At 35.6% G+C, this 72,089-nt stretch overlaps 3 protein-coding genes and 1 pseudogene across 4 annotated transcripts; 2 read left to right on the top strand and 2 right to left on the bottom strand.

Annotated features, from left to right (window-relative positions):
• The first annotated feature begins 43,868 nt into the window (after positions 1–43,868).
• On the top strand, positions 43,869–44,756 carry LOC148198446 (uncharacterized; annotated as a pseudogene).
• On the bottom strand, positions 44,709–45,922 carry LOC148198445 (uncharacterized). Its single transcript, XM_088114930.1, has 3 exons — positions 45,778–45,922; positions 45,151–45,367; positions 44,709–45,085 (listed from the first exon to the last, which is right to left on the bottom strand). Coding segments are annotated over exons 1-3 (483 nt in total). The 5' UTR covers positions 45,780–45,922; the 3' UTR covers positions 44,709–44,821.
• Positions 45,411–48,694, top strand: LOC148198444 (uncharacterized). 2 transcript variants are annotated; one of them, XM_088114932.1, is made up of 4 exons: positions 45,411–46,032; positions 46,116–46,272; positions 48,044–48,135; positions 48,499–48,694. In XM_088114932.1, the coding sequence occupies exons 1-4, from the start codon at positions 45,920–45,922 to the stop codon at positions 48,551–48,553; spliced, it is 417 nt and encodes a 138-aa protein (XP_087971058.1). In that variant the 5' UTR covers positions 45,411–45,919; the 3' UTR covers positions 48,554–48,694. The 2 variants fall into 2 exon arrangements, with proteins under 2 accessions (XP_087971058.1, XP_087971057.1); XM_088114931.1 differs by having other exon boundaries at positions 45,412–46,032; positions 48,440–48,694.
• Positions 48,695–52,132: 3,438 nt separating this feature from the next.
• ABCI15 (trigalactosyldiacylglycerol2) lies at positions 52,133–56,686 on the bottom strand. The gene is made up of 6 exons (XM_047292107.2): positions 56,497–56,686; positions 55,159–55,776; positions 54,699–55,028; positions 53,313–53,428; positions 52,602–52,692; positions 52,133–52,528 (listed from the first exon to the last, which is right to left on the bottom strand). Exons 2-6 carry the CDS (start codon positions 55,675–55,677, stop codon positions 52,436–52,438), a joined length of 1,149 nt encoding a protein of 382 aa, XP_047148063.1. The 5' UTR covers positions 55,678–55,776; positions 56,497–56,686; the 3' UTR covers positions 52,133–52,435.
• Positions 56,687–72,089: the final 15,403 nt, after the last annotated feature.

Here is a 72,089-nt window from a genome sequence, read left to right as displayed (position 1 = left end):
TCACTACAGCTCCATTCCTGTTTCTCTAAAAGTGTCCACCAAGTACGCATAACACACTCTCCACATCACCAAAGTCTTCTTCCATGTTTAGGGCAAACTGACACTGCTCACCAACCCATTCAATATTCAAAAATCTATTAATGGAATCAAGGTCATACCGAATGGCGTGTCCTCTAACATAGCTCAAGTGATCCTCAGCTGGATGATCATCCAACCTTCTTGCATTGGTGTAAAATTCTTTCACCACTGCTATGTTAGCTGGTGTAGGATAAGTGGATAGCCTCCTCTAGTTCCTGTTCTCCAATTGCTCTCTAAACTGTGGAGAAAAATTAGGGATTAATCTAACCTTCCTCTCCATCAAGAGTCTCCTATCTTGGACAATTTTGAAGTGACGCTCATGCTTGCGGGAAAGGAACTTATTGGCATAGGAGCGGTCCAGTTCCTTATCCTTCCTCTTGGAAGCTGTTGTCTTGAGTCTCTTGCCTGATGAAGAAGTCATTCCTACACCAAAACAATTCACAAAACCACAAGAATCATCATTAAACATTAGTAAACCACAAACAACACCCTAAGATCATTCCTAATCACCGTTGAGGGCAATCAAAACCCCTCAGCACAACTTATGCATCACACCAACAAGTAAAAGAAGCATAAACAACACTCTGCCAGAATCCCGCTCAGGGGAAATATCCGTTGAGCGGCGATTCTGCAGATTTTGCAATTTGCTCTTTAAATCATCGTAATCTCCACCCACATGCAATCTTTCTAGTTCCAGACCCAAATCAAGCATTTTAATCAGTTCAAACATCAAGTAACTCATCTAATTAACTCTCTCTTTTCTCTCTTCTTTTTCTTCTGCTATTACTACTAACTCAACTCTCTTTTTGTCTTCATCCACCCTCTCATCATCTGCACTTACAATAACATTGCACTCTTCCTTAGGGCTAACTTCAATATTAGCCCTAAAATTCTTCTCAGGCTTCACCGTGATTATGGTTAACTAAACCTTAGTCATTTGGCCAATCTGGATCTCCAAATTTCTAATTGCAGCTTGAGTGCTGTTATGATTGGATATGGTCACCTGAATAAATTGTTGATGAGATTCTTCAAGCTTTGTTGATTTCTCATTTAATACAGATGTTTGTTGCCAAATTGATGGTTGTTGTTGTGGTTTATTGAATTGTCCTGCTTGTCCAGCTTGTCCATTCTGACCTTGACCCATTCTTGGGTGTGATTTCCACCCTTGGTTGTAGTTCCCTTGACGGTATGGAAATTGATTGGCCATGTGATAACAGTTGAAAAACTGTTATTTTTATGATTAAAATTGACACTAAAAGCAACCTTTACACTTAGAAACTAGCTTGAAATCATGCTTTTCTTTATATTTTTGGAAATAAGAGAGCTGGACAGGTTTATGCTTGATTTCAGTGTTTTTGTGCAGGTTTTAAGGTGAATTTGGTGAAAGAAGTGAAGAAGGGGAGAGATGAAATCAGAAAAGACATCAAAAAGTGCAAAAGGAGAAGCCGAAGTCACCGCTCAGCGGCAGTTTACCGCTGAGCGGCATTCAGGCACTCACGGGAGATCCGCTGAGGGGCAAAGTGGCCGCTGAGGGGAGAAAACAAGACACGCACTTACCGTTGAGCGGTAATTTACCGCTGAGCGGCACTTTAATGGGCTTGGACCTAAGTTTTTGTAATTTACAAATGGTATTTAAGCTTTAGGGTTTCCTAGGGTTAGGTATCTTTGGCAGAAACGAAGCAAACACTCTCTTTTTCACCCCTTGGGGGTAGATATGGAGATGGTGACAGCTCTCCTCTTCTCTCTCTCGGGTTTTTCTATCTCTTTCATTCTTTCATTATTATTCATCTAGTTTCACCATGAATATGGTGAACTAAACCTTGTATGTTTGTTGGGGAATCAATGTAATCTTTTGAAGCTCTCATATATGGAATTTGTGCTTGCATCTTAATCTAAGATTTATGCTTTCTTTCATCATTAGTTAGGGTTTTTCCTCTTTGCTTAATGCTTGCTTTGTTTAACTCATTCAATGCATGATTATTGATTTTGTCGATACGGGAACGTACGGGGAAGTCTAGATTCGGGGAATTTCTCCCAATAAGTATATTGGTTGCCTTAAGCTCCTGTGCTAAATAAACTAATTATTAGGAATGCTAGGAATCGTATGAACTCGTAATTAGGGAGAAGCCTTCTTGAAAGGTAATTTAGAGAGTGGCATTAACAATGATGACTTGAATGTTGAATTCCTAAAACATATGAGAGTGGATAAGATGAAATTGACCCCCAACAACATATTCATCCATATATTTCATTGAAAGTGCTTGTCTTTTGTTTTAGCCATTGATCAACCTCATGCATACATGTTTATTTTCGTCTTTTGCATACTAAAATCCAATTATTTTGTTCTTAAGTCTTAGCTAATCAACAAATCACATAACTAAACTAGGCCGTGAGTCCTTTGGGAGAACGATACTTGGTCTTACCGAGTTTATTACTTGAAACGATTCGGTCATACTTGCCGATTGTTCAACAAGTTTGTGACATCATATTTTGGTGATCATAAATTTGTCCATCACCATGAAATTTACATCTTCTAAAGCCTCCACTGGAAAAGCGCATTGACCATTGATATGGTCACCACCACATAGTTCACAAAGTTGTTGTTGAACCTGTTCAACACTCTTTAGCTCCTTTGGCAACCGAGCAAGTGCCTTTGTAAAATTTTCCAATTGTTGAGTTATTATCTTGTTTTGCACAAGCAAGGCATCATTTGATTGTAATTGTAGAACTCCCTTCTGTTGAATAGGAGCTCCTATCTCATTATGCATCTTATTGTCATTAGTAGCCACTTTTTATATCAACTCAAAAGCTTCCTCTGGAGTCTTGCATTTAATATTACCTCCAACTGAGGCATCTAGCATCAACTTGGTTTGTGAACCAAGACCTCCAAGGAAAAGGATGACTATTGTTGCTTCGTCAAAGCCATGAGTGGGCGTCTTTCTCAACAAGCTCTTGTATCTATCCCATGCTTGACCTAACGTCTCCTCCATGCCTTGTCTAAAAGAATATATCTCTTGCTTCCCTTTGTTGATTTTGGACTGCGTGAAGTATTTGTTTAAAACCTTTGAGACCACATCTTCCTATTCAGTAAAGCTTTCCTCAGGAAAAGAATTCAACCATAACTTAGCATTGCCTCCCAATGAGAAAGGAAACAAACAAAGCTTTATTGCTTCATCCGGCACACCATTGATCTTCACAGTGTTGCAAATCTCGTTGAATATGGTAAGATGTTCATATGGACTTTCATGAGATAGCCCACGAAATTGTTTGCTCTTTACCAATTGTATCCATGCCGGTTTCACCTCCATGTTTGCAGCATTAACCCTGGGCCTAGCAATGCTATTAAAATGATGAGGGCCAACAACAGTGGTGTAATCCGCAAGAGTACGTCTACCATTCTTCTCTCCGGTCATCTCTTCACTTCTCTTATTAGATCTTTGTGGTGAGGGTTGTAAGAGGAGAAGGAAATAATTCTCTAGAAGTTCGGATTCTTCTTCTCCTTCTACTCTCGTCCAATCCTTCAAGAAGAGGTTCCGAAGTTTTCTTGCTCCTAGTCTGAATTGTATCCTGCATACACAAGAACACAGAACCCTAGAAAAATTTGTTAGCACAAAAAGATAGAAAACATAAATTAAAAAGATAGAAATATAAAAGATAAAAAAAATCAAAAAAAAAAAAATAGAAAGATCAAACAAAAAGATAAAAAATCAAAAAGATAAAAAGAAAAATAAAAAAGATAAAAAGATAAAAAATCAAGTCAAAGTTAATCAATAATCACACAAATAGAATAGTTAAGCCACGAGTCCCCGACAAAGGCGCCAAAAACTTGTTAACCTTCGGCAAGTATAACCGAATCGTAATAAGTAATAATAAAATGGTAAGACCAAGTATCGTTTCCCAAAGGACTCACGACCTAAACAGTTATGTGATTACTTGATTAATTTAGAATTGTGAACGAATTCTTGTAGATTTAAATGGAAATACTGAAAATTAAATATGGATGCATGTGTTGATCAATTGGATCACAAGAAGCAAAACGTGATTGAAATATATGAATGATTATACTATTGGGGTTTTTAATTCATCTTATCCACTCTCATGTATTCAAGAATTCATCTTTCTTCATTAATGTTAATGTCACTTTCTAAATTACCTTAAATCCGATGTCTCGGTGAAGAAAGCCTACTCCTAATCACTAGGCAACCAACCATCATATTCCTATGTCTAGGCAATACTACTTTTGGGAGAGTTTCTTCATGTCTAGATATATCTATATGTGTCCATGCAAATAATATCAATGATCATGCAATTGAATGAGTTAAACAAAGCATGCATAGAGTATAGAAGAAAAACCCTAACAATTAATGAAATAAAGCATATATTATAAAGAACCAATTCAATACATGAGAGTTTCAAAGGATTACATTGATTCCCCAACAACAATGAAGGTTTAGTTAACCATAATCACGGTGAAACTAGATGAAAAATAATGAAAGAATGAAAGATAAAACCCTAAAAAGTTGAGAAAGGAGCTTTAGCATCAAAAATCCTCCTCCAAGGGGTGAAGAAAGTGTGATTTATGTTCGTTCTGACCAAAGATACTAACCCTAATTTGACTAAAGCCTTATATAGCTTCCTAAAAATTACAAAAAAGTGCTCCAAGGCCCATAAAAATGGTGCTCAGCGGTAATTACCGCGGTAATTACCGCTAAGCGGTGAGCGCGATACTTCATTTTGCCCCTTAGCTGCAGTTTTGCCCCTCAGGGGTGACTGCGGGTCTTCAGAGTGCCGCTCAACGGTAAATGGCGCTGAGCGGTACTTGCGACTCTTCTTTTCTGCACTTTTTCTTCCTTTTCTGAATCCAACTCCTAGCTACTTCACTTCTTTCATTCAATTCATCTTAAAACTTGCAAAAACAAGGAAATCCAAGCATAAAACCCATCCAACTCTCTTATTTCAAAAACATAAGCAAAAACATGATTCCAAGCTAGTTTCTAAGTCATAAAGGTTGTTTTTGATGTCAAATTTAAGTATAAAAATAACAGTTTTTCAACTTATTTTCATCTGGACACCTCTTGGTTTCGTATATTCTCTCCATATCTCTGAACCAGTGGTCAGCTTCATCCGGGTTACACTTCCCATCAAACCTGGCTGGATGGTGTTGTAGAAAGCTTTCCAAGCTCCATTATGGGACTGGACCCGTAGATGAAGACGCGCCTGCAGCAGTCCTACCACTAGCCATCATATCCAGGAATTGCCTCTAGGTGTTATCAGCCGCTGCCCTGGAATTCTCCGCCGACACTCTTACAGCTTCTAGATTTTGTAATATTACCGCGTTTTGTTGAACCAATGCAGCATTCTGCTATTGCAACGCCTGAAGCATAGCCTCTAACATTTGGTTTGATTCAGATGGCTCAGCCTGAGGGGGAGGAGGAGGAGGAAGCCTAGGTGCCTGATGACAAATTTATGAACACCGAAAAACGGCGCCACAAACTTGTTTAACAATCGGCAAGTGTGACCGAATCGTATCAAGTAATAAAACTCGGTAAGACCAAGTATCGTTCTCCCAAAGGACTCACGGCCTAGTTAGTTATATGATTTGTTGATTATTTAAGACTTGTGAACAATTGATTGTAGGTTTTAAATGCAAAAGACAGTAATTAAACATGTATGCATGAATTTGATCAATGGAAAAGAGGAAAACAAACACTTCAATGAATTAAATGGATGAGTATGTTGTTGGGGTTATCAATTTCATCTTGTTCACTCTCATATACTTTAGGAATTCATCATTCTTTTCATCAATTGCTAATGCCACTCCCTAAATCACCTTGCAAGAAGGCCTATCCTTAATTACGAGTTCATACAATTCCTAGTAATTAGTTCTGAAGTGCAGGAGCTTAAAGGCAACCAATATGCTATTGGGAGAAATTCTCCGGATCTAGATTTTCCCGTACGTTCCCATATCGACAAAATCAATAATCATGGCAATGAATGAGTTAAACAAAGAAAGCATTAAGCAAAGAGGACAATCCCTAACTAAAGATGAAAGAAAGCATATATCTTAAAATAAGATGTTAAAACAAATTCCATATATGAGAGTTTCACAAGACTACATTGATTCCCCAACAACAATACAAGGTTTAGTTCACCATATTCATGGTGAAACTAGATGAACAATAATGAAAGAATGAAAGAGATAGAAAAACCCTAGAAAGAGAAGAGGAGAGTCGTCACCATCTCCCAATCTACCCCCAAGGGGTGAAAAGTGTGTTTCTGCTTCCTCTCAGCCAAAGATACAAACCCTAAGACATCTAGGTCTTTAAATAGGACATAAAAATAATAGAAAACAGGTCCAGGCCCAAACAGATCATAAAATCGCAGAAAACTGGCCCAAAACTCGTCTGGTTGACTTTTTCCATATTCTGGTTGACTGGTTGACTTTTCTGGTTGACTGGTAGACTTTTATGGTTTCTGGTTGACTTTTTAGCACTCCAATCATTCGGTACTTCAATTCTTCTTTCAAATCATTCAATTAGCCTACAAAATCAAGGGAATCTTGCACAAAACCATTAAATTCACTTTCAACTCTCTTATTCACAAAACTAAAGCAAAAATATGAGTTCAAGCTAGTTTCTAAGTGTTAAAGGTTGCTTTTAGTATCAATTTTAAGCATGAAAATAACAGTTTTTCAACTGTTATCACAACCCCAAACTTAGAACTTTGCTCTTCCTCAAGCAAACAAGATGTAACTCAATATTCTACCAATCAATACAATGGTTCACTCCATTCACAAATCCTCTTTTCAAGATAAGTAAGTACTTCAATTAAGCTCATGACAAAGACTTCAATCAAGACATGCACATGCTTTAGTGTTCACAAAGTCACTTAATATCCAACAAATGCTATTTTTCATGAATGATCAATCAACTAAGCATGGATGTTCATGTGCTCATGGAATCTTTCCTCACTAGGTAAAGTGTTTCACTCAAACACAAGTGTATAAGAGGTAATCACTCATTCACTCTACTATCACAATGTCACATGAATTGACTTTGCCTTTCATTTAACCACAATCAAATACATTCACAAGCATGCATCATCACAAGGACTTTTCAATGGCTTATAATGTGGCTGGGCTAACAAGAAAATTGGTTTTTCTAGATCACAAAACCCTTGAGTTAAGAGAATCATATAAACACAATCATTCTTACTTTTTCCCAACTTTCTTTTGCATTGAGCTTTGCTTTTTCTTCTCTTTTCTTTCTCTTTTTCTTTTTCTTTTCACATACTTAATTCTTAGCTTTTAGCTCAATGCTTTCAATTTCCCTTTCATAACTTCCCAGCAACCCCAAACTTGAACATTTGTCAATACCACAAAATATTTTCTACTTAACTCAAGGTAAAGCTTTTCACAAGGGGTTTTCAAATTATGTTCAAGGCTATGGGTTCAAATGATAGAACACATAGTGCTCTCTTTTAGTGGGCTAAATTCATGAATTTGGCTAATAAAAGGGTTTCCAACAAATGGCCTTGATCATATGATGCAAACAAGCAAGTAATTCAATCATAGAAAACCTGGGCAAAGTCATTCATGCTTCCAAAGTAATAGCATTCATTCACACAAACTCTGGAGCTCAAAACCTCACATATAAGCTAATTCACATTCAACATACACATCCGGCTTAGTATCATAATCACAATCACAACATCATGCATTTGTTCACAAAGCTTGTGAATCACCTGTATAAGAATCTAATGTGCACATCTCAACATCAATCAATATCAAAGCATCATCAGGCATTACTTATCAAACATCAATCATAAGAAAACCATCATAACAAACAAAGTTTCCAATTAAGTACATCAAATCCTATTCTAAAAACAAAAGTGATTGATAAAACAAATCCTGCTCTAGTGCTTTGAAAAACTCAGCCCCATCAATGATGCTCTCTCCCAACCCCAAACTTAGATGGAAAACTAGTGAGAAAGTGAGTGGAAGGGAGATTTTCTAGAGAGGAATGAAAGGAAAAAATGTAGAGAATCTTTGGAAAAGTGTTTAGGAGTGTGTGTGCATAGAAGAATCTGAAAATAGAGGTCAAAGCGTGACTTAGGGTATAAAAATACCCTAATGGGCTTGGGTTCCGCTAAGGGGCAACCTAAGCCCATTTTACGATACCACCGCTCAACGGCACTTTCGTGTTGTGCTTTTCTTCTTCCTAGCTTACCCTAGGTGCCTTCTACTCATGCCTGTCACTTGCTCCCTGCAATTAAGTTCTGAGATCACTCAAACATTCAATCCCTATCATGCAACTAAAGCAGAATCAAAACAAAGAATATAGATAAAATCAATCAACTGGGTTGCCTCCCAGGTAGCGCTTGTTTAACGTCACGAGCCTGACCCAAAATCCTTCAGCACCCTTCAGTAGATGCAAATCTTTCTTACCAACACCCATCAGTAGGTGTATACAAACATAGTATCCTTTGGTAGATACTATTCCGCCTAACATCCATCAGTAGATGTAAACCCTGTAACAAACTTATAACAAAAACAAAAATACCCAAAAGTTCAAAATTACATCACCAAACCAAAAATTAAAAGTTCTTAAATCACTGGGTTGCCTCCCAGCAAGCGCTCTTTTAACGTCACTAGCTTGACCCAATAAAGCTCAAGTTCCATCTTCTTTTTCTTCTTTCTACTAAACTTCTTCAGAAATTTGATCAAACCAGGAACCTGTTGCAGTGTCTCAATCATAGGAACTTTAATCTCCAATTTCTTGAAGATTTCCATAAAGCGCTCAAATTCCTTCTTCCTATGATACTTCTTTGGATGAGGAAGAGGTTTTTCATATGATTCTCTTTGTCTTCCTCTCGTCCTCTTTCTCTTTTCTCTCACTTTCTTTTTTTCTTTTCTTTTTCTACTCACTTTCTCAATCTTCACACAAATTTTCTCTTCTTCTTTCTCTTCTCTCTCTTTTCTCTCTTCTTTTTCCAACTCAACTTTTTCAACATTTACACTCACTAGCACTTCACACTCTTCCCTGGGGTTAACCTCAGTATTAGCCCCACAATTCTTGTTAAGCCTTTCTTCCAACTGCTTGCTAATCTGACCCATTTGAATCTCCAAGTTCTTAATAGCAGCTTCAGTACTCTTTTGAGAAGATTCAGTTTTCTGTATGAATTGCTGAAGAGTTTCTTCCAACCTTATTGATCTTTCATTAAGTATAGAAATTTGTTGCCATAAGGTTGGTTGTTGCTGTTGCTTGTTAAATTGTGGTTGATTCTCAAATTGTCCAGCAGCTTGCCAAAATTGACTTTGATCCATGCTTGAGTGAGGTTCCCACCAGTGGTTGAGATTACTTTGGTAGAATTGATTGCCCATATAGTTAAATTCTTGCCCGAATTGCATCCTGCAAGCATTAGGCACAGAACTGTAGAAAATATTTGTTAGCACAAAAAGATAGAGAAGATACAAAGAATAAATGATAAGAAGATAAAATAAAAACAGAAAACGAAAAAATAAAAACAAAAAACAAAAAAATAAAAATAAAAACAAAAAACAGAAAATAAAAAAACACCAAAATAAAACAAAATAAAATAATAACAGAAAAAAATAAAAACAGAAAATAAAATAAAATAAAATAAAATCAAATCAAATAAAATCATATAAAATCAAATCAAATAAAATCAAAACCGAAAAATAAAAACAGAAAATAAAAACAGAAATTCAAAATTCAAATTCAAAATTCAAGTCAAAGATAATCAATAATCACACAAATAAACTAGTTAAACCACGAGTCCCCAGCAACGGCGCCAAAAACTTGATGACAAATTTATGAACACCGAAAAACGGTGCCACAAACTTGTTTAACAATCGGCAAGTGTGACCGAATCGTATCAAGTAATAAAACTCGGTAAGACCAAGTATCGTTCTCCCAAAGGACTCACGGCCTAGTTAGTTATATGATTTGTTGATTATTTAAGACTTGTGAACAATTGATTGTAGGTTTTAAATGCAAAAAGACAGTAATTAAACATGTATGCATGAATTTGATCAATGGAAAAGAGGAAAGCAAACACTTTAATGAATTAAATGGATGAGTATGTTGTTGGGGTTATCAATTTCATCTTGTTCACTCTCATATACTTTAGGAATTCATCATTCTTTTCATCAATTGCTAATGCCACTCTCTAAATCACCTTGCAAGAAGGCCTATCCTTAATTACGAGTTCATACAATTCCTAGCATTTCTAGTAATTAGTTCTGAAGTGTAGGAGCTTAAAGGCAACCAATATGCTATTGGGAGAAATTCCCCGGATCTAGATTTCCCCGTACGTTCCCATATCGACAAAATCAATAATCATGGCAATGAATGAGTTAAACAAAGCAAGCATTAAGCAAAGAGGACAATCCCTAACTAAAGATGAAAGAAAGCATATATCTTAAAATAAGATGTTAAAACAAATTCCATATATGAGAGTTTCACAAGACTACATTGATTCTCCAACAACAATACAAGGTTTAGTTCACCATATTCATGGTGAAACTAGATGAACAATAATGAAAGAATGAAAGAGATAGAAAAACCCTAGAAAGAGAAGAGGAGAGTCGTCACCATCTCCCAATCTACCCCCAAGGGGTGAAAAGTGTGTTTCTGCTTCCTCCCAGCCAAAGATACAAACCCTAAGACATCTAGGTCTTTAAATAGGACATAAAAATAATAGAAAACAAGTCCAGGCCCAAACAAATCATAAAATCGCAGAAAACTGGCCCAAAACTCGTCTGGTTGACTATTTCCGTATTCTGGTTGACTGGTTGACTTTTCTGGTTGACTGGTTGACTTTTCTGGTTTCTGGTTGACTTTTCAGCACTCCAATCATTCGGTACTTCAATTCGTCTTTCAAATCATTCAATTAGCCTACAAAATCAAGGGAATCTTGCACAAAACCATTAAATTCACTTTCAACTCTCTTATTCACAAAACTAAAGCAAAAATATGAGTTCAAGCTAGTTTCTAAGTGTTAAAGGTTGCTTTTAGTATCAATTTTAAGCATGAAAATAATAGTTTTTCAACTGTTATCAGTGCCATCTTCTGTTCACACAGAGAGAAAAGACCATTAGTCCAACTCAAATAAACAAGGAACACCAACTTAAACATGACTAAGAGTACACAAGCATAAGCAAGGCACACACAAACCCTACAGGATTCCCTAGTTATGTTATAGAAGAATATATAGAAGAATATAATAGAGTAAGTCCACATTTTAATATAAGAGAACAGTTAGAGTAGACTGTAAATAAAGTTGTTCAGCTTACAGTCATCCTAAATTGAGTCATAATTTAAAACTTAAACATAAAAGACTATTTCAAAATGAGAAGGAGCAACTAGGAGCCCCAACTAGACTAAGCAGCAACATCATCTTCCTCCAAAGCATGCTCTAGAGGCACCTCATCCACCTCTGCTCACATCCAAGTGGATGATCATTGCAACAGAAAAGCATACCCAAGCATAACACAAACACAGAAGCAAGGGTGAGCTAGATATACAAAAATCATATTATAGCAATCACACACAGCATGCAAGTTTAATTCAGAGTTAATGAACCATAAAACACCACTTGTTACACTTTACACTTGACTCGTCCAGACTTAGAATGATTGTCGAGCTATGGCGGGTCATGCACTCGTGGTGGCTTCTACTGCTTTGCAAAGCCATTGCCAATGGGTTTTACCCTACCATACTCACGAGGTTAGTCCGTTATCACTCACCTTAGGCCTTACTGGAAGCACCCAAGACTAGGACCTCCCGCTACTCCTCACTACATGGAGCAATCCTCTCTACTTGAGAATGAAAGACCATTGCAACATTAGGATAACCCCCAATACTAAGCTATCATGTAAATCATTCTAAAACACACCAAGGGCACCACCATGAATCCTCTCCTTGAGGAGCATGGAATTACGTCCAATGACATAGGGCACCACCATGTAACCTCCCTTGAGATCCATGGAATTACATTCGATACTGATACTTTTCACTTTAACACCAACATGATAACGCATACATAAGCCCTTAAAGCAACTGGAACAATTAATTAAAATAGAATACTGGAATAAATAGTGATATAGGCCGAACAGAAAACATCAACACATAATGAGCAAGACCGAACACCCTATTAATGGTGGAGACCAAACGGTATTTCACTTCCCAAAGGACACGACCGAACGGTCCATAAAAGGTAAGACTGAAGAAGTGGTCGAACACTTAGAGCTTTGGTCAAACACTTAGAGCTTTCAGACCGAACGCTATGAGCTTTGGCCGAGCACTTAGAGCTAGTGCCGAACACTTTGAGCTTTGAGACCGAACGTTATATGCTTTGGCCGAGCACTTAGACCTTTGACCGAACACTTAGAGCTTTGAGACCGAACGCTATGAGCTTTGGCCGAGCACTTAGAGCTTTGGCCGAACACTGACAACTTTGAGACCGAACGTTATGAGCTTTGGCCGAGCACTTAGAGCTTTGGCCGAACACTTAGAGCTTTGAGACCGAACGCTATGAGCTTTGGCCGAGCACTTATAGCTTTGGCTGAACACTTAGAGCTTTGAGATCAAACGCTATGAGCTTTGGCCGAGCACTTAGAGCTTTGGCCGAACACTTAGAGCTTTGAGACCGAACGCTATGAGCTTTGGCCGAGCACTTAGAGCTTTGGCCGAACACTTAGAGCTTTGAGACCGAACGCTATGAGCTTTGGTCGAGCACTTAGAGCTTTGGCCGAGCACTTAGAGCTTTGGCCAAACACTTTGAGCTTTGAGACTGAACGCTATGAGCTTTGGCCGAGCACTTAGAGCTGTTGCCGAACACTTAGAGCTTTGAGACCCAGTGCCAGTACAAGACCGAACACTCATTTAGATTCCGAGTGCCAGTCCAAGACCGAACACTCTTTAAGAAACCGAGTGCCAGTACAAGACCGAACACTCTTTAGGAGACCGAGTGCCAGTACAAAACCGAACACTCTTTAGGAAACCGAGTGCCAGTACAAGACCGAACACTCTTTAAGAGACCGAGTGCTAGTACAAGACCAAACACTCTTTAGGAGACCGAACAGTCATGAACTGGTAAGACTCAAAAAAGACCAACCTAGTTATGACCGAGTGCAGCACAAGACCGAACGGTCAACTACAACATTCGGCATAATTCTACAGAATTCTGCAGAAATCTGCATAATTGTGAACAAAACCCAACATGACCATTTCTAACCATTTTTGCTAACTTTTAACACCCTTAATTGTTGGTTTATACTTAACTAAACTTATCTAAATGATTCTAAACATTCCTACTACCATTCTAACGTGATTAAAAGCCAATTTCAACTCTAAAACACCATTTTTCCCCAACTTAGGGACCCAGAATCCAATCCCACTGCTTTGCACCTATTTTGATCAATTTAGTGACTCAAACAAGTCACAATCCACTTGATAAGGGTGCCCCAATAGTCCAATTATACCCAGAACCCCTAACTCTCAAATTCACTACCTCACTTCCTCCAAAATGACTTAAAACACTACTAAATCACCAAGTTTTCTACCTAGCTAAAGTTACAACAAATTTCACACTCCAAATCAACTCCAATTGATCAATTATAGCGATTCAAACTCATCCAAAACAATTCCAAACATCACAACACAGATTCATGGATTTCAATTTCAGCTATAAACCACACCATATACTTAAGACCCAAAATACCACTCTAAAACAGCGCACCAAGTCAAATTTCAGCATACATACATATATATATATATATATATATATATATATATATATATATATATATATATCATACCACAAATTTAAAGAGTAGTCTACCTCCCCTTACCTCAGAGTTGACTGCCCAACTCACAAGAACGCTTCTCTATAGTTCCTTCACAGCAAGAACTCAACCAAACCCTACAAACCACCAAAATGGTGATGGAAACAACCCTTAGAGCTAGAATGGAGTAGAAAATGAAAAGGTGAAGGTACGAAATACATGCAACCAGCAAGAATGTTTGAGCTAGGTTTAAGAACAGAGAAGAGTGCTGGAGCAGTAGAAGCTGGACAGTAGAGGAGAAAGCACGACACTATGTAGTGTGCATGTTTCAATTTTATTTTCTTGTTTGATGTACTAAATTCTTGCACAATTTAAATGCAATCCAAAGTGTTTTTCATTTTCTATTGTTAAATTTCCAGATCATTCTACTGTTTTGTCTTGCTGCTGTAATTTAAGTTCGATTGTAGTTTTTCAGCAATTTAATTTCTACTGTTGTTTTTATTATGTCATTGATTAATTCACTTTAAATCATTCACTGTAATTTTGTTCTATGTATTTTGCTGCTGTAATGTTGATTCTGTTTTCATATTTGAAATTTATTGTTTTCTATTTTTACTGTTTACTGTATGTTCATTTTTTGTATTTTCGTTTTCTATAATTTTGTTTTCTGTTCAAGATCTGTTTTTACTGTTTTATGTTGGTGTAATTTCGTTTTTACAGTAGCAATTTCGTTTTCACTGTTTTAATTTCGGTTTACGGTTTTGAAATTTATTTCAACGCTTTTTAATTTTCCGCACAAAAACACTATATATCAAACCCCCCACTTCGTGTTGACCTAAGACTGAACCATAATTTGGTCCTTGAGAGACGACCTAGGAGTCACTTCCTAGAATATACTACATTAATTTTTGCAATCAAATTTGGTGGGCCGCGACAGCCCGCATCAAATTTTGGCGCTGTTGCCGGGGACCAACGGTTCGGTCTTAGGTCTTTTGTTGTGTTAGTGTGTGTTGTGTTTTGTCTTGTGTTGTGAGTGTGATGTTTTGTTTTGTGTGTGCGTTATTGTGTGTGCGTGTCGCATCTTTAATTGTGCTGTGTTTTGTTTGTTTTGTAATTTTTAGGATTTCTTTTCTACCTTCCTTTTTTCTCTTTCCATGTCTACCCATTTTGATTTTGTGAATACTGCTTATTCTGCCAGTGCCTCTGATTATGATTCTCCTTCTGCATGTTACTCTGATTGTAATTCATATTCTGCTGATTTTTATGCTGAGAACAATATGGCTCATCCTCCGACTTTTGAGAGTTCTCTTTGGGAACCGGTTCTACCTACTGAGGATGATGTTCATTGCGTTCTCACCTTTGGACTGATAAATTTGCTGCCTAAGTTTCATGGTTTTACAGGTGAATGCCCACATAGACATTTGGAGGAATTCCACATCATCTGCTCTTCAATGAAGCCTCTACATGTACCAGTTGATCACATGTTATTAAAGGCATTTTCGCAATCATTACAAGGAGCAGCAAGGGATTGGCTTTATTTTCTTCCTTCAGGGTGTATCACTTCTTGGGAAGATCTTAAGCGATTGTTCTTGGATGAATTCTTCCCTGCTCGATATGGATACAGCAATAATCTTGGAAGGAATGACACTAACTTGGGATGACAGGATACCCCACAACAACATCATTATCAAGAACCACCAGTCCAGCGATACCAGAGTCAGCATTATGATGCTCCTGCCCAAATAGCTCCTCAGCCTTCTAATTTCGAGCCTACATTGAAGGAGTTACTGAGGCAGATGACCATGTAGAACATTCAGTTTCAGCAAGAGACCAGAGCGACCATTCAGAGCTTGAATGACCAGATAGGGCAGATGGCCACACAACTTAATCAGGAACAGTTTCAAGATGTCAGTGCCATCGACATAGGAGATGAGGAACTGAGTCATGAGTTTACTACTATGCCACCTACTTTCCTACCGCCCTATGTCCCTACTCTTGCATCTAAGGAAACTGATGAAGATTTTAAGGAACAGGCAGATATAAGCAGCGACTTTGAACTAGGTAGACCAATTTCATCTTCCACCACTCTATCAATCTTCAAGGAAGTGGAGGTAAGCATACCTCAGTATGATTATGTCATTGATGATTATGTTCAAGATTATGTTGTTCATGATTATGCTGTTGAGGGGTATGTTGATAATAATATTGTTGCTGAGCATGTTTTTAATTTTCCATCTGTGCATGATGAGAACCACTTTTTGATATCACATCCCAATGTTTATTCTCCATGCACTGAACATGAATCTGAGTCTGTTATTGATATTGTTCGTAATTTTGAAATTGATTCATGTTCTGAGGATGTATCTGAGGTTCAGCCTCTTACACTAGGACTGGGTGTTATACCCCTGCATGAAATTTCTGTAGAGCCACATTGCACTAACCATGTTGCAGGAGGTACACATAAATTTGATCAACAAACACCCATAATTGAAGACAAAGGTGCGAGCCTGAAGAACAGTTCGAAGATCAATTAGCACCTGCTGAACCCGCTCATCAACAATTGCTTCTTAGATCCAGCTGTGGAAAACATTTCCCTGCTAGATCAAATCTGGAGGATGAAGCAGTTCGTCCTCAAAACTTCCTGGTTGAATCCTGTGGTGGAAAACATCTCCCTACAAGTCCAAGATTGGCAACTGCCACCATGACCAGGGGAGTTTTCTTTTTCCCTTCTCCCCCTTTCCCTACTTTTATTGCACTTGTCCATGATCTGTTCACTGTTCTGATTTCTGATCTTATACTTATGACACATTGAGGACATTGTGTAGTTTAAGTGTGGTCTATTGGGGGAGATTTTTATTTTTCTTCGTTAGTTTTTGTTTTCTTGGTTAAATTTTTTCTTTTCTAGGTTGTTTTTGTTGTGTCTTGTGTACAGTTTTGCATGTTTCTCATAATTTCTGGATTTTGTTTAAGTTGTAGACTTGTCCTTCACTTCACTTGATTGATACTTATTGGTTTGAAATCCCTTGCTTTTCTTTGCTTGGGAAGATGATTATGATGTTTGAGAGAATGAATTGATTGTGACAATTACCCTGTGTGAGATTTGAGCCACTTTATGTTCTTTCTTGTGTGTGATATGTCTCTTGATTGCTTGCGCATATGCCTTGGCTTGACTCTTGTTGATAATTCTTGATTGATATGCATGTTTGGAAGTGATAAAGGCAGTTTTGTTTTTTGAGCCTCTCTAGCCAAATAAGCTTACCTTGTTTTGATCCTTTGATAACCCCTTTTGAGCCTATACTTTCCTCATTTCTTTGTTTTGAAGCTCATACACTAGCCCGAAGTGAAAAACCATGATTACCTTAACCTTAGGGAATTTTGGAGCTTTGGAAGTGTTTTGGGAACAAGTGTGGTCTCCTTGGGGATTCTAATGAATTGGCTAGTCGGTTCCTCTTCTTGTTTTATTTCATAAATATGTTGTGTATCTTGTCTTTTACAGTTTTGTTTTGAAAAGAGAGAAAAGAAAAGAGACCGGATGAAAAAAAAATAGATAGAAAAAAAATGAAAAATAAAAAAAAATTGTGAATAATGGAGTCAAGAAGAAGATTGAATTAGAGGTCTGGGTGTGATTTGATTGTATTTACACTTGTTCCCCATTGCTCCTCTATTTCTTTTGGTTTATATCTTCTCATCCATATTATATCCTCCCTTGTCCTTGGCCCCATTACAACCATGAAAAGACCTTTTGATTTGAGCATGCATATGTTTTGAGTGTTGACATTAGAGGTTTGCCAAGTCTGTTGTTGTTTGCTTTCTTGAGTGCATTGAGTTGACACTGTTTATCCTAGACACTTGAGATAAACACTGATAGTGCATCTGTGAGGTTTTGTTGCTTTTGAATCACCTCTTGAGCTGATTAATTATTTTATCATGTTTTGAATTGCTTAGATGATTTCTATGAGTATCTGCTTTTCTTGATTAAGTGTTGGATATTGTCTACATCTTTTCTCTGTCTAGATTTCTTGGGAACTGTGTAAATTCTGTTTATTTTTCTTGTGAGTCTTTGTTTTCTGTATGCTGCAATTGTGTCACCCCTTTGATGTCCTTTGAATTATTCCCTGATTTATGTCTTGATTTTGCCTAGGAGTGCAAAAGACTAAGTGTGGTCTATTTTGATTAGTCGATATTTTATTCACTTCACTTTGTTTATTGTGCTAGAATTAATCGGGGAATTGTGCTTAAATGTCCGGTATTTTTCCGTTTTTGCTAATTGTGCTTAATTTGACCAGATATTCTAATTTTAATTAATTTGAATTATTTGAGTTAATTATTTGCATTAGTAATTGCAGGAAAATTTTGGAAATATAATTTGGGACATTTGAAAGTTAAAAGAGAAATGACAATTGGACCCAAAGGTGGAGGTTTATTTTTGAGGTGCAAACACAAGACTTTATTTTGGAGAATGCACTTAATATTCATGGCTGGATTCATTTTTGGGTTATTAAGAAAAGGCACATTCAATTGCATAAGTGGCACACATCCACGTCCTTAAGTAGCTGCCACGTTCTTGAAAGACGAGAGGGCCCATGAGAAGGAATTTTTGACAGCAAACTGAACCTAAAGAGCACACGTTTCCTTTCTTTTGGAGGAAGCATCACTTCACATTCTCTTAACTAACAGCACACTCCATGGAGAAGTCCAGCTGCCACACTAAGCCACGAACATCAAAAGGACTTTGGCAATTAAGAAGTGAATTTTCCAGCAGCCACTACTGACCAGCTTTCTCTTTGCTTTTGAATGTTTTCTCATGGAGAACCAACGCTGCCATTAGGGAGCAACACACGCTGATTCACATCCAGCAGAAGCAGCCTCACTCTTGGAGCATCCAGCATGTCACGGGAATGAGAGGCAAAGAGAAGAACGTCCAGCACATGAAGGAGTGTTGTTGCCACATCCATAAAGTCCAGCAGCTAGGAAGCATGAGGAGGCTACGGACGTGTGAAGGAAAGCAGCATCTTGGAGTGTGGGCACCACGGTTGGTTCAAAGGAATTTGGCAACATCCGGAGGGGAAGCAGAAAAAACACACGGACAACCCAATTGGAGGGCCCACCTTTGTTTACTTTTAGCATAGATTGAAGAAAAAAACAAAGGTGCTAGGGAGACAAACACACGGAAAAGCTACTGGAAAAAGCACCTCACGGCAGCAATAAAAGGGGGAGTGGGAGCAGCCAGAATGAGTATGGAGTGACGGCCTGGGAGAGCCTCTCTCTTCCAATAGGCTCTAGTAGTGTAGGCAGCAGAATGAAGAGTAGGTAGTGTTCTTCCAGTGGAGAAATGGAGTGTAGGGTAGCGTGAGTAGAGAGTGAGAGGCCGTGAAGAGGAGTTCCAGACAGAGAGAACAATGCTGGAGCAGTAGAAGCTGGACAGTAGAGGAGAAAGCACGGCACTGTGTGGTGTGCATGTTTCAATTTTATTTTCTTGTTTGATGTACTAAATTCTTGCACAATTTAAATGCAATCCAAAGTTGGTTTCATTTTCTGTTGTTAAATTTCCAGATCATTCTACTGTTTTGTCTTACTGTTGTAATTTAAGTTTGATTGTAGTTTTTCTGCAATTTAATTTCTACTGCTGTTTTTATTATGTCGTTGATTAATTCACTTTAAATCATTCACTGTAATTTTGTTCTATGTATTTTGCTACTGTAATGTTGATTCTGTTTTCATATTTGAAATTTACTATTTTCTATTTTTACTGTTTACTGTATGTTCGTTTTTTGTATTTTCGCTTTCTGTATTTTTGTTTTCTGTTCTAGATTTGTTTTTACTGTTTTATGTTGCTGTAATTTCGTTTTTACTGTAGCAATTTCGTTTTCACTATTTTAATTTCGGTTTACTGTTTTGAAATTTATTTCAACGCTTTTTAATTTTCTGCACAAAAACACTATCAAACCCCCCCACTTCGTGTTGACCTGAGACTAAACCACAATTTGGTCCTTGAGAGACGACCTAGGAGTCACTTCCTAGAATATACTGCATTAATTTTTGCAATCAAATTTGGTGGGCCGCGACAACCCGCATCAAGAGCCATCAAGTGATTTACAATGTGTGTAATTCTCTTCTGCACCTCATAGGTAGTGTCTCCAGCCTTCATCTTGAATAACTCGTATTCGTACACAAGAGAGTTCTTCCTAGCACACTTTACTTCTTCAGTGCCTTCATGTGTCACTTCAAGAACTTCCTACATCTCTTTTGCAGTCTTGCATTAGGAAACCATGAAAAACGCATCCATAGTTAGTGTAGAGGCAATTAAGTAAAAACACTTAGAACAATTTTTGAAAACTTTTCTCTTCAAAATATCTCACAATACACTTGAAAAGAGTTTGTGCAAACCCACGAGTTTTAATCGATTCATCCCATTATGTAATCGACTTAAAACTATTGTTTTGCCACACATTAAAGTTCAACAAAAGTGCTTGTGGTTTTTCATTTCCGAACACTTATGTTAAGCATACACATATAAAATCACATATTAAGAATAATGTTATGCTTTAATCAACATAATAAAGTTCACACATATGCTTGTACAGATATAACACAGTAAGCAAAAGCATATAACATGTATAACACTGTATACACATGTGTTATTATTAATTATGTGTTGTCATCATCAAAAACACAGTCATCACTAAGCTTGTGCGGGTTTAGCTAAACTTATGCTCCCCCTATCACCAATCTCAACAGATACCAAGTTTTGTATAAAGACTTTATCACTTGGACATTGTATTGTTTAAGCTCATAGTATCGTTTAGCCAAGTAAACGCTTCTTTTGTTTTTGTCTCTCCTTAGATAGATATCATTTTTCTTGTTTTAAGCTTTCTTTTATATTTTAATCTTTATGTCTTTTAGCTTGTTTTGTCAGAGACATCGTCTTGATTTGTTTTGTTTTCGAGAGCTAAGTTGAATACTTTTTCAGGTATGATAAGCATCAAGCATTTAACTCCAACTCTATTAGAGGCTTTACGCATAATAGTGTTTTAGCTTTGCGTCTAGGTGTTTTGACCTAGATGTTTTTCTATTTCCTAAGAACCTAAGTGTTTTCCTAAGCTTTTCTATGTTGAGGATTCAGGTTCTAATTCTTGTGTTTTCACCTTAAGTTCCTTAGTCTAGTTTTAACTTTGACTTTTCTTAGACAGTTATCTTCATCTTTTCTTCTTGGTGAGTTTGGAAATGTTTCTTCCGACTTAGAGTTTTTGCCTTAGTATTTTAAACACTCACTACAAGAAAAATGATCATTACTGACCGATATTTATATACAGATTTTAATCCGTATGTAACTTAAGTATTATATACAGATTTTACATACGAATCTTGAAAAACAAGTTATATACGGATTTTACATACGGATTTTATCCACCGATATATCCGTATATAAAATCTGTATATAATATTGGCGCGTTTGAGCGGGAATTTTAGCCAAGGATAGAATCAGTAGATAAAAAATTAAAGTCCTTATGTAATTCCAAAAGTTATTACCTTCCGAAATTACATACGGATATTTATAATTAATTATTAAAAAAATAAAAAACAAAACTTTATATACTAATTTTGAAAAATGAATTACATACATATTTTATATACAAATTTTTTCTGTATGTAAAATTCATATATAAATTTAAAATGTTAAACTGAGAAAATTTGTGAAAAACAACATCTATATATAATGATGTATAATCTGTATGTAAGTAAAAAAATAATTATTAAGAATAAAATCTAAAAATAATTTTCCCTCTTTTTACGATTACCCTTTTCCCACTACTCTCCAAAATCTAAAAATTTTACATTGTTTCCCCTCAATTTTCCAAAATCTAAATTTTACAAATTCCATTCAAAATTTATGAATAATCTTAGTCACTACTCTAAGTTCTCTCAAAGCATGAACCCTAGAACGGTTTCTTCTCCTTTCTTCTCCAGAGATTGCCACACCTTCTCTAGAGATATACGAAGGCTTCCGAGCTCACTAACTGATATACAAAGCCCTAGTCTGACTTCCTCTTGCTCACTCTTAGTTCAGCCCCTCCCGTTGCCTCCACTCTCGTTCACTCTTAGCTTAGTCCGTCATTCACTGTTGCTGGCTTCACCCATCTTGCCTGAGTCCCTTCTCACCATTACTCTCCGTCACCGATAGTCCATGCCACCGTCTCGCTGTGAGTCCCTTTCGTAATCACTCTGGCTCTCATTCGCTCTCGCTATTGTTGCTTGTGTCCATCAGTCCCCCTCGACGTCACTCCCTCTAGAGTTGGCATTGTAAGTCACGGTCACAGGGTTGCTTCATCTGGTAATAGCTTCTCTCATGGTTCATTCATAAAACCCTAAAATTGGAAGATCGGAAAACCCTAATTTAAGGTATGTTTCGGTGAAATTTTTTTTTCTCATTATGTTTTTGTTGGAGTTTTTTTAAGACTGTGGAAAATAGGGTAATGTGAGTACTTGAAGGCTATGCTCTCTGTTTAATTAGTATACATTAGATTGAAAGTTTTATAGGGATAGTAGATCCTGAAAAAAGGATTCTCGATCTTGTTAATGAAGATGATGATTCTATTCAAAAGCATGTATTTTAATTCGAAATAGTTATTACCATTGCTGAAGTTTGAATGAAAGAGATACCCTTCCTCTACTTCCTTTTTCCCGGCGCAGAGTGGACTCTCAGAAACAAATGCCGCACTGGAATTTGCGGTGAACTCCCTTCTAGTAAGCATTTTTTTTTACTTAAAAAGTGTAAGGCAAGATTTATCCTCATCATTTGAAACTTTTAATGTGTTTGTTACTTTTTCTATCATCTATTTAATTATACTTGGGACTGCACATTCTTTGAGTTTAATGATCTAAAAAACAAAGTATGTTTCTTCAAGCTTCGTTCTTTTATGGCTTTCTTTGAATTTCTTTTGGAGTAATGAGAGGGTGACATTTACATTCATTTGATACAATATTGGTCATATAAAAGAACTTTGATCTGGTGAAATTATGGCATCAAAATGGGATTGTTGTAATTACTTCATGGCCCCTCTTCATCTCCATTGTTGTAATTACTGGTTTGATTTTGAACCCAGTAAGTTATACATATTATACTATTTGCCAAAGAAATTAATTTTAATGTTTGAATACTAAATTAGAAATTAATGTGATTAAATAATTGATTAATTATTGATCAAATGTTATTACATTATTTTTTAGCTCTAAAAATATAAATAATGTGAAGATGCAATATTAGAAAATATTTTAGTTATGACAAAAGCTTTGGACTTAGTCAAAGTTGTTTTGATTTTGATTATGGTGAAGAAAGTCCGTATAGTTTGATTGTCTATGTAGACCTACATAATTATCATACTATAATATTACGGTGGAAAAGGACGATTCAACGACTGAATCGGTGAAATAGTGTCAAGATTGTTGGACTCGTGAAAGCTTAAACCGTAGCCGTATCATCTTCCTTAAAATTCCCATTGCCTTATCATCTTCCTAGGATTTCTAATTAAAGTTCCATGTTGATGTATTGATATACTGCAAATTTTATGAAGTGTAAGTATCCTTTTTCAAATTAGTTTTAGTTTAATTTCAATTGGAGGCATGTGTTTCATTGTAAATCTCAATATAAATTTTTTTATTATTTTGGAAAAATTTAATTGAAGTATGTTGTGTTTTATTTCTTCTAGCTTCATTGGACGCCTTGTACCCCATTCAGAATGTGCTGCCATCTTTTGTGGGTTATAGGTCTACAATCATTATGTCTCAATTTTAAAATTTAGCTAGAGAAAATCCAGTAACAGACCAATTTTAATAGTACTTTTCTCTTTTCAGGAGTGTAATTGAGATGCTTGAAGTGAAAATTAGAGAATTTGTGTGCAATTTCAACACTGTATTGGAAGAGATATCATTATCCAAACAAAATCTTTCCACGCCTCTTGATTGTATGAAAAATCGTAAATTTGATATTGTAAGTGTTCAATAATTCATTAATAGGTTTGAGTATATTTTGTTAAGTTGTTTATGTAATATATCTATTTTAAATGTAAAATGTTTGGTATGGTGTTGAATGAAAACTATTGTGATGGATAGTTGTGTTTATATATATTACAGGTTTGTATTGTGGAATATGTTGTTAGCAACTATACACATTTCCAGATATTGTTTTCAAGTTGATGTTAACTGGCTCTAGTTTTTGGGAAAGTATTATTTTCTATTTTTAATCATGTTGACAAGTGCTAACTGTGGAGTGCTGTTTCCTGATTTCTCGGCCTTAAAAAATATCAAAATTTTTCTTAACCAAGCAACCATGCCATTCTGGTTTTGTCTCTAGTATGAGCCCACAGGATTTGATTGAAATACAGAATAAGGATTATTTTTGACATAAGCCCCACCAAGAGTTCCAAATAAATACAAAATTATGAAATGTTGGGTTGAAGCTTCTTCAATTATCAAAGATTGAAAGACGTTATTTTGTGATTGCAGGGTTTAGTGATAGAGAGAATCCAAGATTCAATATCAGAAGAGGATAAGAGGTTGATCTATCTTGGAGATGGAAGTGGAGACTATTGTCCAAGTTTGAGGTTGAAAGAGAAGGACTTTATGATGCCAAGGAAGAACTTTCCATTGTGGGATCTGATATGCAGAGATCCTTCACTTCTTAAGGCTGAGTTTCATGGTTGAAGACTATTCTCCCTTCATTTCCTCTTATTGCAAGCTTCAGACTCTGCCAGTCACTGCTCATGAGGCTTTGCCCAAAGCTCTACCAGTTCGACCATAGATTCATGGTTTTGTAACTTTTGCAATGGACCAAAGTAGAATATAACATGACTAATTTTTGTCTCAATAGTATAATAGTATATATTGCATAGTCAGTTACCTCTGCCTTGATTTCTGTAATATCCGATGACAATCTAGTTACAATGAGGTAGGACCATCCAGTTGTAAACATCACGTTTTAATAAAAATTGAGAAATATTTGGTATTATTTTTTATAATTTGACAGTTTTATTTGATTTTTATCAGAATATGAAACTATTAGTTATTGGGTGTAGATATGAGATCATCTAATTTTTTTTTTTATAAAACCATAAGTTACATACGGATTTTTCCGTATATAATTTATATACGGATTTTACATACGGATTGTTTCGTATATAATTTATATACAGATTTTACATACGGATTTTTCCGTATATAATTACATACGGAAAAATCTGTATATAAATTATATACGGATATATCCGTATATAATTTAGCTACGATAGTTTTATATACGAATTTTTGTCCGTATATAAGTCGTATGTAACCAAGTGTTATATACGGATTTTGGGTCTTATATACGGATTTTGTCTGTATGTAATTCAATTTTTTCTTGTAGTGACTTATTATTATTATTTTTCTAGTTTGTGAGGTTTCGATTTTCATTAGACCTTATTGGCTTATGGTTTTCTAGCCTAGCGTTTTTCTATCCTAAATTGGGGTTTTCTAACTTGGCATTTTTCTGTAGTGGTTTTCTAATTCAAGGTTGATTTTCTAACCTAGGATGTTCTATCTTAGTGTTTGATGTATGTTTTCTATCTTAAGGTTGGTTTTCTAACTTAGGGCTTATTATCCTAATGTTTGGTGTTTGTTTTCTTCATTTTCTAACTTATTAGTTATGCTTCGTGAGTTTCTAGTTTAGGGTTAGTTCTCTATACACAGAGACTTCTTCGTTTCATGTTATTTAGTTAAGCTTCAAAACCAACATTTCTATTTGATGAGCTTGTCGTATCCTGACAAAGGCTATTATGAGAAAAAGCTTTGAACCCTACAAAGTAGACAAAAGTCAAACATCGCATCAAAAGGCTACCTGCTCTCTTGAAGTCAACTTTATGTCTAATGGTCATCTTTTACAAGAAGATATATATAGAAGAAAGCTTGAATAGATTACGTTGTTGATAATAGTGCAAGAATGATAACATAAGAAGAATAGCAACGTAAAAAGATGATAGAAAGATAAGCTTTCAACGCTCATATATGGTCTGAAGCTCAATATCTTGTTAGAGATAAATCTTAGAAAACACATAATACTTCATATTGTTTATATCCTCTCTTTGAGAGTTATCACCTATATCTGTGGTTTTAACATTGTTTGTGTTGTAAATTCTGAAGAGAATTAAAACACTTATCTAGAAGTGTTGTCTAGGGTGAAACTAGAAGTGGTATGAATACTTGTTATGAACCAAGAGTGGTTAAACTCAGTCTAGTCAGGATTTACTAAGGAACCAAGAGTGGTTAAAATACTTGTTGTCAACCAAGAGTTGAGAGAATACTCGGTGAGATCGTGGAGTGGAAAAACTAGTGTAATCTTGGAAAAGATTAGTGGAACCCCTTAAGAGTTATTAAGGGAGAACTAGACGTAGCTCAAGTTGAGTGAACCAATATAAAAATTTATGGTTTATTGCTTTGCTATTCAAAATGTTTTCCATTTACTTTTCACATAAAAACCAATATTTGAATATCTTATAATTCATATACATTCTCTTTACAAGTTATTAGACGGTTCATTACAAAAGAGTTTCGAAAATCACTATTCACCCTCCCTCCCTCTAATGTTTTTCTTGTGATTTCAATTGGCATCAAAGCTTACCTTAAGGGTGAGTTCCTAACAGAACTTGAGTAAAACATTTAGTGCTAGGCGCTATTTATAGGGGTTAGACAGTCTGCAGATAGTGTTGAACACTTAAGGATCTTTAGAAGAGTTTAGAAAGCCTTTAAAAGGATAACAAGAAAGAATACTTGTTTTTATACTTGTTAACTCCAACCTAAGCTACGCCTAGTTTTCCCTTAAGAACTATTAAGGGATTTCACTAATCTTTAAAGAGATTACAAAAGAGTTTAACCACTTCTGGTTTAAAACAAGTATTGCCACTCCTAGTTTCAAATAGTCCAACTAACTATATCGTTTAACTCTACTAAGTTAAACAAACAAGTATTTTAAATCACTATTGATTGTTCAAAAGTAACAAAGTGTTTTTATGGAAACAAGTACAGATAACGACTCTCTTAGAGAGGATATATTTGCAATACAAAGATTATCTACGACACTTGTAAGACAAAGATTTTTCTTTTTCAAAGAAAGCTTAGACGACGCAAGTGTAAGAGAAAATTGACAGCTTAAGAGTATCACTAATATTTTTTTTTTGTTTCTTCTCTTTATGTGATGCTCTTTATATAGACTATTTTGAAAAAGATACATTACTTAAAAGCATTGAATTTTATGTAGGTGTCTCACCTTTTGATACAAAGTCAATTGTTATGTTGTTTTTCCATAGGCCACTGTGTTGCTTGTACGAATATGTAATACATAAGGCATTAAAGAAACATTCTCATAATGTCTTCCTATATCTTAACATTATTTTGACAATGCAAAACTTTTGAATAAAGCTTTACCATTTATGATTTGTACAAATAAAGAGAAAACAACACAACAAACAAAAAAGTACTATTTAAACATGCATTTATGCGTTAGACGTTCATTAGCATTAGCTTGATACGTGTACCATATAGCGTTTATGCGTAGTCTGTTTAGAGTAACGTATGCGTTTAGGATTTGTTTACACATGTATAACTATGTTTATCCTAGACGGTTCTTTTTAATAGACGTTATTTCGTTAGACACTATTATTAAACTTCAAAATAAGGATTGCTAGATGATCTTGTCTTAACAGTACGTCTATTATTTTGGACTTTTTTGTCTGAAAAAGGCTCGACATTATAACAGGGTATATTTTTAGCATAAAGATGAAGTATAGAAGTTTTGATGATGTCCAAAATTAAGTCTCAAGAGCTCTTGTTGCAAGAAGATCTTCATGAAGACATGTTTTATGTTAAAGCTTTTGTAATTTAGTAGATTTTGTATAGGTTATGGTTTATCTTTGATTTTATGTATTGTTTTCCTTAGGTTGCGTTAAAACTCGTTTTGAATCAGAAAACCTCATTTTATACTAAAGATAATCGATTATCAAATTATAATAAACGATTATCAATAATCAATTATGATTTCTCATAATCAATTATCACGAGCAATTACGAGAACTTTTAAGCAAGCTTTTTACCGTTGTGCATTCATTAAATACATAATTAATTACCATAAGTGGATAATTGATTATCAACCGTTAATTAGTTGACAATGGATTTTTTGAGGTATCCTTGAGTGAGATTTCTATAAATTATATTGAGACTATCATTCTAAAATACAACATACGAAATAAGTGTATTTTGGAAATTCTTATCTGTAGTGTGCGGTCATAAGTGTTCTAGGGTTTGTGTGACCTGTGTTGTGGCTTTGAGAACTTGGCATGCTGGCATAAAGCAAGAACTTTTTATCTGCAGTGTGTGGTGATAAGTGTTCTAGGGTTTGTGTGAGCTGTGTTGTGGCTTTGAGAACTTGGTGTGTTGGCATAGAGCGAGAACTTTCATTAGGAGTATTATTGAGTGTTGTTGTTGTTGCTGAGTTGAAGTTCTATCATCCTTGGTGAAGATTCAAAGGAGGTGATGGCAACCCCTTTAGGGACTTCCCATCCAAAGAAGTATCAACTTCAATCTAAGACCAAGAAAGGGAAGTTGAATAAAGGACTTAATCTTTTATTTCCAAAGTCTTAGCATGCTCTCTTTAACTAGTTCCATTATTTTGTAGGAGAATAAAAGATGGAAGGATCCTAAGAAGTTGTCAAGCAAAGAGGAAACAAAGGGAAGCCAAGAGGAGTGCAATTGCTGAATGGAAAAGCTACCAACGTGCATCAATATTTGTGGCTGCCATCTCATATGTTGCACATTTAAAATACCTTGCTTACAACTACCATTTATCACATGGAACACACCAACCAACTTATTCACATTTCAACACATGCTAGCTAATCTTTCCAGCACATTTTAAATGTAATTTGCATAGATTTTCTACATAGATCATAGCTCTTCTTCAACTATAAAAGAGAGCTTGATCTCTTGTAAAAACAACTTGAATTGATATAGTGAAATGTTGTTGGATTGTTTCCAGCCACTACTTCTTCAAGTTCTTTGTCTTGTGCCACTTTAGCACGTTATCCTCTAGCTCCCTTCCCCTTTGGAAGGTCGTCTGAGTTAGAACCATTGCATACACACCTCCAAAATCGCACCAAACATTTCATCAAACACCTTCCGTGCACCTCCAACTACATCTGCGTTTTCCAATTCCGCTGCCACCTCTAGTCCGAGAAGCTGCTCATTCTTGAAGAGTGAAGCTTCTTCTATCAGGAGGTGTTCATCCTTGGTGAAGATTCAAAGGAGATGGTCTTCATGAAGCATTCGAAGGAGGTGTTTATCCCTTGTACGTTACAGGGGAAGTGAGTTTCATCTCTTGGGATAACAAGAGAGTTGTTCTAACCTTCAACTTGTTTATTTTCTTTGTGATTGTAACAGATTGTTGGTTTGTGCTACTGAAGCATTAATTCCCAATTGAGATTAACAACTGGATGTACAATCTGTTGATCCGAACCAGGATAAAAATTACCTATGTAATTTTCTCTCTTCCTTACACTTTTAGTATGTTTAAATTGTTTTAAGGAATTTGTATTTACAAGAAAATTATTAAAAGAACGATTTGCAATAAGAAACCAATTCACCCCCTCTTGGTTTGTTGAACGCGTTAACCATTCCACTACATCGATCTGACAATTGGTATCAGAGCTTGCTTTGATAGTAATTCAAAATGACGGGGCAACATCAAACCTTTGCTTAGCGTGCCTCTATCAATAGACCTTCATTGTTTACTGGAGAAAACTATGCTTTTTGGAAAATGAGAATGCAAATTTTCATGGAATTTATTGATAGTGAGATTTGGGAAACTATCACAAATGGTCCTTTGGTTCCGATTGTTTTTATTAACAATCTGCACTAATCCAAACCGCAAGAAAGATGGAATGCTGATAATAGAAGAAGATCCCAACAGGACGTAAGGGCTCGTAACATAATATCATCTGCTTTAACTATTGATGAATTTTACATAATCTCAACCTATAAGACTACTCAAGAGAGGTGGGAGATGCTGAGAGTCACCCATGAAGGAACTGATGATGTTAGGAGAGCCAAAAGAAATACTTTAATCGAAGAGTATTAGATATTTCACATAAAGCAAGGAGAAACTATTGTAGGTGTTCAAAAGTGCTTCACACATATAATGAATCATCTCATTGGGTTAGGTAAGTCATTTGATAATGATGAATTAAATACAAAAATTCTTAAATCTTTGGATAGGACTTGGAAACCAAAGGTGACTGCCATCCGTGAGTCACAAAATCTCAACACCATGTCAATGACTACATTGTTTGGTAAGTTGAGAGAACATGAACTGGATCTTAGGAGATTGCACGAGGATGAAGAGAAAGGAAAAAAAAGACTCTCTGGCGTTCAAATCTGAGATTGATAAAAGAAAACATCTTAATGAAGAAGAAGACCCTAAAGATAATAAATCTACAACAAGCTCAAGCGACTTTGATGAGCAAGCTAGCATATGTTTGATGGTTGATGATGACATCTCTGAAAATCAAGTAAGTATCTTTAGCGATTCTAAAAATTCAATTATAGTGAGAGTGAATTGTTTGACACATATAAGGATTTATTATTTGAATAAGAGAAATTAGATAATGCTCATAAGAAATTAAAAAAGGAATTTAAAGAACTAAAACCAAATTATGAAAATATTCTTGAAGAAAATAAAGATTTGAAAAATAAAATATTATATTAAGAGAAAGGTAAATATACTAAAAGTGAAGAATGCATTTCATGTTTAAATAAAAAGAAGCCTCTTGATAAAACAACCAACGCTGACAGTAGTAATAATTTAAAAATGGCTTAATACCCCTGATGGTCCCTATTTTCGTTAGGTGTGTTCAATTTGGTCCTAGTTTTTTTTTTGTTCAATGTTGTCATAAAGAATGTAATTTTTGTTCAACTTAGTCCTTTTTGCAAATGGCGTTTAAATCGTTAACGACAGACAGTGCAGGTGTGCACAAGACTAATGAGATGCAACTTAACTTCTACCACGTCACCATCTTCTTCAACCTTCAAACCAAAATTAGGGTTCTGCATTTGGGGAAAACCTTGTTGCACCTACGCCGCGAGAAGAAGGAAAACGCTGCTTGCGGTTTTGCTTCAATTGAGGATGGTTTTGCGAATTGTGTGGCTCATGGTAGCATGAAGAAGACGAACCTAGTTGTGTAAGAAAGCACTCATGGTGGCCAGTGGAGGCAAGCAGCGGCGCGATTTTAGGTTTCTTTGATTTGGGATTTTTTTGGATTTCGTTGTGGTTCTCTACTGGTTGGAGAAGATGATGGCCTTGGAGCTTTGCCCGACGGCGGCAAGGATTGTCGCGCTAACGATGAAGCTCTCGATTTGGATGATTCATGGCTGATGCGCGAGAATGAAGATTCGAATGGAGTTCAAGATTAGGGTGGCTTGCGACATTATTGACGGTGAAGACTTAGCGGTTTGCGTGTGTGATTTAGCTTTCTCTATTTCTGGCGGTTTGGGTTGGCGGCTTGAGAAAATCTTGTGATGGCAGAGGCGTGAAGGTGATCTGGGTAGCGCGGCAACCTCATGAGAGTTTCGTGATTTGGGGGAGATCACGACTTTGATGGTGGTGGCCATGGAGGTTGCGCGTGATGGCTGCCATGGTTCTCTACAAGAGCGGCTTCACGATGACATGGTGACTTTGGATGATCTTTGCGGCGGCAATAGTGTTAGGGTTCAGTGGCGGCACTAGGGTTTCGGTTTTTGTTTAGGCTGAAGGTTGAAGAAGATGGTGACGTGGCAGAAGTTAAATGTCATCTCATGAGTCTTGTGCACACCTGGACTGTCTGGCGTTAACTATTTAAACGCCGTTTGCAAAAAGGTATAAATTTAACAAAAATTACATTTTTTAGGACAACATTGAACAGAAAAAAAACTAGGACCAAATCGAACACACCTAACGAAAATAGGGACCATCAGAGGTATTAAGCCTTTAAAAATCAAAAAGGTTGTTAAACATGTTCCTAAAAAATAATTATAATTACTACGAGTATAATTATGGTAATAAAATTAAAAATGTTCTTAAATATAATTATAATTATAATGATTTTAATTATAAAAATAAAATCAAGTATATTCCAAAATATATATAATCAAAATTATCATGATTATAATTATAAAAATAGAAATAAAAATAAATATAAAAAACCCATAAAGTTTGGGTAGAAGAAGGAACTACTTATAGGAAATAAAATGTTGTTACATGTTTCTATTGCATGAAAAATGGTCATACATCAAATAAATTTAAAATAAAATATTATGGTGTTTCAAATGGAATATATGCATGGATTCCTATTATAAATTAATTTGTCTCTAATCTTAAAGGACCCAAATAAGTATTTTTGGGAACCAAAATTTTATTTCTCTATTTTGCAGGTTATTTCAAAATAAAGGAAGAAGTTTTTAGGTGTGCACCAAAACTTAGTAAAGTATGGTTTGTCAAATTAAGGGTGAATTTTTAAAATGAAAAGAAATATTTGATAATTATTTCTCTTTCTTCCTTAAGGTATCAAATTTAGGGGAGTTTAAATTATTTTTTTTAAGTTACTCACTAAAGGAGGAGAGTACTTTTTTTACATTTTTTTTTGTTATGATTTAAATTTCTTGTATTTACTATGTTTTATGCCTCCTGTTTCTCTATAATAAAAATTATGATAACTATAATATATTTATTTGTTTTGCCTTTTTTTGGCTTATATTTAAGGGGAGTTTTATATTAAGGGAAAAAATTATTTAATCATACATAGCTCCTTTTAATAATGATAAAAGAGGGGGAGAAGTATGTTTAGAGGCTTAATCTTATTTAGCTCTTGTATAATAATCTCTTTCCCTTAAGTTATGTATGAGTTACAAATTAGTACAAGTTACAAAAGACTTTAAATCAAAGTAAACCAAAAGAGGTTTTTATCATTGATGACAATATTTTTGAACCTTGGCAACATAAATATTTTTATCCCCGACAACGGCGTCAAAAACTTGATAGACAAATTTTTAATCCTCGAAACGGAGTCAAAAACTTGTTAAACCTCAGCAAGTGTAACCAAATCATATCAAGTAATAAAACATGGTAAGACCAAGTATCATTTTCCTAAGAGACTGATGACAAATTTATGAACACCGAAAAACGGCGCCAAAAACTTGTTTAACAATCGGCAAGTGTGACCGAATCGTATCAAGTAATAAAACTAGGTAAGACCAAGTATCGTTTTCCCAAAGGACTCACGGCCTAGTTAGTTATATGATTTGTTGATTATTTAAGACTTGTGAAAAATTGATTGTTGCTTTAAATGCAAAAGACAGTAATTAAACATGTATGCATGAATTTGATCAATGGAAAAGAGGAAAACAAACACTTTAATGAATTAAATGGATGAGTATGTTGTTGGGGTTATCAATTTCATCTTGTTCACTCTCACATACTTTAGGAATTCATCATTCTTTTCATCAATTGCTAATGTCACTCTCTAAATCACCTTGCAAGAAGGCCTATCCTTAATTACGAGTTCATACAATTCCTAGCATTCCTAGTAATTAGTTCTGAAGTGCAGGAGCTTAAAGGCAACCAATATGCTATTGGGAGAAATTCCCCGAATCTAGATTTCCCCGTACGTTCCCATATCGACAAAATCAATAATCATGGCAATGAATGAGTTAAACAAAGCAAGCATTAAGCAAAGAGGAAAATCCCTAACTAAAGATGAAAGAAAGCATGTATCTTAATATAAGATGTTAAAACAAATTCCATATATGAGAGTTTCACAAGACTACATTGATTCCCCAACAACAATACAAGGTTTAGTTCACCATATTCATGGTGAAACTAGATGAACAATAATGAAAGAATGAAAGATAGAACCCTAGAAAGATGAGGAGGTAGCCTGAGCATCCAAGATCTTCCTTCAAGGCGTGGAAAAGAGAGTGTTTGCTTCGTCTCTGCCAAAGATACAAACCCTAGGACGTCCTAAAGCTTATATACTATTCTAAAATATACAGAAAATTAGGCCCAGGCCCAAAATAATGCCGCTCAGCGGTAAACTACCGCTCAGCGGTAAACTACCGCTCAGCGGTAAACTACCGATCAACGGTAAGTGCGTGAGTTGTTTTCCTCCCCTCAACGGCCTTTTCACCCCTCAGCGGAGCCAATGTGGGTTTTTGAGTGCCGCTCAGCGGTAAACTGCCGCTCAGCGGTAATTACGACTTCTCCTTTTGCACTTTTTTATGTCTTTTCTGATTCCATCTCTATCCTTATTCACTTCTTTCACAAAATTCACCTTAAAACCTGCATAAAACAATGAAATCAAGCATAAACCTGTCCAGCTCTCTTATTTCTAAAAATATTTCCAAAAGCATGATTTCAATCTAGTTTCTAAGTGTTAAAGGTTGCTTTTAGTATCAACTTTAAGTATGAAAATAACAGTTTTTCAACTGTTATCACAACCCCAAACTTAGAACTTTGCTTGTCCTCAAGCAAACAAGATGTAACTCAATCTTCTACCAATCTGTATAATGGTTTACTCATTCAAATATCCTCTTTTCAAGATAAGTAGAAACTTCAATCAAACTCATGACAAAGATTTCAATCAAGACGTGCACATGCTTTGGTGTTCACAAAGTCACTTAATATCCTACAAATGCTATTTTTCATGAATGATCAATCAACTAAGCATGGATGTTCTTATGTATTCATGTAATCTTTCCTCACTAGATAAAGTGTTTCACTCAAACACACAAGTGTATAAGAGGTATTCACTCATTCACTCTACTATCACAATGTCACATGAATCAACTTTGCCTTTCATTTAACCACAATCAAAAACACTTACCAGCAAGCATCATCACAAGGACTTTTCTATGGCTTATAACGTGGCTGGGCTAACAAGAAAATTAGTTTTTCTAGATCACAAAACCCTTGAGTTAAGAGAAACATATAAACACAATCATTCTTATTTATTCCCAACTTTCTTTTTCATTGAGCTTTGCTTTTTCTTTTCTTTTCTTTCTCTTTTTCTTTTTCTTTTCACATACTTAATTCTTAGCTCTTAGCTCAATGCTTTCAATTTCCCTTTCTATTTTCCAACAACCCCAAACTTGAACATTTATACATACCACAAAATATTCTCATCTTAACTCAAGGTAAAGCTTTTCAACAAGGGTTTTCAAATCATGTTCAAGGCTAAGGGTTCAAAGGATAGAACACATAGTGTTCTCTTTTAGTGGCTAATCATGAAATTGGCTAATATAAGGGTTACCCACAAATGGCCTTTATCATATGATGCAAACAAGCAAGTAATTCAATCATAGAAAACCTGGGCAAAGTCATTCATGCTTCCAAAGGAATAGCATTCAATCACAAAGACTCTGAAGCTCAAAACCTCATATATAAGCTCATTCACATTCCACATATACACATCCTGCTTAATATCATAATCACAATCACAACATCATGCATTTGTTCACAAAGCTTGTGAACTACCTGTGCAAGCATGTAATGTGCACATCTCACATTAATCCATATCCAAGCATCATCAAGCATTACTTATCAAACAACAATCATGAGCAAACCATCATAACAGACAAAGTTTCCAATCGAGTACATCAAATCCTATTCTAAAAACATAAGTGATTGATAAAACAAATCCTGCTCTAGTGCTTTGAAAAACTCAGCCCCATCAATGATGCTCTCTCCCAACCCCAAACTTAGATGGAAAACTAGTGAGAAAGTGAGTGGAAGGGAGATTTTCTAAAGAGGAATGAAAGGAAAAATGTAGAGAACCTTTGGAAAAGTGTTTAGGAGTGTGTGTGCAGAGAAGAATCTAAAAATAGAGGCCAAAGCGTGACTTAGGGTATACAAATACCCTAATGGGCTCGGGTTCCGCTAAGGGGAAACCTAAGCCCATTCTGCGACACTACCGCTCAGCGGCACTTTCGTGAAGTGCTCTTCTTCTTCCTAGCTTAACCTAGGTGCCTCTTACTCATGCCCCTCACTTGCTGCCTGTAATTAAGTTCTCATATCACTTAAACATTCAATCCCTATCATGCAACTAAAGCAGAATCAAAACAAACAATACAGATAAAATCAATCAACTGGGTTGCCTCCCAGGTAGCGCTTGTTTAACGTCACGAGCCTGACCCAAAATCCTCCAGCACCCTTCAGTAGATGCAAATCTTTCTTACCAACACCCATCAGTAGGTGTATACAAACACAATATCCTTCAGTAGATACTCTTCCGCCTAACATCCATTAATGGATGTAAACCCTGTAACAAACTTATAACAAAAACAAAAATACCCAAAAGTTCAAAATTACATCACCAAACCAAAAATTAAAAGTTCTTAAATCACTAGGTTGCCTCTCAGCAAGCGCTCTTTTAACGTCACTAGCTTGACCCAATAAAGCTCATGTTCCATCTTCTTTTTCTTCTTTCTACTGAACTTCTTCAGAAATTTGATCAAACCAGGAACCTGTTGCACTGTCTCAATCATAGGAACTTTAATCTCCAATTTCTTGAAGATTTCCATAAAGCGCTCAAATTCCTTCTTCCTATGATACTTCTTTGGATGAGGAAGAGGTTTTTCATATGATTCTCTCTCTCTTCCTCTCGTCCTCTTTCTCTTTTCTCTCACTTTCTTTTTTTCTTTTCTTTTTCTACTCACTTTCTCAATCTTCACACAAATTTTCTCTTCTTCTTTCTCTTCTCTCTCTTTTCTCTCTTCTCTCTCTTCTTTTTCCAACTCAACTTTTTCAACATTTACACTCACTAGCACTTCACACTCTTCCTTGGGGTTAACCTCAATATTAGCCCCAAAATTTTTGTCAGGTCTTTCTTCCAATTGCTTGGTAATTTGACCCATTTGAATCTCCAAGTTCTTAATAGCGGCTTTAGTGCTCTTTTGAGAAGATTCAGTTTTCTGTATGAATTGCTGAAGAGTTTCTTCCAACCTTGTTGATCTTTCATTAAGTATAGAAATTTTTTGCCATAAGGTTGGTTGTTGCTGTTGCTTGTTAAATTGCCCTTCTTGTCCAGCTTGCCCACTTTGTCCGTGACCAATGCTTGGGTGTGCTTTCCACCCTTGATTGAAATTCCCCTGACGGTATGAACATTGATTGGCCATGAAGTTAACATCCTCTAAAGCTTCTGTTGGAAAGGCGCATTGACCATTGATATGGTCACCCCCACATAATTCACACAATTGTGATTGAACCTGTGCAACAGTCTTTAACTCTTTTGGCAGTTGTGCAAGAGTTTTTGTGAGAGTCTCCAATTGTTGAGTTAGTATCTTGTTCTGTGCTAGCAAGGCATCATTGGTTTGTAACTGTAGAACTCCTTTTTGTTGAATAGGAGCTCCTCTTTCACTATTTAGCTCATTATCACTAGTAGCCATATTGTCAATGATTTCTATAGCTTCCTCTGGAGTTTTCCATTTGATATTTCCTCCTGCTGAGGCGTCAAGCATCATCTTGGTTTGTGAACCAAGACCTCCAAGGAAGATTAGGACTACTTCCACTTCATCAAATCCATGCGTGGGTGTCTTTCTTAATAAGCTTTTATATTTGTCCCATGCATGCCCTAGTGATTCCTCCATGCCTTGCCTGAATGATGAAATCTCTTGCTTTCCTTTATTCACCTTTGATTGTGGAAAGTATTTGTTTAGGAACTTGGTCACCACTACTTCCCACTCTGTAAAGCTTCCTTCTGGAAAAGAATTTAACCAAAGCTTAGCGTTGCCTCCTAATGAGATTGGAAACAGGCTAAGTTTGATTGCTTTGTCCGACAACCAATTTATTTTCACCGTGTTGCAGATCTCATTAAAAGTTGTGAGGTGCTCATATGGGCTTTGGTGAGACAACCCATTAAATTGATTACTCTTCACCAGTTGGATTAATGCTGGTTTAACCTCCATGTTGGCTGCATTGACCCTCGGTCTTGCTATGCTATTAAAATATTGAGGTCCAGCTATATTTGTGTAATCTGCAAGAGTTCTTCTGGCATTATTATTCTCCATATTTTCAGTGCTATGGTCAGAACCTTGTGGTGATGGTTGTAACAGAGTTTCCGAAGAAGGAAAAAGTTCTCTAGATGTACGGATTCTTCTCCTCCGTCTACTCTCGTCTAAACCTTCAAGAAGAGGTTCTGTAGTTTTCTTGCTCCTAGTTCGGATTGCTTCCTGCATACACAAACAAACAAATCCCTAGAAGAATTGGTTAGCACAAAAAGATATAAAAGAAGATATAAGATTCAGAGATAAAAGATAAAAACAGAAAACAGAAAAAAATAAAAACAGAAAAATAAAATAAAATAAAATAAAATAAAATAAAATAAAATAAAAATAAAATAAAATAAAATAAAAACAGAAAAAAAATAAAAAATAGAAATTCAAATTTCAAAATTCAAAATTTAAGTCAAAGATAATCAATAATCACACAAATGAACTAGTTAAACCACGAGTCCCCGGCAACGGCACCAAAAACTTGATGACAAATTTATGAACACCGAAAAACGGCGCCAAAAACTTGTTTAACAATCGGCAAGTGTGACCGAATCGTATCAAGTAATAAAACTAGGTAAGACCAAGTATCGTTTTCCCAAAGGACTCACGGCCTAGTTGTTATATGATTTGTTGATTATTTAAGACTTGTGAAAAATTGATTGTTGCTTTAAATGCAAAAGACAGTAATTAAACATGTATGCATGAATTTGATCAATGGAAAAGAGGAAAACAAACACTTTAATGAATTAAATGGATGAGTATGTTGTTGGGGTTATCAATTTCATCTTGTTCACTCTCACATACTTTAGGAATTCATCATTCTTTTCATCAATTGCTAATGTCACTCTCTAAATCACCTTGCAAGAAGGCCTATCCTTAATTACGAGTTCATACAATTCCTAGCATTCCTAGTAATTAGTTCTGAAGTGCAGGAGCTTAAAGGCAACCAATACGCTATTGGGAGAAATTCCCCGGATCTAGATTTCCCCGTACGTTCCCATATCGACAAAATCAATAATCATGGCAATGAATGAGTTAAACAAAGCAAGCATTAAGCAAAGAGGAAAATCCCTAACTAAGGATAAAAGAAAGCATGTATCTTAATATAAGATGTTAAAACAAATTCCATATATGAGAGTTTCACAAGACTACATTGATTCCCCAACAACAATACAAGGTTTAGTTCACCATATTCATGGTGAAACTAGATGAACAATAATGAAAGAATGAAAGATAGAACCCTAGAAAGATGAGGAGGTAGCCTGAGCATCCAAGATCTTCCTTCAAGGGGTGGAAAAGAGAGTGTTTGCTTCGTCTCTGCCAAAGATACAAACCCTAGGACGTCCTAAAGCTTATATACTATTCTAAAATATACAGAAAATTAGGCCCAAGCCCAAAATAATGCCGCTCAGCGGTAAACTACCGCTCAGCGGTAAACTACCGCTCAACGGTAAGTGCGTGAGTTGTTTTCCTCCCCTCAACGGCCTTTTCACCCCTCAGCGGAGCCAATGTGGGTTTCTGAGTGCCGCTCAGCGGTAATTACGACTTCTCCTTTTGAACTTTTTTATGTCTTTTCTGATTCCATCTCTATCCTTATTCACTTCTTTCACCAAATTCACCTTAAAACCTGCATAAAACACTAAAATCAAGCATAAACCTGTCCAGCTCTCTTATTTCTAAAAATATACCCAAAAGCATGATTTCAAGCTAGTTTCTAAGTGTTAAAGGTTGCTTTTAGAATCAACTTTAAGCATGAAAATAACAGTTTTTCAACTGTTATCAGAGACTCACGGCACTAAACAGTTATGTGATTACTCAACTAATTAAGACTCTAAAGAACATACTTTTGGGATTTTGAATGTAAATGCAATAAAATAAACATGAATGCATGAATGCAATTTGATCAATTAAGGTTAAACACAAGAAAGAATGGATGAAGTTGATGATATTGTTGTTGAGGTTTAGATTTAACCTAATTCACTCTCATGCATATATGAATTCATCTTTCTTTTCATTAATGTTAATGTCACTTTCTAATTTACCTTAAACCCGATGTCTTGGCGAAGAAAGCCTAATCATAATCACTAGTTTACAATGTCTTGTCTCCCTAGCAATTAATCATGCATTATAGTGAACAGAAGCTTAAAGGCTACCAACTATCATACTCCTCTAGGTTGGTAATATACTTTTGGGAGAATTCCCCAGATCGTGATTTGTAAGATATCTCTCAATAACAATCCTAAGGAGAGAAGAGGAGAGCTGTCACATCCCCAAAACATCCAACCCTAGGAGTACGAAATCCCCTGATACTTACAAATCATAAGATTTATGCCATACATGAATAAAACATCACAAGCATTTGAGCAAAGAAGAATGTCTCTAACAATTAATGAAAGAAAGCATGTATCTTAAAGAAGATCTTGAAGAACAAATTCAATACATGAGAGTTTACAAAGGTTACATCTTTCCCAACAACAATAAGGTTTAGCCCTCCATCGTCATGGAAAAACTAGATGAATAATGGGATGAAAGAATGAAAGAGATAGAAAAACCCGAGAAAGAGAAGAGGAGAGTCGTCACCATCTCCAAATCTACCCCCAAGGGGTGAAAAGTGTGTTTATGTTCTTAAGCCATCAAAAGATGCTAACCCTAGGAAGACTAAAGCCTTATATAGGCATCTAAATATTACAGAAAAGTAAGCCCAAGCCCATAAGAGCCTTATATAGACTTCTAAATATTACAGAAAATTAAGCCCAAGCCCATAAGAATGCCAAAAAACAAATCCAAGCCCATAAGAATGTTGCTCAGCGGTAAATACCGCTCAGCGGTACGTGCACGTCTTCAATTCTGCCCCTCAGCGGCAGTTTTGCCCCTTAGCGGTGACTGCGGGTCTTCAAAGTGCCGCTCAGCGGTAAATGACGCTAAGCGGTACTTGTGGCTTCTTCCTTTTATGCACTTTTTCTTCCTTTTATAGGTTCCAACTCCTTGCTACTTCAACTTCTTCATCCAATTCATCCTAATTCCTGTCAAAACAAGGAGAAACAAGCAAAAAACCCATCCAACTCTCTTATTTTCGAAATTTAAACAAAAGCATGATTCCAAGCTAGTTTCTAAGTCATAAATGGTGTTTTTAATATCAAAATTAAGTATAAAAATAACGGTTTTTCAACTGTTATCACAACCCCAAACTTGAAACTTTGCTTGTCCTCAAGCAAAACAAAACCTAGCTTTAAAGAAATAATGATACTACAATGGTCTAGCACACTCAAAAGCATTTTTCTCTTAGGATAAGTAAATCATTCATGTTTGCTCATCATAGAAAGATTAGTCAAGATATAATGATGCTTTAGCCAATCAAGCTTCAACTATGGTGCTCACATAATCAAGACATACACAACAGCTGCAATCCTCATCAACAACCAAGCAAGAATGTTATCATAAAGTGTATGGAACTATTCCTCGCCAAAGATAGTGTTTCACTCAAGCACTCAAAAGTGTTTCACTCAAACTCAAAAGTGTTTCACTCAAGCACTCAAAAGTGTTTCACTCAACTCAAAGGTGTATAGTGAGGTGACACTCTTACACTCTACTATAACAATGTCACATGAATCAACTTTGCCTTTCATTTAACCACATATGAAACACACTTACAAGCAAGTTATCATCACAAGGGCTTTTCAAGGCTTGTATTGAGGCTGGACTAAGAAGAAAATTGGTTTTTCTAGACAACAAAATTCTCTGAGTTAAGAGAGTGAATAATTCATTCACATTAACAATAATCTCTCTTTCTCCTTTTTTGTGAGAAACCAATATTCAACTCATTCCCAAACTTTACTTGCATTGAGCTTAACCTTTTCTTTTCTTTCTTTTCTTCTCTTTTGTTTTTTTGCTTTTGCCCATTGTTCTTTAATGAATTTCACAAAGTTCTTTTCGGTTTCTCACTACCCGAAACTTGAACCATTCTCCATTCACTAATACAAAACATACTTTTTATAGCAATTTTTTATACTTATTAAAATTCATCAGGTGTAAAAAGTGATATGATGGTAATATGATAAATATATCAAACTTTTTTATACCGATTATATTAAAATAAGGTATAAAAGTGACATGATATAAACTATAAATACTTTTACACCGGTTATAATAAAATAAAGGTATAAAAATCATTTTTTCTATTAAACCTAAAGTCGGTATAAAATTAAAGTTAATGACAAAAATGTAATATTGGAATGTTTTAAGGTTTAATCATTCAGGAAGTCCCTTTTTTGGAGCAGAATCTCAATTTCGTCCCTTATTTTTTCGGTTTCTCAATTGGATCCAAATTTTATGAAAATTGCAACAATTGGGCCCCAACCGTTAAATTGGGCCCAACGCCGTTAAGCTGTGTTTGACGTGGCACGCTGGGTCCCGTTTTGTAATTGACGTGGCATTAGGGATTGATAGAAGTTTGTTTGACATGGATAATTATATTTATTAAAATACAAATAAAAGTAAAGTATGAATGAAATATAGGGATTGGGATTGAGATTCAATTTTATGGAATTAGGGATTGGGAGAAGTTTGTTCTGAGATTGAGGGGTTGTTGTAGGCTTCGTGCAAAGGTCCATGAAATTCACAAATTGGGGTCTGAAATTGGGGATTTAGGGTTTAATCGAAGTTGACGTTGATAGAGAGCGTGCTTTTGTCGTCGTGGTTGAAGTTGTGGGACCTTGTTCCGCTGGAATCTCGAGTGGCCAGGTCAGTATAAGTTTGGTTTTGTATTGATTATTGATTACAGAGGTCATATGTTGTGTTATTTTTATTGCGATGTTGGGTTGTGGTCCCTGTGGTTGTATTGTGTTTCATTTTTTATTGCGTTGTAGTGGTCCCCCCATGTTTAAAGTTGTTTTTCTCTGTGTGTGTGAGTGCGTTTTGTTTATGGTGTTAATACATGTTTTGTCGTCATGTGATTGCATTATAGGTGTGTAAAAACATATATATAGTGTTTTGCGTCATGGACGAGGATATTGAGGTTGTCTTTCACCATGGAGGGAAATTAGTTAATGATGGGAAGCTTAAGTATGAAGGGGGGGAGACATTTAGGTTTTTGTTTGACCCAGATGTTTGGAGTTATTTCGTGGTTGTTAGTGTAGTAAAAGGTTTGGGATACGATGGGTTTAAAGATCTGTGGTACTCTGTAGGAGGGGCTTCAGTGTTGGATGATAAGTTAGAGTGTTTGTGTGATGACACTGGTGCCATGCATATGGTTAATTTAGCTAGGCTGAATGGTGAGGTGCATGTGTTTGTGATACACCTTGTTTCTGAAGCCGAAGTCATACATATGCTGGAAAATGTTGGTAATGATGAAGGACAAGTTGAAGAGATGACTGATGTTGATGGTGAACAGCAAGAGATGAGTGATGTTGATGGTGAACAACAAGAGATGGGTGAAGAACAAGTCCAAGTTGAGGCTGTTATGGAGGAAGAGGGAAATGGGCTCCAACAAGTTGGTGTTGTGTTGGAAGAGATAGGTGATGTTGATGGGCAAGTGGAAGTTGAGGTTGTTGTTGAGGAAGAGGTCCATGGACTTGATGAAGTTGGTGGTGTGTTGGAAGAGATAAGTAACATTGATGGAGAAGTGGAAGTTCAGGCTGTTGTAGAGGAAGAGGTGCATCAAGTTGAAGTCCTTGGTGGTGTGTTAGAAGGATATATGGGTGATGTTGATGGAGAAGTGGAAGTTGATGCTGTTATGGAGGAAGAGGTGCATGAAGTTGAAGAAGTTCCTGCTGTGTTAGAAGAAATGGGTGATGTTGATGGAGAAGTGCAAGTTGAGGTTGTTGTGGAGGAAGAGGTGCATGGAGTTGAAGAAGTTGGTGGTGATGGTGAAGATGAAGGTGAAGAAATGAATGAAGTTGAAGAAGATGTGGAAATCCAAAGTTGGAATTCCTCTTTTGATGGAAATAGTGAGTGGTCAGAGGGGCTTGTTGATGTCAATGTTGGTTGTGATATAGATGATGATATACATGTAGATTTGGAGGGAAATATTCCAGTGGAAGTCCAAAGTGTGTCAAATGACTTTAGTGGACCATATTCCAGTGGGAGTTCTATGTTTAATGTTAATGTAGAGGGTGGGAATGATAGAGGTTTGTCAGATGATGAGTGGGAATCTGAACAATTAATTAGTGATGAAGACAATACTGATGTAGAGGGTTATGGGAGTTTTGCAACATTTGTTTTGCCAAAAAGTATGGTTGACTTCAAGTGGGAAGTTGGGACATATTTTGCTGAAAAATAAGACATTTTGGATGCTATTAAAAGTTATTCCTTGGATAATGGAAGAAATATTAAGTTTGTTAAGAATGATAAAGAAAGAATGAGGTTCAAGTGTTTGGGTGCAAAAGGTAAATGCCCATGGAAGTTGTATTGTGCTTATATGAAGGCAGTCAAAACATGGCAACTGAGAACTATGCTGGACAACCATACCTGCAGTAGGGAGTTCAACCTTAAATTAATTGATGCCAAGTGGTTGAGCAAGAAGTTAGAGAAAACAGTTAGAGAGAATCCAACAGTTAAGGGTGCGGATATAAGGGAAAAAATTCAAAGGAAATGGAACATTGGTATTTCAAGGTGTATGGCTTATAGGGCCAAAAACATAACAACAGAGCATATTGATGGGTCTTTCAAAGAACAGTATAAAAGGTTATATGATTATGCCCATGAGTTGGTTGCAAAAAATCCAGGCTCAACAATACTTTGCATTACTTCCTTACCAAAAGTTACAAACTTTTGAAGTCAAAATAACTTTGCTTCAGTGCATCCTGAGTACATTCCTTCATAATTACAATCAAAACACTTCTATGAACGAAACAACACTAGTGTAACTACAATCATGTTCACAACACAAAGAACACAAAAAATCCCTAACAACACGTTAAGCCTATTTTCCAATTTCTTCACTGACAAGTCTAAATCACTTATAATCTTCCATCCACTTTCCATTGCTTCTCTGTTCAACAAAGTCTCAGTCTTGCCTTCACGCTTTACACTGGTTTCCCTTTCCACAGTCCCATCATCAGCACACCATCTGAAGTAATTGCAACCACCATCTTCACCACCATTCTGAGAGAAGAAAACATCAATTATAGCAGCCTCCAACTAAAAAAACAACAACAAAAAAACCTTACCTTGAACTTAGGGCAGCCCCAAAATTGCTTGCCTCTGTTCTTAGATGTTCTCGCAGTTCTCACAATACATTTCATCCCACAATAGCAAAGCGAACCACCACTGCTACATCCTCCTCGACCACCAACACAGACCACATTATCGTCTTTCTTCCGCCACCCACTGCATGACGAAGACAAACAACAATGGGCCATCTTCAACCACAACGAACTTATCCACCTTCGAAGAAGAACAAGCTCAATCAAAACTCAGGCTGTTATTAGGGATTCAAGCACACATTTATACAAATTTATCTCCCTTCCACTTTTCTCCCACACTTTACTAAGTTGTTTTTTTAATAAAAAACCTAAATGCACATCAATCTGACACGTGAATTCAAAAATGCACCCCAGCGTATCACGTCAATTACGAAAGGAGATCCAACGTGACACATCAATTACAAAACGGGAACCAAGGTGCCACGTCAAACACAGCTTAACGACGTTGGGCCCAATTTAATGGTTGGGGCCCAATTATTACAATTTTCATAAAATTTAGATCCAATTGAGAAATCGAAAAAATAAGGGACGAAATTGAGATTCTGCTTCAAAAAAAAGACTTCCTGAACGATTAAACCATGTTTTAGTTACATCTTATTTTCGTTTCGCGCTTCATCCTTCTCTCTCTCTCGCCGCAGTGGGGATGACTGCCACGCCTCTTCTCCTACGTTCCTGGCCTCTACAAAATCTCCGACGAGATCCTCGTCAATACCGTTGACAGCGAGATCCCTCCATGGCAGCCTCTACATCCTACGTTCCGTCTACCGTGCAAAGCTCACCAACATCTTCTCCACCGAGTTCATCGCCAAAATCGCCGACGGAAAGCGCAAGAAGAAGTATAAACAGGTATTCTTTTCAACGCTTCAAGTTTTCATCCATTTTCTAAGTCTCATCCTTCGTTGAACAGTCCTAGGGTTTTCCACCTACAGCTCCCTCCCACACGCCACCGCTACCATCCATCTCAGGGCTTTCTCCACGAACGTCACCGATAAGCCCTCCGTTTGCACAGCCGACGAACTCCACTATGTCTCCCTCTCAAATTCCGATTGGAAACTCGCTCTCTGGAACTATAACCCTTCACTTCTTGTTAGTTTTCTCTCTTCACATCGCAACTTTTTTTTATTCTCCTTCCCATAATCCCCATCCTGAATCTTGTAGTTAATGTATATGTATAACTTTAAATGTGATTGCTACAGTTGCCGCCTGCTGTGCTGCCATAGGAGTATATCTGATTATGAATACGTATATACTGAGATCAATACAATCATTTTTTATTAGTCCATGCTTGTTTGATTCTTGTCTGCACATACAGAACAATACGTATATGAGAAGTATAAGGTGTGGTCTGATTTTATTTTATTTGTTTCTTTCCAATAGGAAAAAGACTATCCCTAGATGGCATGTATACTCTGTAAAAGGGAAAACCTTTATGATAGATATCCATTGGTAGTTATGATAGATATTTTATTTGTTTAATGTTTAATGCACACACTATTTGATTATTGCCACATAATCAAAAGTTTTCGTGTTTTGTTTTACATGAGACTCCTGTTTGGGGAATGAGAAACAGTGTATTTATGTAATTGTTGTTAATTTGGAGTCATTAGATTAGTTAATTACTTAATAAAGCTATTTGAATGATTAAATTAATTTCCTAATTGGAAAGACATTTAAATTTGTGTTGCTAATTGTGAAGTTTCTGCTTTATCTCGATCTTTGAGGCATCTGATCCGTTTATCCAATTGGGACCTCTTTTTGTGATGTTTTAGATTCGCATCCAATTCCAGAAAGGGAAAGATCACTGGAAAATAAATATTAGTTACATAATATTCATGATCTTTTGGAGTCACAAAATATTGTGATTTTGAGAGTTAAAAATACACAACTGTACATATTGCCACTTTATTAATGTACATTCTGTACAGAGGAAAAAGAAAAAAGGATCAAATCAAAGAGCCATGTTTAAATGATATAATATATATACCCTTTTGCCTTGGTTATTGCTTTTTAAGATACTTGAGAAAGCAATAGTTAGCTCTGATCTTGGTATGACTCCAAATAATGATGGAGAATTAATTAGATTGAGCATCCCACAGTTGACATCCGAAAGGAGGAAGATATTTTCCAGTTCCACTGATGCTGTTGTTTCTAGGTTCACTCTTTTATGAGATTTCTTTTGACCTCTCATTCTTTCTCTGTAAATTACATTCTTACACTCACTGTATGTTTATTCCTAATTGGTTCTAATTTCTTATTTAGCTATTAGAAAAAATGACATAGTATATATTCATGACCCATAACAACTTATCTCTACAGGAAAAAAGTTGACTTAGTATATTGCTGCTCATAATTCAAATAGAATTGTTTTTGTTATCAATCTATTTCCTTTATGAATTTCTACTATATTTTTTATAAAGGTCCTCTATACATAAATTCTAGTGAATATTTTAGGGTCTGGATGAATATGTTGATTTCATGTTGTCATCTGATGATCTTAAATAGTTTATTTAGGGTCTGTTATTGTTTTGTTATTTTTTTCCCCTAAAAGTGCATAAGTTTTGTAGAGGTCAAAAGTAATATACTTCTGGAAAAGTAAACCTTTACGATAGATTCACTTTTTTCGTTCAATCTTAAACAAATAAGCTTGTAAGTTATCGTTTAATCTAATTTTGCTTTTGTAGATAATTGTTTTTATAAATACTGTTTGGTTATTGTATAGTAATATTCCTATGCAAGTCATACATGAAATAACTATATATCTTGAATGCTTCTAGAATAAACAAGAAATATTTTGACTACGTTGCACCTATTTGTAATTTCCTTTGAATGATTGTTTATTTTCATTTTTTTTTGGTAGGTGGCTTTGAGAAATATAAGAAGAGATGCATTGAAAGCTTATGATAAACTTGAGATTGTGAAACTCTTGAATCTACTTGCAGACTCTTGCAGGTTTATGATTGTAGATATAGAAATCAAGTAAATTCACTGTCAAATTCATTTGTGATAACTTAGGGTATGATTGGGTAAAGAATTTAAAAGCAGTTATAAGTACTTTTGAATAAGTTGATTATATAAGTCATTTTTTAAGATCTTATTGAGATGGATGGAGATTGAGGTTTTTTGTTGGAAGTGAAATAGAGTTGAAGAAAAGAAAATATTGAAAAGTTTAAATGATTATGTTCTCGAATGGAATAAATTAAAACTGATAATACAGAATCTTATAAGAGCAATCTTGGTCTTCATTTTGTTGCAGAAAAAATTTGAAAGATTGTTCAAATGAATGCAAGTCTATGATCCATTCTGTTTCTGCAGGAATGCTTCTGGGACCATTACTAGCTCTTTTAATGTTTTGATGGTTCTTGTTTAGTTTTTTTATGCAGCAGGCATCTTTGTGTATTAGCTTTCATATTAGAGTTCTGTAAAAGTTTCACAGAAAATCTATCTGGAATTGATTTAGACTAGTATCTGTCAGATTGAATTGCACTGCAACTTCTATTACTGTGATTCAGGACTTGGTGTTACTAAAATTTTACTCATGTCATGGTGGTAAGTTGGTAAATTATTACTGTAGAAAAAGATTGAATTGTACATGTTCAAGGACATTGAAGTAGAAGTTCATCCTTCGCTTAAGTACCCTTCAACCTATAGAACCCAATCTTCTATAGAGTGACCCAACCTCTCCCAAATTTGACTTCGCTAATTACTAACTCTCCTTCAACTTAATAAAAAATCATTCACATAAACTGAAACACGTTAAAAAAGACCATTTTGTTATAGTTTTTTATTAGTAAACCATGGTTTGGTTTTGATAAATATGGAATATAAAAAAGAAGGACATTCACACAGCCATAATTGAGTTCGACAGAAAAAAAAAGTCAAGATCATAGATAAAAATGGAAACGCTAGTAAACAAACCTCCACAACGAAACCCATCATACATAAGTACTACCCTTGAGATGCCCATGACATGTTCAAAAAGTACTTTCAAACCACCACCATTTCGTCACCAGAGATAAAACCCTAAATCAAAAGCGCATTTCGACATATATTTTGATTGTGGGAACGAGGAGAGAACTTATGGATGTAAATATAAGAAAATTATGTTAAAACCCTTATGGGCCGACGTAAATTTATGCCAATTATTTACAAAAATGTCATTTGTGCATGTTTTATATGAACTTTACAACCCTTAACATGAAAGTTTTGAGGTATTTTTCGTTTTGGAGGTTGGAGCTTCGTCACAATTTATTCTTAAAAGACGTCTTAAAGAGTGGAAGGAGAATGGAGTATTTAAATTGTCTTTATTATCGACTTCTAATTGATGTGAAACTATTGGACATACCGGAACATAAGCCCCTCAATCAAGGTCTAAGAGGAATAATGGTCAATTTCTGATGTAGAGCTTTAAGTGAACCGATGGTTCGTCTTTAAAACTCATTTTCAGTTTCACAATGGATGTTGATATTCCAATCCCAAGCCTATCAACTATCATCATTAAGGTTAATAACTACATATATAAAGTATTGTTCGTTTTAAAACTTAAAATTTCGTCACAGTTTTTTCCTTAAAGACACCTCCAAAAGTGAAAGAAAAAAGAAATATTTAAACTACACCTAGCTTTGACTCCTAAACGTAAAACTATTATATATTTACTTAGATAATATATTTTAATGGAATTATTTATCACAAGTTTATTTGCATTATCCTTAATATAATAATACTTGAACCATCAAATTTGCTTTATTTCTTATTATTTTACATCAGGTATGTTGGAGGTATATTATCTTGTAACAACCCATCAAATTTATTCTCGAATTACATTTCAATAATAAGATAATTGATATTAATAATACACAAGGTTTTTTTTAATGAATTTGGTCCTGGTAGTTTATTGGAGTCAAAAGAAATTTAAAAATGTATTATATATTTTTCACTTATAAGGCTTTAAAAAAATCGTTATAGAAGTAGTTGTAATTTTTATAAAATTATTTTTTCACTTTAAATAATTTAACAATTGATTGTATAAACTCACGTACCCGCACTTCAATATTTTACAATTCAATGTATTTTATTTTAAACTAAAACCTAGAAAAGTTTGTAAAAAGATATTAAACATAAGTAATTGAAAAGTGTTAAAAATAACTATCCCCGTAACAAATAGTAAATATTAAGTGAGTATAAGAATTTAGTTAGTGTCAAAATACAGTGTCTTCAAATAAATACTTATATAATCTGTCAAAGCACTGATTCAATGTTTAAATAATATTAGTGAAGTTATTATAATATTTAAATAACATATGGAATAATATTATAAATTATGGTGCTTGAAATTAAAATAAAAAATAAGTTTGAAGATATTAATACATTTAAAATATACAATAACATTTAAATAAAATATATTATCATATTCAAATTAAAATCTTAAAAGTATACAAAAATATATTTATTGATAATAAGATATTAAATTTTTAATGCAAAGATTAGGCTAAGTTGACTTTCCATTTATTTATAAAAATATCTATCCTGAATTTGACAATGAGGTTTCTTGATTTTAAAAACTATAAATTCAAATTTTAGTCTCAATTTTTGACGGTTGATTTTAACTAACTTTATCTCGTCTGGTTTATATTTTATTTTCTGAACTTTTGGTATTATCTTTTTACTGTGTCACTAAAATATATTAATTTATTTTTAATATATTTAAAAATAATAAAAGAGATTCGGTAAAAAATCAAAATTGCTCTAAAACTCTGTTTACCATCTATGGGTAGGTGAAGCCTGTGTGCCTTGAGCTTAGTTAATAAAAGTTTTAACTTCACGTCGAGTTATTATTACAATAATTTTAAAAGTTTATTGAAACTGTATCATACATTTACTTAGCAACATATTTTACTAAAATCAATTTTAACAACAAATAAGCTGGTAACAATATAAATTTGTAAAACTTAAATATCTTCTAGAACGGGCTACTCCACCAAAAATAGACCATGTTATAAAGGTTACAAATACACCTGTATGGTCCCAGAATCCCTGAACCTGAATCCTAAAATAGATAAATTGTCCATAGAATAATCCAAACGCATTTAATACCTACTTTGAATTTTTTGTAGAGTTTTGAAAATTAGATTCCAAAAATTGGGCCAACACTCTTAGGAAGTTTTATTTCATTAACAAATTCTCAAGGCTCTTAGAAAGTTTTATTTTATTAACACATTCTTATAGTTTAGAATACTTGGTATCTCATAATTATTATATTTTTAGATAATTATTATACCTTTAGACTTAAAGATATATGATGTAAAACTTGAAAATTATAAATAAGAAGACAAAAAAAAGGCTTAGGAGCTTAGATTTTCTGACTAGTTATCTTTGAACCAAATTATTCATTTTTTATATTTGTGTTCTTGTTTAGGACACTCAGCTTTTTAATGAAACAACACTCTATTTTTAACCACACGAAACTTGATTTCTGGTTACATTACATGATCTAGTGAGTGAAATGGACAATACTACTTTTGTATTATGCCCAATTGTATTATGTGGTGTGTTCATTATAATATATTCAAACAACAAAGAAAGAGCTGTGGAATATTACTACCAAAAAATTGACCATATGAGAAAATTGGAGCCAAAATTAAATACGTTATACATTGCTATACCTACCACTAACATCTCGATAAAATTGTGTATATACAAAAAGGGCATTTTGATATCTCTATCACATGCTCAATTATCACAAAAGGGGTTTAGCTGAGTCAAATAGTTGTGCAGTGCGTGTGAATAGTTATAAATGTACGTATACTTGATTGCTTCCTATGAATAAAAACTAAGGTTGTATAGATATCAGATGACCATCCATGTAAACCTGATGATCATAGCTTTATATTTCCAATCCAATGGCTTTTTCCATTTTCTAGGTGATTTAAGAAACAAAAGGCTGTAAGCATTGTAGCTGAAGTGTGTCAAGTGAGTGACAATCATTAAGAGTCACCTACATGATCCACATATGAATAACAATTTCAGTAAAAGAAGAATGTGTAGATAGCAATCAGCTTCCCCAATCAATAACATATCTGCAGCTCATTGTAGACTGGGAAAAACAAATTTCTATCACAGTTGAAAATGGCACAACATAGAAACAACTCAGAACAGTCACAAAATACTATTTACTCCTTCAATGTTGTGGTAGGCTAAACACATTGGAAACAAACTAATTGAATTATATTCTACTTTAATTGGAATGTGGACCTCACAATAACCTGCTGAGGGATTTGATAAGTAGTTTCAAATTCTTTCTGGTAGTTTCATCACCAGTGAAACCCAGAATATCAGAGCTAACATTCTGCAAAAAGCAACCAAAAGAAATCAATCAGTTAGTTACACTTTTAAGACATTTAAAATCTAGAGGGTCCTACCTCAATGTTCTTCAGCGTAAAAATAAGAGTATATATAGACTTTTGGAGCAGTTCAGTGTTCTCAGGGGTCATAATGGATGAATGTACCCTTCTGCAAAAGTATTGAATGATTTCGATTAATTAGAATTTAGAATACAACAAAAGATTTAAAGAAACCACTATACTTAATGTTCTGAGCTTAAAAATAAAAATTAAATGGACATATTATCAGTTCAATTATCTTAACCATTATTGTCATGGATCTTCAAGGATAAGCAATGGCCCTGGAAGTTTGACATTATTTATAGAGAACCCTCAAACAAAATCCATTTCACATTTTCATACAAAAACCCAATAAATATCCTTATTTTTCAAGTTGATTTTGAAACTAAACGAACATATCATTTACCATTTATTATCTCAAAGAAGAAAAGAAAGAACCCCCAGATAATGAAATTAATAATATTCTATATCCATTTTGTTCATCTTTCTACAGATTATTCTCCAACTTTTCCTATCCTAATACTTTCTCTTTGTTTAAAATTTTCTTTTTCATTTTGTCTGCATTCTATTCTTTCACACACTCACACTCCTGTGTAAGACAACTTTTGATGCAATTGCAACGTTTTAGGGATAACGATATAAATAAGACATGTTACAAGTAACAATCACGTCTATCTATCACAATGCCAAATTAGAGATGCACAGATGGTAGAGAGGTTACAAACTTACCTCAAATCATCAGATGCTTGTGTAAGGCTTCTGGTTAAATTCTCAACTTCCTTCAAGAGGTTACTATCACGAACTTCAGTCAACAAAGGTTGAACATCTTCAGCCATGGCTTTCATCTGTGACATCACTACATCAAATGGAAAATATGAGTATGAAAATCCGAGATAGAATAGTATGGTATTAGTATAAGAGGCAACAATATACACATACATACATACAAACGACAAAAACTTGAAAGCCATAAATATGGTACAGGTGCATTTAACAAAGACACTGAAGTTCATAGATAATTTCATTATCACTTCGAGTATCAGTCGCAAAAGTATACTTGACATAAGATGTTAGGTTCCTGAGTTGAAAACCTAACTAAAACAACCTAATCACACACACAAACAAGAATTAACACTGTAAAAAGAATGGGTATTTGTATTGATATTCAAAGAAAGTACACAAATAGCGCTAATGGACGCCTAATCCTCCTCTTAGCCCTAACGGAGACCTAATCCCCTCACAAGGTTCAAGACCTATCTATACTAAGAAAATGACTCCGTCACAAAATTACCAAAAGGCTTATTTATACTCTCTCTCTCCCCCTAATAGCCTAACAAACTTTCCTGCTCTTTACTTCTATCCTAAACCCATTACCCATTATACCCTGCCACCCCATATCCTAACATAAGATGTATTACTATATTATTATTTAAATGATAACGAAGCCAAATGGGTATAGTCCATAATAAGTTCCTCAGAATCTGGATAAAGATAAGATGACTTTATATGGAATATGTTGTTTGTTTTTGCATACAAAAACTCGATGCAATTGCAGCCACTGGGCTTTAGGAGAATGGCCCAAAAAATACTAAATAAATAACAAAGTATCTATGAGAACGTGGATATTGAGTATCCAGAATACAACATATCTTTGCATAAGTACTTCCATTAACTTAAGAGTTACATAAGGTCCTTTAGGCTTACTGCAATCGGTTTCTTGGTGTAGCTTATAAAAATAATCTCTATATTGCTTATAAGTTTTTATGATTAAATTTAACGCATAAGCCCTCATGTGATAAGTGCTTATTGAATAAGTGTTTGATTATGTTGCTTAACCAAACATATCCTAATTAGTAAAATCTGCAACTTATTCTGAAATCTACAATCAATATAATAAGAGCATATAATAAAAACAAATTCCAAAATCAAGAATTTCAAACAAAAAATTCTAAAGCATTAATAAAAAAACTTGTTCTAGTTTCTAGTGCTGCAATAACTCAAAGTTGGGCAACCATCCATTTTGTATTGGCAAGAAAATTGCTTGATTCAGCAATCTACTTCAGAGCATATTTTACAATCAATCGAGCACAGTAACATAAGAAAATTACATCACACCTTTGTAAGAAGTGGTTTCGCTTCTTCAATAATAGAAGCAGCTCGTTCAGCCAATGAATAGCTATTAGCAATGCCAATTTTCTCTACATCTTGCCCAAGACGAGTAAAAATCCCAACCAATTTATCCAAACTTACTCCTTCTATACCCTTAATCTTTTCTCTATCACACACAATGAGTCCTTCTTTGGAACATTCTTGGTCAAGAGGTCCAGTTGAAGGCGTTGGAATAGGATCACGAGGAGTAATGTCAATTATAGTTTCCATAAGAAGACCTGATTGATTAACTTCAACCAATGAATTCCGTGGTATGATTGTTTTATCGTCTTCAATCTGCAAACAAAAGAAACCAAAGTTTTAAACTGATATAGCACACGAACTAAAATAACAAAGTTCAAAGTTAAGCAATATTTCAATTCAAACAAGGTTTCATATCCATCCCAGAGAGAAAGTAAAGAGGCACCTCAACTATAGCTTCAATACTTCTTAGGGAAGGATTCACACGAATGACATCTCCAACAGTGACCCCTCTGATCCTCACAGGAGTTCCAGTGGATATTCCACAAGCCTGATCAAACTCAAATGTTGCTGTGTACTTCCTGAATTTGGATCGCATTTGGAAACCCTTCAACCAGGCCAAACTAAGAGCAAACAGTACTGCACCTGAAACTATAAACAATCCTACCCCACCTTCCCATATGCTTCTTCCACCAAATCCAAAATCGCCTAATGGACGCATCGTTTGCCTCCAAAGGCTACGAGGAATATCCAAAACAACAGCAATAGGATTAGTTGATCCTGAAGCTGGCGATTGTTCAATGTGCCCTCCATCTGCTGATGTAGCTCTTATGGTGTTGATTTTTCTCAGAGGTCTAAAGGGAAGGCAGGGCATACAATTCACAGAAATTCCATGTAGAGTAATCCGGGTCGAAGATAAACCACTTGGCAAAGTTGAAGCATGCAATTGATAGTTCTTAATCATCTTTGACCAAACGTTCTAACTCACAAGGACTAATACCTCTGAATGTTGAGCAGGAAATGAGTCAAGAAAAACCAAAGACTCCAGCAGCCAAAAATTGCCCTACAAATAAAAAATCACAAAACCCTGATAAAATAATACTCGCATAATTAAGAGGCAAAACGAGATGAAAAAACAAGAGTCAACAAAGAAAGACAACACAACTCGATTCCGATGGTTATAAACAGTAATTATTGAATGAAAACTCAAATTGATTAAAATGGAGCCAACATTGAATGAGATATGCAAAAAAAATAATCCACAAAAATAGATTGAGATTGAAGACAAAATGTCTGTATATTTGGGAACCAATTAATTCCAATAATAATTGCTTCTTTCTTTAACTTGGCACAAAGCAGAGAACAGTAAAGAGATCGATTTTCCTAAAGCAAATAAATAAAACAAGTCGCTCACTAAAAACATATACATATACCTATCACCTATCCTAGACACTAATAAAGTAGCAGATATGGAACAAAAGTCATCAAATTGATACCTCAAAAGAAAAGAATCAAAAAACAAAAATCTGGGTTTCCACCAGCACCCTACGCCCATTTCAAAAACAAAATTCCTGTGCAGGAAACAAGAGAAACTTCCAAACCCAACTCAACTAAACTATGATACTGCTACCCAGTACCTGTAACGACTATCCACCTATTCGGAAATCAAAATTTTCATGGGAGCTGAAAAACCAAGCGAAAGTTCAAGGCGTGGAAGGGAAATTTCAGAAGTGGCATTGGCGGCACTGTAAGATTGAGGACTAAAATGAGGTTTGAAACATACCCAGTAATTGAAACGATAGAAGAATAGTGATTACTGGCTCAAGCTTTTCATTTCCATGTAGTAAAAGAGAGTGATAAGGGGTTAGGCTATACAGATCCGTATGCAATAGCAGGAGCCATGGACGGTGAGTGAGAGAATACCAAAGAGAAAGAGAGGGAGAGAGAGAGTCAAGGAGGCTCGTGGAACATACATACACAGAGCCCAACATTAATCCTATAATGGGCCCAACCTTATTTTCTGCTAAATGAACAAGGAGTTTATGTTTATTTTTCTTAAATACGTTTTTACTCTTTTAAATAACGAAAAATTTAGGTATATGTTTAAAAACTAATTTTTAAAATACTTTTTTTAAAATAATTTGATATAAAAGTTATTCTTAAAATGTAAATTGGAAATAAAATAAAATTTAGATTAACATAACAATTATTATTAAATCTTAATAAATAAAAAATTTATATTTTAAAATAAGGTTTAAATTCTCGAATGGTCCTCGTATTTGTTGGGAATCTCAAGTGGGTCCTCGTTTTTTTAACGGTCTCAATTGGGTCCATATACTTGTAAAATTGAGTCGAATAAGTCTTGTCTGTTAAGTTTTCATAGACGGCGTTAAACTATGATAACGTGTTTATGCTGATGTGCATTGTTTGATTATGTGGAATTTTTATTTAAATTAAAGGATTATGACATGGCAAAATCGAAAAGGGAATTAGGGATTTCAAAACCAACTGCGTTCTTCTATACGTTCTTTGCAAAAGTTTGGAGGAGTGACCAACTCTGGGACCATCCCTTGGACTGTTTGATTTATGGCATTCACCTAAGCCTGTGGAGGCTTTCTTGCGGAAAACAAAAAAAATGTACTTCAATTTTTGTTATGTCAAGGAAAATGTTCTCGCATTTTTTTTTTCTAGTGTGGAAAATTTTTGACATGTTATGTATTCCCAAGTTCTTCTTGTTGGAGAGTATGTGAGATGAACATGTAAAGTTGAGATCTTTTCAATTATCTTCAATCAGGAAAGTTTGATTTTTTGCTATCGAAATTCCCTTTGTCTTTTGGTTTTTGATCTCTCTAACCTTTTCCGAAAGATGCTTCCTTTTACTGATTATTTAGAGAATATTTGAAATTAAACTATTCATTCACAAGGGGACAAATATTTTGGTGTATTTGTGAGTCACTGAATCTGGTTATTCAATATGTTTTTTTTATTGGGGTTGATGGTTGCAGCTACCCCACGAACGTTAATGGCCATGAAGTTGTCGAATTCATTGAGATCCAAATATAGTATGGATGAATAAGATCATGTGATGCTAGCGTTGCTGAACATGATGTCTAAGCTGTTATATTTCTCTATTGTGAATGCCATTGTTTCTGCAACTTCATTCTCGTCTCTTACATCATAGTGTCGATAACTCACTTTATCTGAGCCAAATGAAGTTGTCAAACTGTGACCCAGTTGGTCCTTTATGTCTACTATGACCACAAATGCTTCGTTTTCCACGAATATCCTCACTACTTCCACTCCTATTCTGGTGGCTCCGCCAGTGACAATAGCCACCTTACCCTGCAACCTAAATATAACACAATTTCTTTAACAAAGCCATTGGGGTGAAGAAATCCATGGTGTTCTACAAAGGAAAAGCTCCTATGGGAAGAAAAACCAAATGAAAGATGAACGAGTACAGAGTCATCTCCAAATGGATGAAGAACGCGGCTGGTTTCCAAATCCCTAATTCCCATTTCAATTTTGCCATGTCATAATCCTTTAATTTAAATAAAAACTCCACATAATCAAACAATGCACATCAACATAAAAAATGTCATCACACGTCTGTGAAAACTTAACAGTTTGGCAACATCCATATTTGCCTTTTAAGAAACATCCATATTTCAGGGAAGTATGTCCCCAGTTGCCATTTATATTCTTTCATTCTAATTGGCTCTGAGAAGATCCCAAAATCTCCATATCGGGCTGTTTCATGATCTGAGTCATCACTTAAATAAATACTGCCACAACTATTAGATTCCCACTCACTATTAGATTCCCACTCACTATTAGATTCCCACTCACTATCAGATAATCCCATGGCCTGTACATGCTTCTTTGGAGTAGTACATCCACTTCCTATACCCACTTCATCAAACAAACTACCTTCGTAGTGCTCTTCTTGGGGTTGTTCATCTCCATGCACTCTAACATCCACAAAATCATCTTCACTGACAGAAGCGTCTTGATCAGAACCTATCCAACTACTAACATCAAATTCATCCTGTCCATCCCATACACAACCACCAACATCATCTTGTTCATTCCCTACACCACCACCAATGATATCATCCTCACCATCCCCTTCATAACAAACACCATCATCACCTTCACCATCCTCACCAACGTCATCAACCTCATCTTCATCATGTTCACCAACTTCAACAACTTTATCTCCATCCTCAGCAAGTTCTTCTTGACCATCTTCACCAACTTTATCTTCACCATGTTCAAACAGTTTACCTTCAGCATCCTCACCAACCTCATCACTTTTATGTTCACCAACATTAGCAACTTCACCTCCTCCTTCTTCAGGAACTTCTTCTTCACCCTCCTCACCAACCTCATCATCGTCATCTTCACCTTGACCATGATATTGAAACATATGAATATAATCAGGTTCGAACACCATGTGAACCACAAACAAATGAGCTTGACCATTCAATATCGCAATGCTCACCACATGCATTGCTCATATGTCATCACTTAACAATTCCAACCTAGCTTCTAAAACATAACCACCCACAGAAAACCGCACCTCCTTAAGATTTCTATATCCCATCTCCTTCAGTATGGCTAAGATTTCAAAATAATTCCATCTGTCTGTGTCAACCATCAAGGTACTGGTATAACCTTCATTTTATCTAAATGACCCATGACTAGTACAAAAACAGCGTATTACGTCAGTTATTTTTGGCTTTTAACAACGAATTCGAGTCCAACGTCATATCTAGTGACGTGAATTTTACGTCGAACATTACTCGGCGATGTTACTCGAACAATTTGACGTCGAATGGATAGAGAATTGACGTAATCTTAATGTCATTTTGTACAAGTACGTGACCTTACGTCGATTAGTGAAGAGCGGGACGTCCAATATTTGAATAAATATTTATAGTAAGATTTGTCGTCTCATGTACGGTGGAACTGACGTAAAGTTGACGTCGATGTGGAAGATATTCGACGTAATGTTCACGTCGAAGTTCAAAGTGGACGTCAATTTTTGAATAAATATATATATTTAAAGGAATATTTGGCGTTCCGTGTAAGGGGAAACGACGTAATCTTAATGTCGAATGGATGGAGAATGGACGTAATCTTAACGTCGATTTTGTACAGCAATGTGACGTTACGTCCACTAGTAAAGAGCGTGACGTCCAATATTTAAATAAATATTTATATTTAAAGGAATATTTGACGTCAAGTATAAGGGGAAAGGACATAAGGTTAACGTCGAATGTGTCGATATATGACGTTACTGTCGATATAAGGTTAGTGTTGCATTATTATCGTTATCCACTGCATTATATGAACGTCATTCAGTGCATCGTTGGACGTTAAGATACATATATGAACGTCGAACAATGTATAATACGACGTTACCATCAGTGTTCTTTTTTGAAATTCGATTCATTTTAGCTCATTTAACCAAACCTGAAATACAGAAACCAGTTTTTCAATTCATATATATTCACATAATTAATTAATTTAAACCATGCTATCATCAATTCATCAATTCCAATTAAATAGTAAAACTAAAAGACGCTAATGCTATTATCAAAACTTAAAAGAACCCAGTTTTCCATTCATCTATTCACAATATTCATTTATTCACAATAATTTATTCATAGTATTCATCTATTCGCAATAATCTATTCACAGTTTAAAAGTTGCACATGTAAGCAAATGCTACTATCATGAAAGGAAAAACCTAAAGCTATAGCTATTTAAAATGTTTATTCAAGCGGATGCCTTGGGACTTGAGTCGCCGGACCTAGCACCTACACCTGCTAGGTACGAGCTGTGGAAGGCTGCTCGGACTAAATCTGATGGGAACATGACATCTTCCTCAGTTGCCCTGATCTCACAGAGAATTGTAAGTTCAAATTATAAGCAGTTTTTTGATTGTGTATCTATCACAGCATGTCTTCTAAGTAACTTGGTTTTTTTATGTGCAGGATGAGTTGGTTGAGCAGCAGACTCAGGGCACATTTGTTGGCCAAGGTAGGGACGACATTCTAACAACGGCCATTAGAAGGCCCGAGCACCCAGGACGTGTACGTGGAGTTCTTGGGGCGATTGGTCTTCGTGACTACTTTGGCCCTACACAGAAAACCCCTCAATCAATGAGTCAGGAGACATTGAGGCAGATGGATCTTCAGTGGGAGGAAAGACTCAACCAAAGCATGAGATCAATGGAGCAACGATTCATGGAGCAGCTACAAGAACAAAAACAAATACAAAGAGCGCTTGAAGAAAAGTTGCATTCCATGACGCAAGGCAACATGGGGGCCGATGAAACTCCCACACCACCTCGTGTCAGCACTAGAGGATCATGCTCTGCTGTAGACCCCACTCAATATAGTGGTCAATATGAGCTGTTGGTTGATGGGAATCCCCCACACATTGTGGCTGTTGGACGAGTGCTTGAGGGAGGGCAGACCATTCATGGTGTTGCCATATTACCCCAGCACGTGCGTGTGACCATTGACGAGGTTCGGGATCCCCAGGCTCAGGTGCCTGTACCCACTCCAGAAATTAACTTTGTGGGGGAGGCCATAGGATCATTTATTGCCTGGCCTAGAGCATTGACCATGTCCCACATCGCTACTCCACAGGTATAATGTCTTTTTCCTTACTATTTCTATGTTTATTCTTCAGATAATTGTTGATAACGCTTTGACGTAAATTCTTATCTTCAGTTCACACGTCCTCAGAAGTAGCCAATTCATGATACAGTCATACATGAAGATGATGAGATGGCTGAAGCGGAGGATGATCCTCTGTCAAAGTTAATGACAAAATTACCCAGATTGAAGAAAGCATATTAGAACTATACTGGGATTTGAGAGTATTTGGTCTTCCCCCACATGTGCCCGTTTATATCACATTCTCTGATGCATTGAAGGTGATTGGGGGAGACAGGATGTTGAATATTTCCATCATTCAACTGTGGTGCATGTAAGATAGTCAATTTGGTCTTTCATATTACTTTTATTTACATTGTTATAGTTTCTAACAACTTAACTTTGTTGTTTTAGGTACATGGACACAATCGTTGTAGACCAAGCTTTGTCTTCCATGTACGGATTTGTTGAACCTCAGACCATTCAACTGTCTGGTAACACACTTCAAAACAGACAACATTATTTGCAAACATGGATGGATGAGTCAAAAAGAGACGTATACCTTGTGCCATACATTAAGGGGTAGGTGTTGTTATATGTGGTCAGTTCATTATTATAGTTTCCTTAATTAGTTGAATAACTATTTGTCCTTTGTGATAGGTGATAACGGTTGAAAAACCATTATTTTTATGCTTAAATTTGATACCAAAAGCAACCTTTAAGACTTAGAAACTAGCTTGAGCTCATATTTTTGCTTTAGTTTTGAGAATAAGAGAGTTGAAAGTGAATTTAATGGTTTTGTGCAAGATTCCCTTGATTTTGTAGGCTAATTGAATGATTTGAAAGAAGAATTGAAATACCGAATGATTGGAGTGCTGAAAAGTCAACCAGAAACCAGAAAAGTCAACCAGTCAACCAGAAAAGTCAACCAGTCAACCAGAAAAGTCAACCAGTCAACCAGAATGCTGAAAAACCAACCAGAACGCAGAAAAAGTCTGACCGAGTGGCGCTGAGCGGAAAAATACCGCTGAGCGGCACTTTTCGGGTGTCGAAATCACCGCTGAGGGGCAAAACAACAGTTGGGGGGCAAAATGGATCATGCGCTAGTACCGCTCAGCGGTAAAATACCGCTGAGCGCCATTCTAAGTGGGCTTGGACCGGTTTTCTTTTGTTTTTATGGGCTTGGACTTGTTTTATGTTATTTTTATGCCCTATTTAAGAACTTGCACGTCCTAGGGTTTGTATCTTTGGCTGGAACGAAGCAAACACTCTCTCTTCCACCCCTTTGAAGGAGGATCTTGGATGCTGAGGCTTCCTCTTCACCTTTTTAGGGTTTTATCTTTCATTCTTTCATTGTTATTCATCTAGGTTCACCATGAATATGGTGAACTAAACTCTGTATGTTTGTTGGGGAATCAATGTAATCTTTTGAAGCTCTCATATATGGAATTTGTTTTTACATCTTTTATTTAAGATGTATGCTTTCTTTCATCATTAGTTAGGGTTTTTCCTCTTTGCTTAATGCTTGCATTGTTTAACTCATTCGATGCATGATTATTGGTTTTGTCGATACGGGCGCGTACGGGGAAGTCTAGATCCGGGGAATTTCTCCCAATATCATATTGGTTGTCGTTAAGCTCCTGCACTTATGAACTAATCATTAGGAATGCTAGGAATTGTATGAACTCGTGATTAGTGAGAAGCCTTCTTGAAAGGTACTTTAGAGAGTGGCATTAACAATGATGATTTGAATGTTGAATTCCTAAAATATATGAGAGTGGATAAGATGAAATTGACCCCCAACAACATATTCATACATTTATTTCATTGAAAGTGTTTATCTTTTGTTTCTGCCATTGATCAAAACTTCATGCATACATATTTAATTTTCGTCTTTTGCATATAAAATCCAAATATTTCGTCTTTAAGTCTTAGCTAATCAATAAACCACACAACTAAACTAGGCCGTGAGTCCTTTGGGAAGAACGATACTTGGTCTTACCAAGTTTATTACTTGAACGATTCGGTCATACTTGCCGATTGAAAAACAAGTTTGTGACATCATATTTTGGTGTTCATAAATTTGTCCATCAAGTTTTTGGCGCCGTTGCCGGGGACTCGTGGTTTAACTGGTTAATTTATGTGATTGTTGATTATCTTTGACTTTAATTTTGAATTTCTGTTTTTATTTTCTGTTTTTTATTTTTCGGTTTTTATTTGATTTGATTTTATTTTATTTGATTAGATTAGATTTTATTTTATTTTATTTTATTTTCTGTTTGTATTTTATTTTATTTTATTTTTCTGTTTTTATTTCCTATCTTCTTATCTTTTCAATTATATCCTTTGATTTTTTTTCTCTATCTTTTTGTGCTAACAATTGTTTTTAGGGTTTTGTGCCTAATGTCTGCAGAATGCAATTTGGTCAAGAATTTAACTATATGGGCACTCAATTCTACCAAAGTAATCTCAACCACTGGTGGGAACCTCACTCAAGCATGGATCAAAGCCAATTTTGGCAAGCTGCTGGACAATTTGAGAACTAACCACAACAACAATGGCAGCAACAACCCTTTCTATCAGGAAGTTTGGATAGGTTGGAGGACACCCTTCAACGATTTTTGAAAAATTCCGACTCTACTCAGAAAAGCATTGAAGAATCATGTAAAAGAATGGAGATGCAACTTCGTTACATCAATCAGAGATTGAATGATGATGTTAATACTGAAGTTAACCTTAAGGAGGAAGGGCAAGTCATTATCACTGAAAGTGACAAGATTCTTGATGAGGAAAAATTAAAGGGAGATGAGGAAAGGGTAGAGAGAAAAGAGAAAGAAGAGTTGAGTGAGAAAGATAAAGATGAAGAAAAAGAAAAAGAAGTGGTTGAGAGAGAAGAGAGAAAGAAAATTTGTGTGAAAATAAAGAAGTTGAGGAGAAAAAGAGAAGGGAAGAAAAAAATAAAAGAAAAGAAAAAGAGAAAATTTGGGGAGAGAAAGCGTAAGAAAAAGAAGATGAGAGGAAAGAAGAAGGAATCATATGAAAAATCCCATCCTCATCTAAAGAAGAATCATAGGAAGGAAAAGAAATTCAAGTGCTTTATGGAAATCTTCAAGAAATTGGAGATTAAAGTTCCTATGATTGAGACACTGCAACAGGTTCCTGGTTTGATTAAATTTCTAAAGAAGTTCAGTAGAAAGAAGAAGAAAAAGAAGATGGAACTTGAACTTTACTGGGTCAAGCTAGTGACGTTAAAAGAGCGCTTGCTGGGAGGCAACCCAGTGATTTAAGAACTTTTAATTTTTGGTTTGGTGATGTAATTTTGAACTTTTGGGTATTTTTGTTTTTGTTATAAGTTTGTTGCAGGGTTTACATCTACTGATGGATGTTAGGCGGAAGAGTATCTACTGAAGGATACTATGTTTGTATACACCTACTGATGGGTGTTGGTAAGAAAGATTTGCATCTACTGAAGGGTGCTGGAGGATTTTGGGTCAGGCTCGTGACGTTAAACAAGCGCTACCTGGGAGGCAACCCAGTTGATTGATTTTATCTGTATTGTTTGTTTTGATTCTGCTTTAGATGCATGATAGGGATTGAATGTTTGAGTGATTTGAGAAATTAATTGCAGGGAGCAAGTGAGGGGCATGAGTAGAAGGCACCTAGGGTAAGCTAGGAAGAAGAAAAGCACAACACGAAAGTGCCGCTGAGCGGTGGTATCGTAAAAGGGGCTTAGGTTGCCCCTTAGCGAAACCCGAGCCCATTAGGGTATTTTTATACCCTAAGTCACGCTTTGGCCTCTATTTTTAGATTCTTCTCTGCACACACACTCCTAAACATTTTTCCAAAGGTTCTCTACATTTTTCCTTTCATTCCTCTTTAGAAAATCTCCCTTCCACTCACTTTCTCACTAGTTTTCCATCTAAGTTTGGGGTTGGGAGAGAGCATCATTGATGGGTCTGAGTTTTTCAAAGCACTAGAGTAGGATTTGTTTTATCAATCACTTTTGTTTTTAGAATAGGATTTGATGTACTCAATTGGAAACTTTGTCTGTTATGATGGTTTGCTTATGATTGTTGTTTGATAAGTAATACCTGATGATGCTTTGATATTGATTGATGTTGAGAATGTGTACATTATATGCTTATACAGGTGGTTCACAAGCATTGTGAACAAATGCAAGATGTTATGATTGTGATTATGATTCTAAGCAGGATGTTATATGTGGAATGTGAATGAGCTTATATGTGAGGTTTTGAGCTCCAGAGTTGTTATTGTTGCATACTATTACTGTGAAAGCATGAATGACTTTGCCCAGGTTTTCTATGATTGAATTACTTGTTTGTTTGCATCATATGATCAAGGCCATTTGTTGATAACCCTTTTTATTGGCCAAATTCATAAAGTTAGCCCACTAAAAGAGAACACTTATTGTTCTATCCTTTGAACCCTTAGCCTTGAACATACACTGAAACCCTTGATTGAAAATCTTTACCTTGAGTTAAGTAGAAGATCTTGTGTGGTACTGTTAAATGTTCAAGTTTGGGGTTGTTGGGAAAAGATGAAAAAGGAAAAGCATTGAGCTAAGAGCCAAAAAGGAAGTATAGGCAAAGAAAAAGAAAAGAAAAGAAAAAGAAGTAAAGCTCAATGCAAATGCAAAGGCAAGTTGGGAAAAATAAGAATAATTGTGTGTTATGATTTTCTTAACTCAAGGATTTTGCGATCCAGAAAAAACCAATTTTCTTGTTAGCCCAGCCACATTATAAGCCATTGAAAAGTCCTTGTGATGATGCATGCTTGTGAATGTTTTTGATTGTGGTAAAATGAAAGGCAAAGTTGATTCATGTGACATTGTGATAGTAGAGTGAATGAGTGATTACCTCTTATACACTTCTGTGTTGAGTGAGACACTTTACCTAGTGAGGAAATATTCCATTAGCACATGAACATCCATGCTTAATTGATTGGTCATTCATGAAAATAGCATTTGTTGGATAGTATGTGTTTGAGTGATCACTAAAAGCATGTGCACATCTTGATTGAAGTCTTGATGATGAGCTAAATTGAGTATTTACTTGTCTTGAAAGAAGGATTTTTGAATGTGGTGAACCATTATATGGATTGATGGAAGATTGAGTTACATCTTGTTTGCTTGAGGACAAGCAAAGTTTTAAGTTTGGGGTTGTGATAACGGTTGAAAAACCGTTATTTTTATGCTTAAATTTGATACCAAAAGCAACCTTTAAGACTTAGAAACTAGCTTGAACTCATATTTTTGCTTTAGTTTTGAGAATAAGAGAGTTGAAAGTGAATTTAATGGTTTTGTGCAAGATTCCCTTGATTTTGTAGGCTAATTGAATGATTTGAAAGAAGAATTGAAATACCGAATGATTGGAGTGCTGAAAAGTCAACCAGAAACCAGAAAAGTCAACCAGTCAACCAGAAAAGTCAACCAGTCAACCAGAAAAGTCAACCAGTCAACCAGAATGCTGAAAAACCAACCAGAACGCAGAAAAAGTCTGATCGAGTGGCGCTGAGCGGAAAAATACCGCTGAGCGGCACTTTTCGGGTGCCGAAATCACCGCTGAGGGGCAAAACAGCAGTTGGGGGGCAAAATGGATCATGCGCTAGTACCGCTCAGCGGTAAAATACTGCTGAGCGCCATTCTAAGTGGGCTTGGACCGGTTTTCTTTTGTTTTTATGGGCTTGGACTTGTTTTATGTTATTTTTATGCCCTATTTAAGGACTTGCACATCCTAGGGTTTGTATCTTTGGCTGGAACGAAGCAAACACTCTCTCTTCCACCCCTTTGAAGGAGGATCTTGGATGCTGAGGCTTCCTCTTCACCTTTTTAGGGTTTTATCTTTCATTCTTTCATTGTTATTCATCTAGGTTCACCATGAATATGGTGAACTAAACTCTGTATGTTTGTTGAGGAATCAATGTAATCTTTTGAAGCTCTCATATATGGAATTTGTTTTTACATCTTTTATTTAAGATCTATGCTTTCTTTCATCATTAGTTAGGGTTTTTGCTCTTTGCTTAATGCTTGCATTGTTTAACTCATTCGATGCATGATTATTGGTTTTGTCGATACGGGCGCGTACGGGGAAGTCTAGATCCGGGGAATTTCTCCCAATATCATATTGGTTGTCGTTAAGCTCCTGCACTTATGAACTAATAATTAGGAATGCTAGGAATTGTATGAACTCGTGATTAGTGAGATTTCTTAAATACCAAGCCTTTCCTAGCCAAAGTTTACCTTAGGCACTCTTGAACCAAATTTCTCAAAGGGAACTAAAGTTGAAATTAAAGTTGACACACACTAAGTTATCACCATTAAAGAAAGCAAATAAACTAGCTATGCGACCTAATGATTAAGTTAGAAGAACTTTGGTTCCTCCAACCAACCAACTAAAAAAAACAAAAATTACTAAGAAATAAAGGTTTTTGTTAGGAGATGGGATTGAGCACCAAAGACTCCCCCAAGACACCTAACAAGGCCATGAGTTACAAGAGAAAAGAAAGAAGAAAGATTACAAAGCCAAAAATTACAACCAAATCAAAGCTACCTCCCAAGGTGTTTCTCTCCTTTCTTTTCTTTTTTTTTGGCTACCACCCTAGACTTCAAGCTCCCTTTGGGTCTCCACCACCTAGAAGGCTACCTCTAAGATATTGGATCACCTCACAAAGAGAACCTACACCACTCAAAGTAACGAAAGCCGAAATTGCGCAAGAAGAAACAAGGGATAAAAGCAATAAAAAGGTCTGAAAACAAGAAAGACTTTGCAAAAGGAATTTAATTATGACAAAACTAAGAAATCCAAGAAGACAAGCAAGAAATTAAAGATTAAGAAACAAAGGTTAGAACTCAAAAGAAATCCTAATGAAAGGTGCTAGAATAGATTCACAAAACAAAAACTACTAGAAGAAAAGTGGGTGGTTCTTGTCTTTTGGCAACTTTGAGAAAATGGGGCACTAAGGCCACTCTTTTAAAATCATAGCCAAGACTTTTAGCCACTGCAAAGTAAAGATAAAAACCCAAAACAGTGAGCAAAACACGTTTCAAAACAGATTGCACAAAAACAGTGGTAGTGGTCTAAGCACACAATATTTTTCAGCACTTTTCTAGGCTCTCTTTAGTACTCTTTTGAGGCCTTTTGCTTAAAAGCATTTAGCACTTATTTTTCCACTCTTTTAAGGTGCAAAATAAGACCACCACACACTTGGAACAGAGGTGATTTATGATTTTTAAAAGCCACAAAGACAAGAAACACAAAATAGAAGAGAATCCTACTAGAATCAAAAATGGAGTTGAAAACTAGAAACGTCAATAGAGAATTTTTTTTAAGAGCTTGCCAATGATCTAATGGCAAGTATGAACCCAAAACATCAAAGATAAGACCCTCAAATGGTTGTATATGGTGCAGTTTTGCAAACCAAGTTATATATTTGTTTTGATGATTTTTCAAAGTTACTAGAGAAAATTGACAAGAAAAGAACTACACATGACTCTAGACAAACATGGATGGATTAAAAACTTAAAATGACTTAATCAATGAAATGCACCAAATATAAAATCAATAAAAGACCCAACAAAACAGTAAGGGATGACTCAAAAAGGAAAAGGAACAAAAAAGTAGCCAAAACTAACAAAACATAACTTGAAAAACGCTAATGACAACATTCTGGCAGCTTTGACCTTTGGTGAGTGTTTTACTTATAACTTTCTGCACAGAACTCCAAATGAAGTGATTCTTTTTTTGTTGGAAACTAGACTCAAAGGGCTTTCATTTGAATATTTTTATGTATTTTTTGGACAACTGGCATAGATGCAGTTTAAGTTTCAAAATCATCCCAGTTTACTGCCAGAAAAAAAATGATAGATGAAAAAAAAACACAACAAGACAAGTAAGGAAAGCATTAAACAACAAGGAAATAACAAAGGATCAAAACCAAGAAACTTAGCTCTTTGAAGAACCAAGGCTCTTGATACCAAATGATGGCAATGCTCTAGCTAGGACAAGCCAAATCTAGAAGCAACCAAGCCATGTACTCAAGATGCTCACGGTTTTGATGATAGTTTGCGGAATGGTGGTGGATAAAGATAGAAGGCTCACAGTTTTGGTGTTTGAATGGTGAAGGATGAAGTGTTTAGGTTTCTCTAAGAGAGGTTGGGCCAACTCTTGGAGGAAGGTGGCTAGAGGAGGTCACTTGGGTTGCTCTAGCCTAAGGTGACCTTAGAAGAGGTTGTGTGCACAAAATGGCAGCATAACTTTACTATATTTTCCAAGGTGATTACATGATGGAGAGCACCTCTATTTATAGGCTAAGGTGTCTCAAAATAGGCTGAAACTTTAACCTAAAAGATCCACCTTGGTTGTCTTGGAGAGCAAGGAGAAATCCTCTCCAATAGGAGGGAGACAAGTGGCAAAAATCCTCTCGAGAGTGACATGTGGCCACTAGCTATGGAAAAACTCTCCATTCCTAGAGTGACACATGACCACTAACTAGAAGGAAAACTCTCCAATGGGAAGCTTTCACATGTCTAAAACGAAATTCTTCTCCCTTGTTCTCCAAGCTTAGCCAAAATGTTGACCCCTTGGTCAACACACCCATTTTGGAGGTCCAAGCATAGTCAACTTTGGGCCTTGACCCTTTGTGGACTTGTTTGGTAAAAATCCTATTCTACTTGGCCCAAAATACAAGGCCCAATTGAAATGCTACACTACTAGGCCATAATACCAAGCCCAAATAAAATCTAGACTACTTGGCTCATAATACAAAGCCCAAATAAAATCTAAACTACTTGGCCCAAAATACAAGGCCCAAAATTATTCTTACTCTACTAAATCTTCATGATGACTTAAGATGACCCAAGAGAAAGAGTCTAGGCCCATCTTCCATAGATTCCTCCAACACTTCATTAATGTCCTAGGTTATGATAAGGGGTATGCCATCACCCTGCCATTATGCATGTTTTACATTCAAAACCCAAATGCACAATGCAATTTTCACAGAACATTTCAGAGCATGTATAGGCATGTGACAATATTGTATCATATCATAAATTGTGCAAACACATCAATGCATTATAGATACAATATCAATCAACAATCTCAATATAACCTCTTAAGCATTTCAATCAATCAAAGAACAGAGATATATTGAATAAGAAACAATTAATAATATGTGATCAATAAACAAAATAGCAGAATTCCAAATCATGGAATTTATAACCCCTGTTAAATAGTAATCGATTGATCCACAATTGCAATCGATTCATTGCTTTCCATTTGAGTTAATCTCCAATTGTTCATCCAGAAGTAATGTTCCTACAAAACCTTTCAAGATCTTTTCCAGATCAAGCATTTTAGAATAATTATAATGCAAGAATTATTACAAGTATAATCTGTGTGTGTAAATGTATGAATGCAATGATAAACAGTATAGAAATCAACTTCATACATAACACAGTTGACTTTAATCATATATAAATCACTACTTTATACTACTGTCATTTAAGATTCCTAGTTCATTTCGAATAGTATAAAATCTTTCTTTGTTCAACAGTTTTGTAAAAATATCAGCCTATTGTTGTAGGGTATCTGCATATTCGACCTTAATTTCATCCTTGAGGATGTGGTTTCGTATGAAGTGATGTCTTATTTCAATATGCTTAGTTTTCAAATGAAGAACAAGATTTTTAGTCAAATTTATTGCGCTTGTGTTATCACATTTTAAGCGAATGTGATATAGTGATATACCGTAATCTTCTAGTTGGCTCTTGATCCAAAGAGATTGAGCACAACAGCTACTAGTTGCTATGTATTCAGCTTCTGTGGTAGATAATGCCACACAAGCTTGTTTCTTTGAATGCCAAGAGACTAAAGAAGATCCAAGTAGATATTTCACTAGTGCTCTTTCTATTTAGCTTAGAGCCTCCAAAGTCAGAATCACTATAACCTTCAAGAAAAACATTTGTACCATTTGGATACCACAGTCCAAGACTTTTGGTTCCTTTAAGATATTTCAAAATTCCTTTTACAATAGTTAGGTGTGATTCTTTAGGTGAAGACTGAAATCTAGCACAAAGACATACACTGTGCATGATGTCAGTGATAACAGTTGAAAAACTGTTATTTTTCTACTTAAAATTGACTTTAAAGACAACCTTTATGACTTAGAAAATAGCTTAGAATCATGTTTTTGCTTATGTTTTTGAAATAAGAGAGTTGGATGGGTTTTATGCTTGGTTTTGCTTGTTTTTGCAGGTTTTAAGATGAATTGGATGAAAGAAGTGAAGTAGGAAGAAGTTGGAATCAGAAAAGGAAGTGAAAAGTGCACAAAAAGAGAAGACACGAGTACCGCTCAGCGGAAATTACCGCTGAGCAGCATTCTTGAGGTCCTGTAGTCACCGTTGAGGGGAAAAATTGCAGCTAAGAGTCAAACAGAGAAACACACACTTACCGCTGAGTGCCATTTTTATGGGCTTGGGCTTACTTTTTTGTACTTTTTAGAATAATATATAAGGTTTTAGTTGACCTAGGTCAGTCATCTTTGGCTGGAACGAACTAGAAACACACTTTTTCACCCCTTGGAGGAGGATTATGGATGCTCAAGCTCTACTATTCAAATTCTAGGGTTCTATCTTTCATTCTTTCATTGTTTTTCATCTAGTTTCACCATAAATATGGTGAACTAAACC

This window comes from Vigna umbellata, chromosome 5 (genome assembly GCF_029865625.1).
Source record: "Vigna umbellata cultivar VRB3 chromosome 5, Vumbellata_1.0, whole genome shotgun sequence".
Classification (NCBI taxonomy): Eukaryota; Viridiplantae; Streptophyta; class Magnoliopsida; order Fabales; family Fabaceae; genus Vigna; species Vigna umbellata.
This window is presented reverse-complemented; position numbering and strand designations above follow the sequence as displayed.

Bases quoted from the DNA above. Each gene is read 5' to 3' on its own strand.
- LOC148198445 (XM_088114930.1), bottom strand. The intron at 45,086-45,150 runs GTAAGGTTTTTT...TTCTTCTCTCAG, and splicing joins GGGGCTGCCCTAAGTTCAAG to AATGGTGGTGAAGATGGTGG.
- LOC148198444 (XM_088114931.1), top strand. From the start codon at position 45,920: ATGGCAGCCTCTACATCCTACGTTCCGTCTACCGTGCAAAGCTCACCA. The intron at 46,033-46,115 runs GTATTCTTTTCA...TTCCACCTACAG, and splicing joins GCAAGAAGAAGTATAAACAG to CTCCCTCCCACACGCCACCG. The intron at 48,136-48,439 runs GTTTATGATTGT...ATTTTGTTGCAG, and splicing joins CTACTTGCAGACTCTTGCAG to AAAAAATTTGAAAGATTGTT.
- ABCI15 (XM_047292107.2), bottom strand. From the start codon at position 55,677: ATGATTAAGAACTATCAATTGCATGCTTCAACTTTGCCAAGTGGTTTA. The intron at 55,029-55,158 runs GTGCCTCTTTAC...TTTTGTTTGCAG, and splicing joins GTATTGAAGCTATAGTTGAG to ATTGAAGACGATAAAACAAT. The intron at 53,429-54,698 runs GTGTGATGTAAT...GTGATGTCACAG, and splicing joins CGAAACCACTTCTTACAAAG to ATGAAAGCCATGGCTGAAGA.